Source organism: Dendrobates tinctorius, unplaced genomic scaffold (genome assembly GCF_039654945.1).
Source record: "Dendrobates tinctorius isolate UK_male_01 unplaced genomic scaffold, ASM3965494v1 ptg000211l, whole genome shotgun sequence".
Lineage (NCBI taxonomy): Eukaryota > Metazoa > Chordata > Amphibia > Anura > Dendrobatidae > Dendrobates > Dendrobates tinctorius.
Window position 1 is genome coordinate 30,583,465 of NW_027361878.1, and position 72,089 is coordinate 30,655,553.

The following is a 72,089-nucleotide window of genomic DNA, read 5'->3' on the forward strand; positions in this document are numbered from 1 at the left end:
TGAGTGAATGACCAATACCTGACCCCAGCACCAAGCCGTTTTATTTTTGAGCACTGGAACAAAATGACTCATTTCGATGTGTAGAGGCCGCTCCTCGGTCATCCAGCTCACCTCTTATTCAACTGAATAGTTCATCGATATCACAAAGTTGGAATACCCCTTTAAAGTTATGTGCTCAAAATGTTTTTTTCATACATTTACGCAAGGAATCCGCTTGAAAAAGTGCTGCAAAAGCATCTCATAAAATCATCACAATGCACATTACTGTGCACGTTCCTTCTTATGCCACTTCTTTTAACAGCTTCAGGGTTCGGAAACCCTAAGCCGGTTAATACACTTGACGTGTTCATTCTTTGGGTGGCTTATGGAGTAAAAGTATAGTGTAAAGGACGCCGGCAGCGGAGCTGCTGAAAGAATTACAGCAAAACCACAGGCGAAGCAGCTCCAAAAAAAATTACCACCAGAGTTCCCCTGAAGTGGCTTTGGCTGGGACTGGCGAAACCTCTCCAGAAAAACGACCACCGGAGTTTTCCTGAAGAGGCTCCAGCTGGGAAAACTAAAAGATTTTACACGGCTCTTAGATTTGGAAAAAGAGATTTACAGGACTCTGGTCCGGCATCTACGTCGATACTCCATGGCAGTAATTGCTGTTGGAGAAAATAGCACAGAATAGGGCCTTATCCAAGATGTTTGAGGTTGATACAATTAAATTGTACTCACCAGATGGAGCTATTATTATAGCGTATAGGATTATCTGCTGCAGCAGATCCACAGGTCACAAAGTGACACAACTTGAAGAAAATGAATGGGAAAGCGTGGATATGATCTGCGCCACCAAATAACAGAGTCCGGAAAAATTCACATACTGAAGTGTGGTTTTCAACGCGTTTCGAAGTACAATGACTTCTTCATCAAGAAATGCCAAATTTCATTGTACTTCGAAAGGCGTTGAATAAACCACACTATTATTTAAAGCATCCAGTGGGTTTTCTGTATTCATTGCAGGATGGGGCCTATGCTAAAAAGTTGTTGTGGGTCTCCCTGATGTCAATAATCAAAAGTTGGCAAGTACTTCATATGCAGCCTAGATGACAGATTCCTCCGCTTTCCTTTCCTCCTACGGCTTGTGTAATTTTCCTCCCTGAAAATATGGATGCTTTCCTAGCCCCTCTCCACTGTACGATTAGGCTTGTACCTCTTCCTACCCTTCCCTGCTATCTATAACACTGAGAGAAGGTGGAGAGGAGCAAATAAAGAAAGGGTTCAGCAGGATAGTCAGCTATGTGAAACAGTTATGCAGACTGTACAGCAGAAAATTGGGGTAAATTTTTGGACAATGATATCTAGAAAGTTTCTGAATTTTGCATTTAGGCAGAAAATGAACATCTATTTATATAATTGCCTTGTAATGTTTTCATTTCCTGTTCTGTCCAGATGTCACCGTATACCAGAATTCCAAGCGAAGGAAGTTCACCGATCGCCATATTTTGACACCCAAGTGATGGGTGTCTCAATATGGAAACTGCTGATGGTACCAACCTATTGCGCGGTACCACCAGCGGAACACCGTCACACCACACACACACTCTATACGTCACACGCACCTCTCACACTCACGCAGCCTCTTGCGCAGTACCACCAGCGGAACACCGTGGCAATGCGCCTGCAAGAATTCCGCGCAGGTGCAGTGAATCATTCGGCTGATCCCAGCGGCAGATGCGCAATGTGTCTACAGGCAGAGGAAGCCGGTCACATTAAAGGGGTTGTCCCACGAACGAAAGTTCATTTTAAAAATTGTCTGTGTCTGACTGTGTACGGAGCATACCACATCTCCTGGGCAGGGGAGGAAGCAAAAGACAATACTGACATTACAGCAGGGGATCACAGAGGATTCATTTTGTGAGGTAAAATATTTCACTGACTATTTTTAAACAATATTTTATCCCACAAAATGTATCCTGTGATCTCCTGCTATAATGTCAGTATTGTCGTTTGCTTCCTCCCCTTCCCAGGAGCTGTGGTATGTTCTGTACACAGTCAGACACAGGAGTGAGAGAGACAGAGCACAGGGGGGAGACAGCTCAAACGGGACAGCATAAACAGTACAGAAAGGAGAGAGACAGCAGACAAGGGGGATAGCACATGGGATAGACAGGTCAAAGAAGAGAGCACAGACGGGAGAAGTCAGCACATGGGGAGAGAGAGAGTGGATAGGTGGGTGAGCACATCGGGGGGGGGGGGGGAGATTCTCAACGCTGCAAAGCCTGCCCCCATCATGACATTACTGCCCTCCGGATGCGATAGCATCGGGCCGCCATCTAGTATAAAAATAAAAGCAAATGTGTAGATGGTCTTAATAAGAATCAGGGATTTAGGACTTAGTACTACGCAGAAACCAATAGTAAGTGGTATAACATATAGTTTATAGTCGGGTGTGCACTAGGACCTAAAAAAAAAAAAAAAGGTGCAACAAAGCAAGGCAAATAAATATTTGCCATCATCAGACGATGCATGGACTTTAGAGGTGCTGACGAGTAAATATACTACTATGAAGGTCAGACCAGTGTACAAATGCCCTTAAAGGGAACCAGTTGGGTCGAGATATTCTATGTAAGTAAAAGCGGAGCATGTTTAGCATCCAGAACGCCGCGTCCAGCTCCTTTCCAGCACGGACCATTCACGGCTGTTCAGTGGATTAATGTTCCCGCTAAGCACATTCACAAGCTAAGTGGAAGGATTGGAGAACAGCCGTGATCTCTCCGTGCTACCCCGACGGCTGGGAAGGAGTAGGATCCAGTGCAATTCTAAAATTGAGAAGCATCACCCGCATATAAAATATATATATATATATATATATATATATATATATATATATATATATATAATATGTTTACACATTTCTCCTAACCTTCATTTGCAATACTTGTACTTCCATCTGACTTGCAGAAATATAGATTAGATATTTTCTGTAATTCTCTTTTCCACAAACTTTATCTAGAATGACGACGTAGACGCTTCCTTCCATAGCCGAAAAAATTGTTTAAAAAAAATATATAACAAGCATATAAGGATCACGAGAAAAGCCCTAGATTATATCGGCCAGAGACTATTCTATGTCTGCGTCTCCTTCATCAGCACCCCTATATCTATCCCAGAAAAATCGAATAGGTTTGAGGGATCTAGAGGTCAGGTCAGATGTTATTTCAAGGCTTCTTCGTCTTCTGGGGAATGGTTTCCGGGAGGAGTCTCGGATGAAGATGCCACCTAAATAAAAGAAAATGGGAAAATAAATAGTAACGTCGCATCCTGTCTTCGGCATAAGAGACACCACTTCCATTGAAGCAGAGATAACTCAGCAAGCTAAGGCCCCATTAGTCGAGGGAGATAACTGATGGCCGAATGGTGAGGGGGCAGGGGTCGGAGTAGGGTGGCGCCCCATGTACATCAGACTGTTGGTTGATCCTGTCGATATCGGTTGGTTCAGAATTTTGACACAAGGTCCTACACAAGATCCGTAGTTGGTCAGTATTTTACATCAGTACTTGTAAGCCAAAAAATCAAGAGAGGAATAATCAGAGGAAAAGTATAATAGAAACCCGTCACCACTTCTGTATTTTTCACCCACTCCTGGTTTTGGCTTGCAAATACTGATGTAAAATATCGACAAAATACTGATGTGTGAATGTGGCCCAAGAGTAATTCTGAGACATGACTCGGATAAAAAAATTGGACATGTGAACATCCCCACAGACAAAACAGGGATAGAATGGGTGCATGAAAAATGGACATCTAAGGGCCTAAAAGTACAAACTCACAACTTACCAGGACTCCAGCACAGAAGCAGAACAAGCAGATTACAGCAACCAAGAGAGCTAAAAAGATATACTCGAAGATCAGGATTCCAAAGGCAAATTTGTAAACAAGATCGTTACAGCGTCTTGGATTTTCTTGGTAAATTCTGAACACCCAGACACTGCCTGAGGGAAAAAGAGCAAAAATACATAAAAGAGGGAGAAATAAAGATTTAATGTCTTTTTTATGAAAAAACGGACAGCTGTGGGCCGATGTTTATAGCCTGGGAAAGGGGTAACACCCATGTACCTTCCCAGGCTATTAATATCGGCTCACAGCTGTATACTTATCTTGCGGTGACGTCAGTCAGGTCATAGGAGTTCACCGCAAGACATGAAACTGAGCAGCGGTAGCACACACTGCTCAGTGTCTCTTATGTATGGCAGGCTGTATAGTCGCATCATGAAACCATGTAGTCTGCCGTCTAGATGTAGCAGAGCTAGACGTGTCGTGGGACAAATGGATTATCTTCTTGGTGAACAGATGAGGAAGATGGTAAATATTTTAATTCTGTTACAGGAGACATTGGCTTCAGTGTATTGGATGTTGACGCGACTATAAATGTTTTTTGGTATATGTAGATTAATTAAATGAGTCTGTGCCATTATTTCAGTTACTGTATTCTGAGTGTTTTTTTATACAGTATCACTATGGAGTTAGTAATGGGGTTGTCTTATAGACGCCTCTCCATTACTAACGTCTGGGCTTGATGTCACCTGATAATACAAAGATGACATCAACCCCAATACTATCACCCCACTTGCCACCACACCAGGACAAGTGGAAAGAGTGAGGCTAAGTGCCAGAATTGCCCAATATTATATGCCCAGAGAATTACTTTTTTGCAAGTAAAGTTTTTCTGTTATAAGAAACACCATATATTATACCTGCAATAAACCAAGAAAAGGAAAAAATGCCCAGAACACTTTCTATGGAATATGCCAACTTTTCAGCGACAATTTTCAGCGGGATAAGTGCAAAAGCCAATAAGTGAAATACCCCTGCCACTATCAGGTAGATGGGGATTTTGGGCTCGATTGGACAGTTGTCGACGTGCATGGATCCTGTAGTGAAAAACAAAAATCATTCCAATCATCGAGTTTCATATTTAGAGCCAATAAACAAGATATTCCAATGTATCTGTATGGTCACAAGTCTTACCTATAATAATCATGGCAATGCTGAGCACCGTCCAGAGCAACAGAGTGAATATTTGTGAGGCTGAAAGAAAACACAAAATACTTCTATAACGGACCACTTCAGAAGGTCACCTCATACCGTTCTGGAGAAAGCCAAATACGCCATTTCAGCAGAATGGTGAGAGCATGTGGATAACTTTTTCCATCTGGAATACCCCTTTAACATAGGGCAGATTTAGTTTTTTTTTGTCCTAGCCTTGTATTTAAATATCCTGGGAGTGCACTCCATCAGGTCCTGGGGTAATGTTTCATATTGCCCACGCCTGTTACTTGCCTCAGGTGAGTTTGAACAAGCATCACAGGCTGGAAACAAACGATATTTACCCACAATTTTGGAAAGGTGCCAACAATTTTGTCCGAACCATTTTGAGGGTTGTGTGTGAAATTATGTCCAATTTACCTTTCTTACTATCTTCTCTGTGTTGTTCCAATACACAAAGGGAATAAACATGTTTCTTTTCAGGGAGAAATACTTAATTTTTTGGTACAATTTCAAGGGTGCTAATATTTTTGGCCATGACTGTATTAGCAATTTGGTTATATTAGTATCTTAGACAAGCAGGAAAAAAAGGAGAGAGATTCCATCACCAGATTCTATTTATGGAATCATCTGAAATTCTATGTTATGCTACGATCACATCAGAGTTGGAGGCTCCAATACACATTTCATCATATTTAACAGAACAAATAGCGCAGGACGCCATGTTATTTGCTTCTGTCCAAATGATCGACACCATGACATAAATCTGAAGAATCAATGGTGTCCACCGGGCGCTACAGCTGTGCATCATTCAAGGGGTCTGGTCCCGCCTTCAATGTCACTGTTCTGCTGCTATGATGGAGCGAAGCAGGGGAGTCAGCGACAAACGCAGATGTATAGAGGGTCTTATCTTCCGTGAGCAGCTGTTATGTATATATTTTATTGTGGAGCTTATACAAAAAGATATTTCCTTTTTTTCATTATATCTATTTTTTTTTTTTCCAATGTTTTTAGATTTTATGTTTTGGAACTATTATTTCCCTTTTTTTAGTGCAAATAAAGGACTTTTTTTTTTTTCCTTAAAAGATTTAAATGATTCATTTATCTGCAAGGATCTTCTAAGATGCACAAAAATGAATTATAGGATAATCTCGGGGCCTTAAAAAAAACAAAACTTATAACAGATTTTTAAATGTGTCGTCCACTACAACCCAATCTTAACAGCTCTACTGTCGAGCATAAAAAAAATAAAATAAAAACACACAAAACCACAATAAAAGACAGTATAAAAGACTGGTGGTGTGCCTGTTTTTTATTTGGCCAATGCACACTAATAAAAATGTCAAAATGTCGCCCCCCCCCCCCCGTTGTTTTACGTGGAAATAAATGGATCCGTTAGGCACAGATGTGCACGCTGTGTGTTTTCTTGCTCATTGGTAACTGCTGATTGTACTGACATCTAGTGTCAGATAAGAAAACTGCATTAAAGGGGCAGCCCGAATTCCATTTCGAGCTTTAACCCTGCTCACTTTTAAAGAAAGTGTAAAATTGCAAAAAAAAAAAAAGTGCCGACTTTTTGCGCAGCTAGGATTTAGGGCTCATACAGACATCCGTGCAAATCGGTCCAATCTCGTAGCATGGCGGCTTCATATAATTCTATGTGACAATAACGCTGGGGTCAGGAGTCTGCACATCGCCGTCCGAGATCAGATTGATTTGCACGGACGTCGGCATAAGCCCTAAATCCTAGCGGCGCAAAAAATTCCCATCTAAACACATTTTGCAACGTTTCAAAGTTTTAAGCCAGATCTGTGGCAGAAACTGCTTGATGGATTGGACCAGAAGTGTTTATTTAAAACAAGAATCTACAAAAAAAAAAAAAAAAAAAGGGGGTTTTGAAGAAGAAATAATAAAACCACATCATTTATGTAATTAAATAAAGTATATTTTATATTAAATTTCTTACCATATCTCCCCCTTGTATTTGGTATTATCTATTTAGGCAAGTAATGAACAAAAAAATCATAATAATAAAATGAACTTTACTCCTCCACAGCAGCTTGTAAAAGGTACATCCGATGCACCACTATGTGGTCCATGCAGACTTGGTACAACCCTCCACGAAATTGTAAAAATTGTAATTGATCCGGGAATCCAAGGCACTGAAAAATCTCCTTAAAAAAAAACAAAAAAACACTTTATTAATACCAATGTACAGACAAGAAAAATTACATACGTTTCAGCCATGCAGGGCTTTTATCAAGCCATGGAGGCACACCCTTTTTAATAAAGTGATAAAAGCCCTGTGTGGAAGAAACGTTGCATATGATTTTTTTGTTGTGTGTACACTGGTTATCAATAAAGTTTTTTTGAAAAAGATTTTTCAGTGCCTCGGATTCCGGGATCATTTTTACTTCTCCTGCCAGCATTTGGCTGCTGCTGTTATCAGTCCTGCAAAAATTACAAGATGGGGAGTCAGACTGTTTAGTCAGTGCAGTTCTCTTCAAGATCTGCAGAGTTTGTTCTAAGATGCTGTCCACTCTATAAGCAAATATCAAGATTACAGTGTAAAGCTAAAAACAAGCGCACTGACAGTTCTGCAGAAGAACGACGCTGCTCAGGTAGAGCTGCAACTCAGGTAGGAGTGTGCGCACCCCAAGCAGCAAGAAAATGAAGCGGCTGGGGGAGTTGTGTGCTCCTGAAGGTTGCGACTACCCCTTCAAGCTCGAAGCCTTCAATGCCAGTGGTCTCAACCATGAGGATGGGAAGTTAGTTTCTTAGAACAATAGTATTTGGGAGCACAAAGCAGGTACATTAATGGGGGCACTTAGCCCAGCTACAGGCAGGAATAAAGCACAATACTGGGAGCAAGCAGTTCCTAAACATTTGCAGACAGCCTGCAGTAGGCACTACAGTATGCAGCGAGATTAGCACACCAGTGTTACCATGTAAAAGTATTGCACCATATAACATATCGACATGCAGTAAATATTTACTACATGCATACAAAAAATATAGCAAATAGGTAGAGTTTAGGAAAAGGTTATGCAACACAAGTCAGAAAATACTGTGATATTATGTTAGCTTGTGTCATGCGCTGCTAACTGTATCTGTATGGAATACTTCACCTGTTTAGTCAGGCTATGTGCACACTGAGAATTTGCATGCAGAAATTTCTGCATCTCTTGGCAGGAAAAACACCCATTTTTGCAGTGTTTTTGGACCGCAATGAATGCTATAGATATACAGTAGATAATAGACAGAGATAAAGATATATATACACAGTGGCATGTAAAAGTTCGGGCACCCCCTGGTCAACATGATTGTTATTGTGAACAGTTAGGAGCATGTTCAAGATGAAATGTCCTCTAACAGGCCTAAAGTTAAAAGATGACACATTTCCTTTCTATTTTAGGCAATGTATATATACACACACACATATATATATATATATATATATATATATATATATATATATATATATATATATATATATATATATATATATATATATATAATATTTCTACTTTTACATTTTAAACATTACAAAAAGGCAAAAGGGCCGAAAAAGTTTGGGCACCCTGCATGGTTAGCACCTAGTAGCAGCCCCTTTTGAAAGTACAGTGCCTTGCAAAAGTAATCGGCCCCCTGGAACTTTTCAACCTTTTCCCACATATCATGCTTCAAACATAAAGATACCAAATGTAAATTTTTGCTGAAGAATCAACAACAAGTGGGACACAATTGTGAAGTTGAACGAAATTTATTGATTATTTTACATTTTTGTGGAAATTCAAAAACTGAAAAGTGGTACGTGCAATATTATTTAGCCCCTTAAACTTAATACTTTGTTGCGTCACCTTTTGCTGCGATTACAGCTGCAAGTTGCTTGGGGTATGTCTCTATCAGTTTTGTACATCGAGAGACTGAAATTCTCGCCCATTCTTCCTTGGCAAACAGCTCGAGCTCAGTGAGGTTTGATGGAGATCGTTTGTGAACAGCAGTTTTCAGCTCTTTCCACAGATTCTCGATTGGATTCAGGTCTGGACTTTGACTTGGCCATTCTAACACCTGGATACGTTTATTTGTGAACCATTCCATTGAAGATTTTGCTTTATGTTTGGGATCATTGTCTTGTTTGAAGACAAATCTCCGTCCCAGTCTCAGGTCTTTTGCAGACTCCAACAGGTTTTCTTCAAGAATGGTCCTGTATTTGGCTCCATCCATCTTCCCATCAATTTTATTAATCTTCCCTGTCCCTGCTGAAGAAAAGCAGCCCCAAACCATGATGCTGCCACCACCATGTTTGACAGTGGGGATGGTGTGTTCAGGGTGATGAGCTGTGTTGCCTTTACGCCAAACATATCGTTCGGCATTGTTGCCAAAACATTTGATTTTGGTTTCATCTGACCAAAGCACCTTCTTCCACATGTTTGGTGTGTCTCCCAGGTGGCTCGTTGCAAACTTTAAACAAGGCTTTTTATGGATATCTTTGAGAACTGTCTTTCTTCTTGTCACTCTTCCATAAAAGGCCAGATTTGTGCAGTGTACGATTGATTGTTGTCCTATGGACAGACTGTCCCACCTCAGCTGTAGATCTCTGCAGTTCATCCAGAGTGATCATGGGCTCTTGGTTGCATCTTGATCAGTCTTCTTTTTTGAGATGAAAGTTTAGAGGGACGGCCAGGTCTTGCTAGATTTGCAGTGCTATGATACTCCTTCCATTTCAATATGATCGCTTGCACAGTGTCCTTGGGATGTTTAAAGTTTTGGAAATCATTTTGTATCCAAATCCGGCTTTAAACTTCTCCACACCAGTATCACGGACCTGCCTGTTGTGTTCCTTGGTCTTCATGATGCTCTCTGTGCTTCAAACAGAACCCTGAGCCTATCAAAGAGCAAGTGCATTTATACGGAGACTTGATTACACACAGGTGGATTATATTTGTCATCATTAGTCATTTAGGACAACATTGGATCATTCAGAGATCCACAATGAACTTCTGGAGTGAGTCTTCTGCACTGAAAGTAAAGGGGCCGAATAATATTGCACGCCCCAATTTTCAGTTTTTGAATTTCCACAAAAATTTAAAATAACCAATAAATTTCGTTCAACTTCACAATTGTGTCCCACTTGTTGTTGATTCTTCACCAAAAATTCACATTTGAAGCATGTTTGAAGCATGATTATGTGGGAAAAGGTTGAAAAGTTCCAGGGGGCCGAATACTTTTGCAAGGCACTGTATCACAGCTTGTAAATGCTTTTTGTAGCCAGACAAGAGGCTTTCAGTTATTGTTTGAGGGATTTTCATACATTCTTCCTTGAAAAATTCTTCCAGTTCTGTGAGATTCCTGGGTCGTCTTGCATGCTCTGCTGTTTTGTGGTTTAGCCACAGATTTTCAATGATGTTCAGATCAGCGGACTGTGAGGGCCATTGTAAAACCTTCAGCTTGCACCTTTTGAGGTTGTCTATTATGGATTTTGACTTGTGTTTTGGATAATTATCCATTTGTAGAAGCCATCCTATTTTCATTTCAGCTTTTTTTTTTACAGATGGTGTTATGTTTGCATCAAGAATTTGTTAAAATTTCGTTGAATCCATTCTTCCATCTACCCATGAAATGTTCCCTGTTCCATTATCTGCAACACCCCCCTCCCAAAGCATTATTGATTCACCCCCATGCTTAAGGGTTGTCGAGATGTTCTTTTCCTGAAATTCTGGGCCCTTTTTCCCCGCACATACCTTTGATCATTGTGGCCAAAGAGTTCTATTTTAACCTCATCGGCCATCAGGATTTGTTTCCAAAATGTATCCGGCTTGTTTAGATATTCTTCTGCATACTTCTGACGCTGAATTTTATGGTGAGGACGCAGGAGGTTTTCTGATGAGGACTCTTTCATGACGGTCATATTTTTACAGGTGTCTATAAACAGTAAAATTATGCACCACAACTCCAGAGTCTGCTACATTTTTCTGAAAGTTTTTTGTAGTCAAGCGGTTCTGATTTGCCTCTCTAGCATTCCTACAAGCATCTCTCACTGAAATTTTGCTTCGTCTTCCAGACCTTATCTTGACCTCCTGTTAGGGTTGCGGATCGCACTAAATATAAAATATAATAAAGTGCGATTGCAACCCGGAGTCCACCGTGCAGAGATGGTAAACTGCTGCTCGGTAATAGCGGACACTAGCTGAACACCGGCGGAGTAATCGCTGACCTGGTGTGCGCAGGAGCGAACTCTGTTACAGCACAGAGCCGTAGAAATAGACACCGAAGCCTGTTACCTCACAGACTACGGCTTAGGGAACCGCTACTGCGGTGCCAGGGATTAACCATAGAGAAACGCTGTGCCCTGTTAGCAGTCACAGGGTGCAGCCGACAGTTGTGTTACCCCTCTGCGTGCGTACAGCGCCACCCTGGCGGATGCCACTAACCAGCCTAAGCTTAGAGCTGGAAAGTGCAGTAACTGCGCACGGCACCGCTGATACGGACACTGCGGCGTATGCAGTACAGAGGTGTCTCGTGCAGATGACACTCCCTGGCATAACGTGTGAGAGAAGCTGTAAGCACTGCGGCGCTGTGCCGTGCCACCGCTCGGCGCTGACTCAGGACTCTAAACCCTACCAACATATGTATCAAAGGGAAGGGGTTTCATAATGAGTCATTTAGCAGTTCACAAGCATCCATCATCACACACATCACTACCAATTACTGTCTATAATAGCGCATGGCCAAGCGGCCATGCAAACCCTTTATAGCAGCGTCCATCCGGTACCTTCCTGATGGTCTAATCCGAGCTGGAGAAGGACCTGAGTATGTGACCTCTGATCTCCAATGAGAGATCGTCCCACAGGCATGCTCAGTAGAGTGAAAGGAGGACTTAGTCCCTGGAGTAGCTCGCTGCTGACCAGCATGCGTTGTTATAGTTGGACCAGAGGTGGCAGCAGCAACCAAACCCACAGTGCTAGTCAGAGCAGAGCGCCGGGATTGACGAGTCTGCTGAGCAGCCTCATCTGCGGCCGGAGAGGAATGGGAGACTGCCGAAGTCAAGGCTCTGGATTCCTGCTGTGCAGCGACAGGAACCCGATGCCTAACATTACCCCCTCTCCTAGAGCCCCCTCCTCTCTAAGCCTCGCTACGCTCAAATGCCGCAACGAGAAGCGGAGCGTGGATGTTCTCCACTGGCTCCCAGGTCTGAGCTTCTGGACCATGACCCTTTCAGTCCACCAAATAAAACTTTTTTCCACGTATCAGCCTGCATCCCACAATGGCATTAACCTCAAACTCGTCCAAGGACAGGTCTGATGTCCCGGCAGATGACTCGGAGAACCGGGACATGTTGACAGGCTTAAGGAGGGACACGTGGAAGGTGTCAGTGATAGCCAAGTGTGGTGGAAGGGCCAGACAGTAGACCACCGGATTGATCTGCTCAAGGACCTTGAAGGGGCCAATGTAACAAGGTGCGAATTTAGTGGACTCGACCCGCAGAGCCACAATACGTCGCCAGGAGCAAAAGTCGGAGCGGGGCGCCGGAACGTGTCAGCGGAGGCCCTCATTCTCTCCTTGGAGGCCCAGATGGCATCCTGAGTGCGATCCCAAATGTCACGTGCCTCCATTGCCCAGTCTGCCACCCTGGAATCGGTGGACGACACGGGCATAGGGACAGGGACGTGCGGATGCTGGCCGTAATTAAGGAGGAATGAGGTCTGACCAGTGGAATCGGCCACAGCATTGTACAAAGTGAACTCCGCCCACAGCAACAAGGATGCCCAGTCATCCTGCCTGACCGAGACAAAATGTCGTAGATATGTGACCAAGGTCTGGTTGGCTCTCTCCACCAACCCATTTGTCTCGGGATGATAGGCCGAGGAGAGATTTAGCTCAATGCTGAGCAGGCTACAGAGCTCTCTCCAGAACCGAGACGCAAACTGGGGACCCCGGTCGCTGACAACCTTGTCCGGCATACCGTGCAGGCGGAAAACGTGCTTAATGAACAACACTGCCAGGCCCCGTGCAGAAGGTAACCGGGAGAGAGGTACCAGTTGCACCATCTTGGAGAAATGGTCGGTGACCACCAAAATGACCGTGCTGCCACTGGACTTGGGCAGTCCCACCACAAAGTCCATACCAACCATCTCCCAGGGCCTGTCCGCTACCGGCAGGGGGTAAAGTAGCCCAGCGGGCCGCTGCCGAGGAGACTTATCCTGGGCGCAAGAGACGCATGCCTGAATATAGTCCCTGACGTCACGGGCCATATGCGGCCACCAGTATGTCCTCGCCAGGAGCTCAGAGGTCCGTTTTGTCCCAAAATGTCCACCCACCCTGGATGAGTGAGCCCAAGAGAGGACCTCTGGTCGCAGACGGGCAGGGACAAATGTTTTGCCCGGAGGAACTGACTCAAGGGCGACCGGAGCCACGGTCCTCAGGCTCTCGGATGGGACAATCAGCCGAGGCTCCTCCTCCGATGACACCACAGAGCGAGAAAGAGCATCAGCGCGGACGTTCTTCTCCCCGGAGAGAAAATGTAGGGTAAAATGGAACCAGGAGAAGAACAGGGACCACCTGGCCTAGCGAGAGTTCAGCCGCTGGGACGTTTGCAAATACACCAAGTTCTTGTGGTCGGTGAACACCTGAAAAGGGTGGCGACCCCCTCCAGGAGGTGTCTCCACTCCGAAAAGGCCAATTTCATCGCTAGCAATTCCCTGTTCCCGATGGAATAATTCCTCTCCACCGGTGTAAAGGTCTTGGATAAAAAGAAGCATGGCTGCTTCCGACCTTGCGTGTCCTTCTGGAAAAGGACCGCTCCAGCACAGACAGAAGAGGCAACCACCTCCAGTATGAAGGGCTTATCTACATCAAGGCGATGTAGAATGGGAGCAATAGCGAAATGGGACTTAATGGAGGAGAAGGCCTTGGAGACAGACACCGACCACAACCTGGGATTTGTGCCCTTCTTGGTGAGGGCCACCAAGGGGGCTACCAAAGTCGAGAAGTGGGGGATGAATTGGCGATAGTAGTTTATGAACCCCATAAAGCACTTCACCGCTTTGAGAGAATGGTGCTCCTGCCAATCCATCACCGCCTGTAGCTTAGCAGGATCCATGGCCAATCCCTGGGCGGAGATGATATAGCCCAGGAAAGGCAAGGACTCATGCTCAAACACACACTTCTCCAACTTGTCAGAGGGAGTTTGCCCACTGGAGGTCGCAAAGTTTTCTTATATCTCTCCGGTGGGAGTCGACATCTGGAGAGTAGACGAGAATATCATCCAGATAGACTACTAAATACCGAGGTGGTAAGCATATACCTGAATATATCATTCACAAAGTTTTCAGCAGCAGCAACCAAACCCACAGTGCTAGTCTGAGCAGAGCGCCAGGATCGATGAGTCTGCTGAGCAGCCTCCTCCGCGGCCGGAGAGGAATGGGAGACCGCTGAAGGCAAGGCTCGGGATTCCTGCTGTGCAGCGACAGGTACCCGACGCCTAACACCTCCTTTGCTCCTCTTAACTGCCATTTCTTAATTACATTTTGAACTGAGGAAAGGGAAACTTGTAAATCGCTTTGGTATATTCTTATAGCCTTCTCCTGCTTTGTGGGCCTTCACCATTCCCAGAGTGCCAAGAAGCTGCTTAGAAGAACCCATGGCTGCTGTTTTTTGGCGCAAAGTTAGAGGAGGCTGTGGTTTTATAAAGCTGGGAGATTTGCATCACCTGGACTTTCCAAACGATGATAGTGAACATTTCATAACTCTAACAGGCTAACTAAGGTCTGAAACATTGGTCAAAGTTATCTGGGCACACACATCTCCAAGGGTGCCTAAACTTTTGCATTGGCCCATCTTCCTTTTTGTAATTTTTAAAATGAAAAAATTACAATACATATTTGCCTAAATACAAAGGAAATCTGTCACCTTTAACTTTAGGCCTTTTAGAGATCATGTCATCTTCAACTTGCTTAACTGTTCCCAATAACATGAATTTTGACCAGGCGTGCCCAGACATTTACATGCCACTGTATACACAGACATATAAACATAATTGCATAATTACAATTAAGCAGCTTTTTATGATTAAATAAATATTAGCATAGCAAAACAGGCAACACTATTTACCTGCCTATCAAATGTGATATGTCACTTCCTGGGCGGCTGTTGGCTGGTATTTTTAGGCTGGGAAGCGCCCAATAACCATACCTTCCCAGCTTGATAATATAAGCCTGCAGTTGTCTGCTTTACCTTTGCTGGTTACAAAAAAATGGGGGTGGGGAAAGTTGTTTTTTTTCATTTATTTAATCATAAAAAGCTGTCCAATAACCTCCACAGGGTACAATTTTACAATATGTTGGGGGGGTTGTGCAATTACATGTCTATATATCTGTCTGTCTATCTATACAGCATTCAGCGATGTATAAAAATGCATTTGCAGCAAATCCGCAATCATTTTTATACCTGCGTTTTTATAACGTTTTTGACTGACTTCATTGATGTCAATGGGTGAAAAAAACGCTGCCACAATTTACATGCTGCAGTTTTGAATCTCCCCCAAATCTGCAAAGCACAAAAAAGTAACGTGTGCACAAGACTTCAGGATTCCCTTAAGGTTTTGTGACAAATCCACACTTCAAAAACACAACGTGTGCACACAGCCTTATGGTGGTAAACTAGGTTATCTGAGAATATTTCTTTTGCAAGCAAACTTCCTCAAATCACTTAAATGGAAACTGACAGCAGGCTTTTGTTATGTAACTGAGGACAGGTAGAGGCTGAGACACTGATTTCAGCAATGTGTCACTTATTAGGGTGTATGCTGTTGTTTCAACACAAAGAGTGTTTTATCAGCAGGAGATTATCACTGTCCAGACTAGTGCTCAAGCGCATCCTGGTTCAGCTCTGACCCCAGTAGTGAATAGCAGCTTACTGTCAATATGGAGACATAGCGAAACTGTTGGCACCCTGGAACTTGTTCTAGAAAATGAAATATTCCTCCCAGAAAATTATTGAAATGAAATGTTTCGTTATACAAGTTTATTTCCTTTGTGTGTATTGGAACACAAAAAAAAAACAGAGGGAAAAAAGGCATACTGGACACAATTTCACACTAAACCACAAAAATGGGCCAGAGAAATTTTTTTTTCAAGCATATGATGTTCGCTAAACTCACCTGTGGCAAGTAACAGGTGTGGGCAACATGAAAGTGACACCTGAAACCAGATAAACAGGGGAGAAGTTGACTCAATATTTGAACTGTGTGTGCCACACTAGGCATAGAGAACAGAAAGAGGAGAAGAGAACTGTCTGAGGACTTAAGAACCAAAATTGTTTAAAAATATCAACAATCTCAAGGTTACAAGTCCATCTCCAGAGATCTTGTTGTTCCTTTGTCCACGGTGCACAACATAAATCAAGAAGTTTACAACTAGTGATGAGTGAGCGTGCTCATGTCCTAACTGAGCATTTTTGGCGTGCTCTAAAAAAAAAAAAAAAAACTCGAGCCGCCGTAGCGGCATGTCTCGTGGCTGTTTGACAGCCAAAATCCATGCAGGGATTGCCTGTTTGTTAGGCAATGCCTGCATGTGCTGCGGCTGTTGAACAGCCACAAGAAGCATTTTTTTAGCTTGCCGAAAATACTCGATTAGGACACGAGCACACTCAGATAACACCTTATCAAAGCACAATCACTCATAACTATTTAGAATCCATGGCAGTATAGCTAATCTCCCTGGACGTGGACAGCAGAGAAAAATTGAAGAAAGGCTGCAACGCAGGATAGTCCGGACAGTGGAAAAGCAGCCCCAATCATGTTCCACAGGAATTACAGCTGTCCTGCAAGCTCAGGGTGCATCAGTGTCAGCGCAAACTATCCATAAATATTTGAATGAAATGAAGCACTATGGCAGGAGACCCAGGAGGACCTCACTGCTGACATAAAAAAAGGACTGCAGTTTGCCAAAATGTACATAAGTAAGCCAAAATCCTTCTGTGAAACCTGTCTCTGGACAGATGAGACTAAGATAAAGCTTTTTGGTAAAGCACATCACTAATGTTTACTGAAAACGGAATGAGGCCGTCAAAAAAAAAGAACACAGTACCTAAAGTCAAATATGGTGGAGGTTCAAAAGATGTTTTGGGGTTGTTTTGCTGCCTCTCGCACTGGGTGCCTTGACTATGTTCAAGGCATCATGAAATCTGAAGATTACCAAAGTATTTTGGGTCACAATATAGTGCCCAGTGTCAGAAAGCTGGGTTTGCATCCTATGACATGGGTCTTCCAGCAGGTCAATGACAAGAAACCCCCAGAACTGGATGAAAACAAAGCGCTGGAGAGTCCTGAAGTGACAACAATGAGTTCAGAACTAAATCCATTGAACACCTGTGGAGAGATCTTAAAATTGCTGTTGGGAGAAGGCGCCTTCACATATGAGAGACCTGGAGCAGTTCGCAAAAGAAGAGTGGTGCAAAATTCCAGGTGAGAGGTGTAAGAAGCTTGTTGATGATTATAGGAAGTGATTGATTGTAGTTATTTATTCCAAAGGGGGTGACAAAATATTAGGTTGAGGGTGACAACAATTTTGTCCAGCCCATTTTAGGGGTTTTTATGTGAAATTATTTCCAATTTGCCTGTTTTTCTCTGTGTTTTTGTGTTGCTGCAATACACACAAAAGGAAATAAACATGCATAACTGTATATGCAATTGCATTAGGTTTCCAGGAGAAATACTTCAGTTTCTGTAACAATTTCAAGGGTGCCAACACTTTCGGCCATGACTGTACAATGTGCATAGAGAGCCTGGTGTGGGCGAGGGAGGCTTTCTTCATGCTGCATATAAAAACTCTGATTGCATCACAACTGCTGCACTGAATAAACTATTTGATACATCGTTGGTATCAGGGTCTCTGCCCCTACTTTATGCTGCTCTCAGATGGGGTAGCAAAAACCTGGCGACAGATTCCCTTTAAAGGGTTATTCCCATCTGTACTCACAATGTACTCCGTTATCTCCGGCAGTCCTATAAGCAATTAATGAAGAAGCTGCTGAGAGCTCTGAGCTGAGGGTGCAGAAGGGGAAAGGACGCTTGCAATATTTCTATTTTTTATGTATTTTATTTTAATTATGTGGTCAAAAAAATTAAGAAAAAAATACATGTAAAAATTAAAAAAAATATATATTTATCTGAATATTTTTTGTAAAAAATTGGAGAGGATACTTTCTGCTGAAATTTGTGTCAACTTTTTAAGAAAAGGAATGTGAAAAATATAGTGTAAGGCTATGTGCCCAAGTAGCGTTTTTTTTAAACGCTCAGGAAACGGGTTCTCCTTCCCAGAAAACGCACGTTTTTTTTCCGCGAGTTTTTTCCGCGATTTTTTCAGCGTGTCTTTTGGACTATAGGAAATAGCCAAAAACGCGGACCTAAGCGGAAATTAATGAACATGCTGCGTTTTTCACCGCTGAGCGTTTCCTTAGCGGTAAAAAACACATCCATTGGCACTAAAACGCCAAAATGCATTTAAATGAATGGGATGCTTCTTTTAAGCGGTTTTGATGCGGTTTGACCCCGAAAAACGCATCAAAAACGCTTAAAAAACCGCTACGTGGGCACACAGCCTAAAGGCGCCATTAGTACCATGATTCATAATTTTGGAAAAAAATATATAAATATAGCAATAGATGCTCTCTAACGATCTTATCAGACTGAAATCAAACTATGGTGGGCAGGATTAGTGAAACATTTACAAAGAACAGATTTAGCACACCAAACAGTTTATTGGTTTAACTTACCCTTACATTCCATTTTTAGGGAAAACTTAGATGTACCATGATTTCCTACTAAAAAAAAAAAAAAAAAATAAACACTTTACAATCATTGTATTTCTAGCTGGCGCTCCAACACTTGGGCTTTGCTACTTTTAAGAACGCAAACTATCGAAATAAATATTTTCCTTAGGAAGGAACGTATTTGTTCCGAGAGCTTCCTGTTATTCTAGGGAGGAAATATTCTCATGGAGACGTGGGTCATTACTGTGCCAGATATTTCATACCTAATGTTACGCAGAATTTTACAAAGTTCAAATTCTTTCCACTTTCAATAATTCTTTAAAAAGGGGTGTTCTCAAGTTTAAAAGTTCATTCTTAAAGGGAACCTGTCACCCCCCCCAGGCGTTTTTAAGTAAAAGAGCCACCTTGTGCAGCACTAATGCTGCATTCTGTCAAGGTGTCTCTGTTACTTAGCTTCCGTTCCACCGCAGAAATAATCGTTTATAAAATTGTCCAAAAATACCTGAAATTTGACAGGGGGCAGGTCTTTCCCCCTCTGACAGACGCCTCGCATCCATCAGTCATTTCGTATTTAGCGCCACCTCCTCAGTTTTCTTTTGAAATGCTGGCGCCTGCGCTGTACTGTAGTTTAGTGGGCATGCGCAGTTAGCGCTGCTCGACGTGCCCGTGCTCTCAGATCACATCCTGGCCTTCATATCACGCGGGCCTGAGATCCCGCCCCGCAGTCGCTTATGATTTATTCACACTGCGGGGCTAGGAATCTCGGGCATGAGAGCCACAGATAACCACTGCGCATGTCCAAGACTCCCAGCCCCGCAGTCTGCAGGGCGGGACCTGTGGTCGCGCGATATGAAGGCCAGGATGTGATCTGAGACCACGGGCACGTCGGGCAGCGCTAACTGCGCATGCCCACGAACTATAGTACAGCGCAGGCGCCAGCATTTTAAAAGAAAACTGAGGAGGCGGCGCCAAATACGAAATGACTGATGGATGCAAGGCATCTGTCAGAGGGAGAAAGACCTGCCCCCCTGTCAAATTTCAGGTATTTTTGAACAATTTTATAAACGACAATTTCTGCGGTGGAACGGAAGCTAAGTAACAGAGCCTTGACAGAATGCAGCATTAGTGCTGCACAAGGTGGCTCTTTTACTTAAAAACGCCTGGGGGGGTGACAGGTTCCCTTTAAAAGGGGTGTTCGGAAGTCAAAACGTTATCCCCTATCCAAGTGATAGGGGATAACTTTCCAACCGATGGAGGTCCATCCGCTTTGGCCCCCACCGATCCTGAGAATTTGGGAACTGAAGAGCTCTGTATGGAGCAGAGGTCGGTCAAGCACACTGCTGCTACATCTTGGCAGTCTCTGGCGACCACATTATGAATAAATGGAGCAGTAGTGCACTTGACCGACCTCTGCTCCATTTGGCAAGGGCTCTTCATAGTCCAGATTCTTGGGATCAGTGTGGGCCATGGCGGTTGAACCTCCAGCAATTGAAGTTATGTCCTATCCTTTGGATAGGACAGTGTTCCCCAACTTCAGTCCTCCAGACCCACCAATGGATCATGTTTTCAGTGTCACGACTCTGTTGTCAGGTGTCCAGGGACTCCTATTTTGTTTCTAATGCTAGGAGCCGCCTAGCTCGCCCTGTTCCCCGAATTACTTCTGATGGTGAAGAAGCCAGGGCAATGTATCTTGCCTTAGCTCCTGAATCCACCATCAGTCTGTACTCTTCCCCCTCCCAGGAAAGAGGGGAGTAGCAGTGTACCATAATACACCAACCAGACTAACAAGGTAATATGAACAGGGATAAAGGAAATTACCAATCATACAGATACAGTCACACAAACAATGGAGGTAAACACTGGGGAGTGGAGGATGGGGAAAAACCAGAGTAGGAGAAGAAGGGGATTAGCACACACCCAAAACAAAGCAACAGTCACAGATAAATCCACCAAACACCTTCTCAAACAACAACCAGAAACCACCATCTCCTAACCATGCAGCATAAGCTAACTCTGGCAATGAGTGCTAGTCAGGGCCCAGATTATATAGGAGATGAGAGTGGCTAATAGTGAACAGCTGAGAGCCTTAATGCAGGAAAGCTTCCAAACGCTCTCAACTGGGCAGATTAACCTCTGCACTGCTAAAAGAAGCCTGCATTGTTTAATATGAATGTGCTGTGCCTCTAAACAGTGCAGACGTAGGAGAAATCAGACATGGTGGTCTTCTGGTTCCTCCCTGTTGCAGTAAACGCATGACATTCAGGATTCCCAAAGCATTGTCCACATATTTCCATCATCTGTGCAATACTAAGAAAATCTTTAAAACATGATCTGTTGGTGGCTCTTGAGGACTGGAGTTGAGGAACACTGGGATAGGAGATAACTTTGGAACACCCCTTTAAGAATGAACTTTTGAACATTAATTAATAGTATATTATGTACCGGTTACACATTACCCTGTATATATCATGTTCTGAATATAATATCTTTTGATAAATAGTACATTTTTATTTTTTGCACATTTTTTTTATCATCATCTCTGTAAACTACCGGATATCATTTCATCTTGTACACGTGAATTTATTTAGTCTTGCATCTTCAAATCTGCTATAAAATAGGTACTAATACTGAATAACTGAATACACAATTCTGGCAAAAATCAGAATCGTGCTGAACAAAAATGGCAAATTAATCAAATTAATTCAAATAATAGAGCAGCAATAACTGGTGCTATAAAATGTATATTTTTCATACCATATAGTGAACACAATATAAAGTTATCGCTCTCAGAATATGGCGCAAAAAAAAAAAAAACCTACCAGGATATTAATTTTGTATTGGATTATCAAAAGACCACCACAATTCGTGTACGGCCAGACAGTGTGGCTTAAACATAACCCAAATGATGGCCAATTGGTGCACGATTTTGAAATTTTGGAGCCAATAGCCCACCCTGGGTGGCTGTGGCGTCACTGTCCCCGCCTCCTGCCGAATTGAGCAGGAAGAGGAAGTCAGAGATCAGCTGCAGCCCGGACTTCCTCTTCATGTTAGATATGTACGAAGGCGGAGACAGTGACGCCAGCGCTGATTGGTCGCCGGCGTCACGTCACAACAACAGCCCCGAGAAGAGCAAGCGCCGACACCACTGGAACGGCGCCAGCACGGGAGGGGAGTATGGGCTTTATTAGGTTGTCGGGGCCCAACGTTTTCATCAAGAAGGGGTTGCCCTAGTAGTGGACAACCCCTTTACAGGCAGATGTAGTTGACTCTCCTCATCCAAGAAAATCGGATTGATCATCCTACAGTGCTGTGCAAATTATTTGGGACAAAGGATTTTTTTTTTTTTTTAAGTAAAATCATAACTTGGACTTGTATACCTTTTATTCCACTTAGCAACTCTCTAACTACCATCTTATTACTGGTCTTCGCCTTTGCTCTATCCATGATGCATAACCTGATAATAAAATGTCATTTTTGACTTTGATCCTCGTGTGTAGCCTTTTTCAGATTTTATGGGGTGATTCACACTAATATCTGGTGAATTCGCCTATTCTCAAAAGCTCATTTATATTAGCATCTATTTTTTTTCTCATGATTAAGGTTTTTTGTTTTACAAGCTATTCTACGCTCATTTGGTAATTTATCATTATAGGCGTTGTTCACACTGTCTGACCTTTTGTTGATTTATTTTTTCGGGAGACAATATTCTCACTACTGTGCACACCACCGCTTCATTATCTCCTGTGTGCGTTTGACTGTGTGGAGTGTCGGCGTGTGCGTTTGTTGTTACATTTTATCGCATCTTAGTAACGGGGATTTGTTTCAATTCTCATGACTATATGACCCAGTATGCCGATCTACTACTATGACCAGCGTCTTTCCTGATCACCATGACGATTAAGTCTCTCTTGCCGTAAGCGCAGCATGGTCTGTTTATGATGGGCACTTGTAATGACCACAGGTGCATTTACCCGGAAATAACCACGCCTGGTTGTTCATATATCTGATCCTATTGCAAGGGTGCGCTATTTAGCCTTCATTTTCTAAAATTTGATCAGGTTCTAGGACCACTGTGGCAATTACCTTCTCCACATTTGCACAATGTTTAGTGGTAACACATGTTTATTGTTTCATTATATTTGACCATCGCTAAACACCAGCGTCCTCTGGTTACTATGACCACCATGTTCTCAGCACATGTGCAACATGAGTCACTTTGTCTCTCCTGCTTCTACCTGGAAGGAGTGGGGAGTCACGGGTCATGCATCCGGCCCTGTCTGATGATGCGTCCTCGCGCCTCCATACAATGCGTCTGACTAGGTAAAGCCTCTCAGCTGCTATTTATTAAGTCTATTAGGATATGTATATATAAGACTTCCAGTGCATACACCCTTCAGCCCCTGACGAAGCCACCTTGCGGTGGCGACACGCGTCGGGCAGGGCACTCCACAAGCTCCCCCATATGTAAGAATGTTATCAGGACATTGCGGGCAGGATTTTTAGAGCATTTTGTGCCTCTATCGTTAGATGATGTAACACATGGGTCTTATTTACCTTGGCTTTATTTCAGCTTGTCCTCTTAGCTTCATTAGTGGTATTTATATTACATTGAATTGTGATTGTTCTGTACTACTGTCATAATTGTTAGTGATAGGGGATGTTGACATTGTTGTTTTTTTGACTCAATTACTACAATTTTTACATCAAATTTCACACTGCTCTCTTTAGGTTATTTGTACCACTTTCATATTACATTTAACTGCCTAGCCATTTTCTTAGGTATATGGGGGATGTCTTTTTGGCTTTATTAGGAGCCTAGTGTACAATTTGTCATGTGTTATGACTTTTAATTGTTTTTATGTTGGTGTTGTTTATGGTTGTCTAATGAAATTTACTATACTGTTTTGGTGATCCCTGCTTGTTTTTGGTCAGTAGCTTTTCTACTTCTATATAGTATCTGTCTTTTGCTGACTGCAGGAGGATCCCAACATTTCATTTGGTGGTGCCCTCCTTTGTTTCACTACTGTATAAAATTATAAGTTGGTTACCAGTCAGTGATTCAAACCAGTTTTAACTGCTTTGAGCAGGTGAGAGTGCCTGTTCAAAGCAGTTAAAACTGGTTTGAATCACTGACTGGTAACCAACTTATGATTTTACTTAAAAAAAAATGCTTAGTCCCAATTAATTTGCACAGCACTGTACTCACACTCTGATCAGAGTGGGATCCTATTTTCTTGGAGGTGAAGAGAAAATTGTTTTTCTTGGAACCATAGAGTTGAATGAGCACGTGACATCCGATTCTCAGAGGCAAATTGAGAATGATGCAATTTTTTCTTCTTCTGACCATGGCACCATAGAATAACATGGGCATGAGAGCCATCAGGCAAATCCACGGATAGCGCTCATCTGAGTTATACGGAAGTCTGCCCGAGTCCTAACATTGTAAAATTGTAATCCCAACATTCGCCCAACCACTCTGGCTCCGCTTACCAATGGCGTGCTGTTTGAAGAAGTATGGGTTGCAGTAGCAACCGGAGTACTATCAAATGACAGCAAGTCTATTTGCCATTGGTATCTGCCTATTAGGGCGCAGTCAAAACTAGATTGCACGGACCGGCCGGCGGCTCTCCCGACCTAAGCTTGACAGCCGCATGCATTTCTATGCAGCTTTCACACACTCGGGTGGGTTGAGCCGCCAGCCAGTCCGTACACTGTTCCGATTTATAAAGCAGTCTGACTGCGGCCTTAAAAATGGTAATAGCTATTGGAGAACCGTCTTGCAGTTCTTAAAAAGAAATCCATTATTTAATTAGAATTATGTACTGAAAACATTAGTTTGGCTGAATGCCTATGTCCCACGGCAAGCATTTATATAAGGCAGGGCTACAATAAACGTGGATTACTGTCTACTTCTTAGGATAGGAATTCAAATAAGAAGTAAATATTATTACCCACCCGACGTGGCTGTAATTTCCCCCATCTTTGCTTCTCCTGAAATACAGAAAAGCAGGTTTAAACATTAGAGCAAAACAGAAGAAATGATAAGAACATATCTGCCTTCATTACTTTGTCAAAATTAAAAATCGTTTTAGAATTGTAAAATACAAAGATGGCTGGATTCCACCATCCCTAAGCAAACATTCTTGGAGAACTGTCAGATAAACACACCTTGGTGGAGCAGAAGGGTGCGACATATCAGGGAGTAGTCTATCTTTCTGCACAAGGAGGGGAAATAAAACAAAATACAGGAACAGTGCAATTTCATGCCAGAGGTTGGAAACTTTTTTTTTTTTTTTTTTAACTTTGGCTCTTATCGTTAAAAATATATATACATTTAAAGGGAGTTTAACTTACGGTACTTTAAGGGTTCGCTCACACGAACATACAACTCGGACGAGTGCTACCCGTTATTTAATTGGATAGCATTTCGAAACCATTTTATTCTATGGGGCAGTGCAGATCTGCGATGGTGCGAGTGGTTACAGAATTTGGCTCGCACACACCTATTCAAGTCTATGGATGCGTGTAAAACATCGGACTGCACTCAGATGCCATCCGAGTGCATCCAATTTATGCGGACACAGACAATGGAGAAGATGGAGAAATTAAGTTCTCAGTCTTCTCACCTGTGCTATGATTCTCTCAGATGAGTGACTCCGTTCACAGTAAAATGACACTCGGCTCAAACTCTGATCAGTCATTACCATAATTGATCAGATTCTCTCGGAAGAGACAATAAATGCTAGTACGAGTTAGTGAGTTATGAGTTAGTGTGTATGGGCCCAGGAAGGGGACAGTTTTAGCAAGTTAAACTGGCCACATCATATAATAGCGGTTGCAAATAGTAATAAAACATTTTTATTGGTTTATTTCTTCTCTCTTGTGGAGATATTAGTTTGTAGAGTTTGGGTTATATTTACATTAAATCCAAGGGGGCGTTATCAGAGATTAATTTTTGGGGGGTGTTTCCTTTTTCCCCTGCATGTCATAGACCAATCTTGAGCAGGACGCATCACACAAAGGAAAAAAAGAACAAGCCCCAAGAAAATCTTAGAACAGGCTTTCTGCTGGGTAAGACATTAATAACAGGCAGCCCTTCTTTCAGCTACTGTGCAGGATAAAACCGAGTTGAGTGTGATTACAAACACTTCCGGCTTCCATCTCACTGCAGTCAGTGTGGGTGAGGGGTAGTAGAGCTGAACTGAGTTTGATTGCAAACACATTTGCAGCTCTCCTCTCACAGCCCTGCCAGCTTAGCTGCACCCCCTTTTTTACCCCCCAAACTGACTGTTTGATATGAAAACTGGAAGTGGAGGGTATGGGAAATGTTAAAATATTTCCAGTTTCACAAAATCGCGGCTTAAAACCTAACAAATTCACCACGTGAACACAGTTTGGATGTGAATTCCCACAAGTGATTGTTGTTGCTTCAGAATGCAGAATGTAGATGGCAACAAGACACAAATCACGGCCATAAAAGTGCTCAGTCTGCTGCTGTCATAGGTGGCTCTCGGTAGATAAAGAGTGGATATTTCTAACCAATGATCTCTCTATTCACTGCAATGTGTCTCCATTGCATGGCTGGCATTCACAGACCCGTGGTATGGTGGTGCTGCTGGTCCAAGCTGTGCACCCTCCAATGCTGCAGCCGAATCACAGAAGCAGAAGGGACGCTAAAGTCAGGCGGATTGTGCAACCTAGAGATCCAGCCAGCTTTTCATCAGCGCTTAGAAGAGATTGTAAACCACTCTGCAACCTCGGTATGAATAAGACATTGCATTATTGCAGCATTGTATCACTTACTCTGGGATCCAAGAAGTAACGATTCTCCTTGCGGAGACTGACATGCCAAGGTGAGCATACTCTTTAGCCTTGCAATGCTCCTCTGGGAAATAAGCAAATTGTCTCTTCAGAGAGGAAAAGGACTAGAACAATACTAAACTAGACTAGTTGGCACGAGAGTTCTAGTCCTCTTCCTCTCTGAAGAGACAATTTGCATGTTTTAGGCTAGTTTCACACTAGCGTATTTTACATGCAGCGCACGGCGCCGCTAAGCCCCGCCCCCTGCCTGCCCCATCCGGTCATCTCCTCCTATCATCGCACACGGCCGCATGCGATCTGCGCACCCTATCTTTAGCATAGGGTGCGCACACCGTGCGCTAGTAGGATTTTTGCGTGTGCTGCGCACTTTTGAAGGTGCGCCGAGCGCGCCAAAATGCAACATGCTGCGTTCGGCGCGCACCTTCAAAAGTGCGCAGCGCACGCACAAATCCTACTAGCGCACGGTGTGCGCACCCTATGCTAAAGATAGGGTGCGCCAATCGCATGCGGCCGTGTGCGATAGTAGGAGGAGATGACCGGGCGGGCAGAGGGCGGGGCTTAGCGGCGCCGTGCACTGCATGTAGAATACGCTAGTGTGAAACTAGCCTTACTCTGAAACAGTGCGGCATTTCTGAGAAAACCAGCCAAAAACCATGCATCTTGGATGACTAGTCAGAAGTCGTTCCCAAGTGGCTTTTCCTTACCCTGCTTCCCTATGGGTCTCATCCTATTTAAGTAGTTTGGGTAGTATGAACCTGCTTGTCTGTTTCCCTTTAATAAATATTTATTAAACTTTTCAGTTTAATAAATGAAGGTTAAAGGATTGTTCTAATTTTTCCTTTTCAGGAGTGCGCAGCTCCTTAACCAGCAAACTTTCTGGTTACTTGGGAGAATGGGAACTCCTTCTTGAGTGACAGTTTAGGCCAGCAGGATGGTCGCACTACTTGGATGGAGCGTCACACTCCCAATGATGATGCTGCCATATGAGGCAGTATCACAAACGAGTGGTGCTAAGGAGAGGTGCGATTAGAAGCTAACAATTCACTCCAGAAAAAGCCGTTGGCTTCAGTGCAGTGCTTACAAGCTGACTAAGAAATAGCTTACAATCGTCTCACTAGGAAATAGCTTGTAAGTACTTTGCGTCTTCTAGACTGTAGAAATAGCAACAAAAGAAATTGTTTATATGCATAGGAAAAAAAAAATAAAAGAGGGTTTTCTCAACCTTATAAACAGATAAGATTGCAAACTTCTTGGAGAAAACAAGCAAATTTGCAAAAGCAAAAACAAACAAAATCATCTCCGCTCTCAAGTATGGAGAGAATTTTAATTATATTGCTAACTCCTCTATGATTGGGTTAGCAGCCACCTCTGAGAATACCTGGACTCCTAGGTAAGGAGAGCAGCACCCACAAGCTTTTTGCCAAAGAGCTTGCAAGTGCTTCTCTTAAAGGGAATCTGTCACCTCATTTTGGCACTCTATGTAAATAATTTGTGTCCAGTCCGATGGGCAGTGTTTTTGGTCCTTTCCTCCACCCCTCCTTGGCCTCTGTTCGCAATATTTCAGGGACTTTCCGTAGTTGTCCTCCATATTCCGCACGTGCGCACTGCGATCTTGACTCGCTTGTGCGCAGTATGCTTTGCCCAACTGCGGGCAAAGCCGAAGAGCATTAGTGCGCATGCGCCGGTGACCTATATCACGGAACACAGCAAAATAGTTCCGGGACATGCGCACTAATGCTTTTCGGCTTTGCCCGCAGTTGGGCAAAGCATATTGCGCATGCGCGAGTCAAGATTGCAATGCGCACGCGCGTAATATGTAGGACAACTACGGAAATTCCCTGAAATATTGCGGACAGTGGCCAAAGAGGGATGGAAGGAAGGACCCAAAACACCGCCCATTGGACTGGACCCAAAACATTTACATTGAGCGCCAAAATGAAGTGACGGATTCCCTTTAAGCTGGCCAGATTAATGGCTCCTGCTAACTTCAGGGACACTACACTCCTCTGAAGCAACACGGACTCTCCTTGCAGCAAAGGAAAGTCCACAGATAAGTGGTTGATCATGTCACTGTTCTGAACTGTCAATCAGGAATTAATCACCCAGAAGCAAGCAAGAAACTGGGAGGAAGAAGCACAGTACGCTTCTTATTAAACCCTTAGGCCGGGATCACATTTGCGAGAAACTCGGGTGAGTCTCACATCTTAATAAATGGCACTGCCGCCAGCACTCAGGAGCGGAGCGTGCAGCTGCAAAGAAATACATGCACCCGCACGCTCTACTCCTGAGTGCTGGCAGCAGTGTCGCGTATTAAGATGCGAGACTCATCCAAGTTTCTCGCATGTGCAATCTCGGCCTTAAGCTGAGTCACAAGTTTTGTGACGCAACAGCGAGATCGCTGTGTGTGACACCTGTCAGCGACCGGCCCCCCTGCCGGGTATCGCTAATCGTTGTGGAAAGCCCTGGACATTTTTTTGATCGTTGGTCTCCCGCTGGCCAGTACGCATCACTGCGTGTAGCAGGCGGGACACCAGCGATCTGGAGCTTGTAACCAAGGTAAACAGCGGTAAACAGCAGGTTTCTAAGCGCCGCCTTGGTTACCAGCTCCCTGCCCAGCACGCTGGTATCTAAGGTACACAGCAACGCGCTCGTCGCCGCTGGTGCTGATTGCTGCTGAGATCTGCCTGTTTGACAGCTCACCAGTGATCATGTAGTGACACACCAGCGATCCTGACAAGGCCATATCGTTGTTGGGATCGCTGGTGAGTCGCTATGTGTGACAGGGCCCTTAGGCTAAAGTTCCCATAGTGAGTTTCTGGTGACTTTTTAAAGCCGTGTATTTTTTAAAAAAAATGCAAGCATCCTATTTTACTTAATGAGTGTAGACAGTAATGTAGCTACCGGGGGGGGGGGGGGGGGGGGGGCAGTGTCCCCGGGCCCCGCACTCTCAGGGGCCCGGAGCTACGCTACTGTAACTGTATCGGCGTGCGCAGCGCGCCGATACAGTTACATTCTGCGGCAGAGCAGGGAGAATCGATCTCCCTGCTCTGCCGCCCGGCCACTATGGGCCCCTGAGCAGGCGAGGGAGCCCGGTGCCAGCAGTGGGCCCCCCCAACTGTCATCGATCGCAGGTTCAGATGTATCCAGCCGATACAGCTGACCGCAGTGATGAGAGAAGGAGTGAGCGCTCCTTCTCCCATCATCCCCCTGTCCCTGACAGCGGGCGCGATGCCATCACTACCCGGCGCCCGCTGTTTGGAGATGAGCGGGAGTAGTGAGCAGCGCAGAAGCCGGGAGCAAGAGAAGTATTTGATTTATTTAGTTTTTTATGGGGTGTCACGGGGTCCTTCTCCGATGCCACACAATCAACAGAGCGAGGGAAGTGTGAACAATCCCAAGACCTTTATTACAGGCAAAATTAGAAGGTCCATAAACAATCCACCACACTGAGGATGCAATAGTCCAGAACAAGAATGCAGTCCAGGATAAAATGTGCAGGGAGACGAGATTCCAAAACTCTAGCACCAGTGGATAAAATGGGTCCTTCTCTCTGGGGTGCAGTCTTCACGAAGCTCTCCACACAGGAACTGACTTGTCCACCTCCTCTCCTCCCCATCCCCTTCCTTGTGTATAGCTCCTGTCCTTCCCAGCCCCCTCCTTATGTCCAGGGGTAGTCAGACAGGTTGAGGAGACAAAGGAGCCTTGGGGATTAAGGAACCACAGGGGGTCATCAAGAGACAGATACAGTCAGGCTATAGACATACAAGGCCACAAGAAAAAACACTATGAAAATCAGTGAAATAGAAATATACACAAAATGATATCCACATTGCATATCACACCATCACAACCTCTCCCCCCTCTAATAAGTGAGCACACCATGAAGTCTACACAGACCTCTGGCCTGCTCACTTTAGTCCACATTGCTCAGTCATTTATAGTTCCTTGTACAGTGGCAGGGGTAGGTCGGCCTGGGGAGCCTATGGTTCTTCTTGTCGAGACAGACCATCGGCGTTCTGGTGTTGGCTTCCCTGCTTGTATTGGATGGAGAAGCTGTAGGGTTGTAAGGACAAGCTCCACCGCAGCAATCTTTCATTGTACCGATACGGGGTTCAGCCATGTGAGGGGGTTGTGGTCTGTAACAATTGTAAAGTCTCTGCCATACAAGTATGGCTGCAATTTTTTTAGCACCCATACGATAGCAAGGCACTCCTTTTCAATAGTGGCATAGGCAACTTCCCGATCCAGTAGTTTCCGACTGGCAAAAGCAACAGGATGTTCTTCTCCGGCGGTGTTCACTTGGCTAAGTACTGCCCTAATCCGAAAGGTGGATGCATCCGTCTGCACGAGGAACCTGCGTTTATAATCAGGGGCAGCCAAGACAGGAGCAGTGACGAGGGCGGTCTTTAACGCTGAAAAGGCATCCTCGCATGCAGTCGTCCATGTCACATTCCTAGGCATGTTCTTGCGGGTCAGGTCGGTTAGGGGCTTGGCCAAGGTGCTGAAGTTAGAAACAAATTTGCGATAGTAACCAGCAGTTCCTAAAAATGTAAGTACCTGTTTTTTTGTCTGGGGTCTACACCAGTTGCTAATGGCTTCCACCTTGGCAGGCTCAGGCCTTAGGGTCCCACCCCCTACTCTATGCCCGAGGTACTGCACCTCAGCCATCCCTATTTGGCACTTATCAGGGCAAATGGTCAGTCCTGCAGTAAGGATACAGTCTAGCACTATGCCCAAGTGCTTAAGATGTTCCTCCCAGGTTGTGCTAAAAATGGCAATGTCGTCTAAGTAAGCACAGGCAAAGTCCTGACATTGCTGTAACAGTCAATCTACCAGTCTCTGGAAAGCAGCGGGGGCAGTTTTCATCCCAAAGGGCATTCCCAGGAACTCAAAAAGCCTAACTGGAGTAATGAAGGCCGAGCGCTCCCGAGCGTCCTCCATTAGGGGTATCTGCCAGTACCCCTTGCTCAAGTCTAACGTGGTCACAAATTGGGCACTGGCCAGACGATCCAATAGATCATCAATCCTGGCATGGGATAAGCATCAATCTTGGTGGCATCATTTAATCGTCTGTAATCAATGCAGAATTGTGTTATATCATCCTTCTTGGGGACCAAGACGACAGGAGAGGCCCAAGAACTGTGAGTTGGCGGAATAACTCCCAGTCGTTTCATCTCCTCCAGTTCATTCTTTATCATGCCTTGAACAGCCTCTGGAACCCGGTAGGCAGCCTGCTGGATGGGGCGTTGTCCGGGGGTTTCCACATGGTAGCTGGTGAGAGTAGTCTTCCACGGCTTTGAGGAGAAAGCAGCAGCCCTCGGCCTTAGTACGGTGACAATATCGTCCTTTTGTATATCCGATAAATGGGAGCCCAGGGGCACTTGTTCCAGTGATCCTCCCGCATGGACAACCTGGAGGAGCTCGGGGAGATACTCGTCGGCGGCGGTATCACTAGGGGGGTGGCAGACAGCTAAAAGAGGCAGAGATCGGTCGTGGTAGTCTTTCAGCATGTTAATGTGGACGGTTTTCTGTCGTCGACCACTAGAGTCCAGGGCAATAACATAGTGTCATTAATTTTCTTGACAACCTGATAAGGGCCTTCCCACACTGCTTGAAGCTTGTTGGCAGGGGAAGCAGTAATCATGAGCACTTCTTGTCCTTCCATAAATTCCCGGTTCCTGGCATTATGGTCATACCAGGTTTTTTGTCTGGACTGGGCCATTCGCTGATGTTCTTTAGCCAAGGTAGCTAGCTGGGCGAGACAGTCTCTGAGCTCTAGAACATAGGGAACGATGGGCATTCCGGTATCTGAGATGTCTCCCTCCAAATGTTCTTTCAGAAGAGTGAGAGGCCCACGGACCTTCCGGCTAAACAGTAGTTCGAAAGGAGAGAAGCCTGTGCACTCTTGGGGAACCTCCCGATAGGCGAAGAGATGTGGCAGGTACTTTTCAAAGTCTTTTTCAATGTCAACAAAAGCCCTCAGCATATTTTTTAGGGTTCCATTAAAGCATTCACATAGTCCGTTGGTCTGCGGGTGGTATGGGGTGGTGCGAATGGCTCAAACACCACAGGTATGCCATAGGGACTGGACCAGATCATTTCACTAGGAAACCCTACCCGAGTAAAGATGGGAACAAGGGCCTCGGCTACCTTTACTGCTGTAATACTGGACAGGGCCACAGCTTCAGGATACCTAGTGGCATAGTCCAGCACGGTCAGGATATATTTTTTCCCCGACCGGCTGGGGTGGGCCAGAGGACCTATGATGTCGACAGCTACACGTTGAAATGGTTCCTCAATTATGGGCAGGGATTGCAGGGGTACATTATGTCGAGCTCCTGGATGCCGCATTCGCTGGCACACATCGCAGGTGCGGCAATAATGGGATACCGACTGCGAGACGCCTGGCCAGTAAAAACTTTGAGTGAGCCTCTTTTCAGTCCTTTTTCTCCCTTGATGCCCAACCAATGGGATGTCATGGGCCAGTTGGAGTAGCTGTGCCCTGTACTTCTGAGGGACAATGAGTTGCCTGGTCGTTGCGTCAGGGTTACCCTGGTCACTGCCCTTTGTTACACGATAATACAGTCCGTTTTCTCGAGTGAAGGCATCCCCATTATCTCCCATGTGCCCAGTTTCTGCCTTTCGCCTAAGGGCTGCTAAGGTAGTGTCATCCTCTATTTCTCTCCTAAACTCCTCTCTGTCCCAAGACTCTCCCAATGTAGTAGCAGCGAACGTATTGCTTACCGACTCTGATGCGGTTCGTGGTGGTTGCTCCTCGGTGAGGTCCGGATGACGTAGTGCTTGATGGGCCTGTAGTCGGGTGACTGCTCCCACAAATTGGCACTATAACTCCCCAATGTCGTTACCAAGGAGGATATCTGCAGGAAGTCCTCCCATAACTCCAATCCAACACAGTTTTTCTCCACAACCATAATCCAAACGCACAGAAGCTCGCTGTATATATTTGCGGGCACCCCCCCTGCCAGGACAATGGGAATTCCCGTACCCTGGTAAATTGCCTCGGGTCGAACCACACGGGGGTCAGTGATAGTCAAGAATACCCCGGTGTCTCTAAATCCTGACACTTTGTATCCATCAATTAAGACATCCTGCAGGTGGTGTTGCCATTGCTCTGAGTAGCTAAAGAAAAGAGGCCGGAGTCCGTACACTCCAGGAGGAGTATCTATGGTGCTGTGGTCGGTGGTCCACTCTGGTGGGGATAGTGGTAGCTCTTCCTCAGGCGGGGTGGAGTGCACAAGATGCACTGGACAAGGTGGGGCTGCGTGGGGCTCCCTCCGAATCCTGGAGGGACAGCCAGACTGCAAATGTCCAGGTTGCCCACACCCATAACACCTCCTCTCTGTGATACCCCCAGTTCGTGGTCGGAACTGTTGGGGCCTAGGATTGTGAGGCGTGATTGTGATCGGCTTGAGACTAGGTGGAAGGGCAGATATAATTGGAGGGGGACGGGGTGCGGGAGCAGGCCGTGCTTCATTGCCCAGAAGCCTCCTCCATTGCAGCCGGATAGTAAGGGCTTCATCGGCCAGGGCTGCAGCTCTCTCCACGGTACACGGCGTGTGCTCCCGGACCCATTCCCATACCTCTGCAGGGCACTTGGCAAGAAATTGTTCTATAAGGAACACCTGTATAACATCTTCCACAGTAAAGGCGTTTTCTACTTCCAGCCATCTCCGACATGCCTGGGACATGTTATCTGTATACATCCTAAACGATCCCCCCGTGGTGCATGGGAGGTCTCGGAACGTGGCCCTATATGAGTCTGGGGTGATAGCATGGTAATCCAGGATAGTCCGCTTTAGAATGTTATAATTCCGATTCCGCGGTGCGTCAATGGTTCGGTAAGCCTCCGCCATGCTTCCGTTCAGGAGCCCCACTAACAAACGCATCCAGCTAGAATGGGGCACCTCCATCACAGCACACTGCTGCTCAAAGTCCTTGAAGAACCCCTCTACATCTCCGAAGCCTCATCAAATGGCTTAAACTCTGTCCGGGTGATCCGTACAGGCTCCCGGATCATTGGGGTTACACTCCACATTGCGTTACTCCCTCTTTCAAGCTCCATTGCTTCCTGTCTCTGCTGTGCCCGGCGGGCAGCCTCCTCCTTGTACTCCTGAGAGACGCTGGGGCCCAGAACCGCCATCTCTTCTTCATACCACACCAACCACTGGCTTTTCTGGATGGGGATCCCTGTCTCCAGTGCTCGTCCTTCAGACATCTGGGAGGAGGTGGCCGGGCTAGCGCCCACCAGTAGATCGATTAAGGCCTCTTTAGTCAGTCCATGGTAGTTCAGGCCCAGGTCTCTGGCTCTCTCCTGTAAACTGGATACAGTCCAATTTCTGCACTCACTCTGTGGTTGGCTCTCCATTGGGTTACGCTCTGTTGATTCCACTGCTGCCACCAGTTGTCACGGGGTCCTTCTCCAATGCCACACAATCAACAGAGCGAGGGAAGTGTGAACAATCCCAAGACCTTTATTACAGGCAAAATTAGAAGGTCCATAAACAATCCACAACACTGAGGATGCAATAGTCCAGAACAAGAATGCAGTCCAGCAACAGGATAAAATGTCCAGGGAGACGAGATTCCAAAACTCTAGCACCAGAGGATAAAATGGGTCCTTCTCTCTGGGGTGCAGTCTTCACGAAGTTCTCCACACAGGAACTGACTTGTCCACCTCCTCTCCTCCCCATCCCCTTCCTTGTGTACAGCTCCTGTCCTCCCCACCCCCCTCCTTATGTCCAGGGGTAGTCAGACAGGTTGAGGAGACAAAGGAGCCTTGGGGATTAAGAAACTGCAGGGGGTCATCAAGAGACAGATACAGTCAGGATATAGACATACAAGGCCACAAGAAAAACACTATGAAAATCAGTGAAACAGAAATATACACAAAATGATATCCACATTGCATATAACACCATCACATGGGGGTGCATTATACTACAGTCTGCCTATAGGGGATGGGGGGTGTTGCCTTATACTACAGTCTACCTATAGGGGATGGGGGGCTGCCTTATACTACAGTCTGCCTATAGGGGATGGGGATGCTGCCTTATACTACAGTCTGCATATAGGAGATGGGGGGTGCTGCCTTATACTAGTCTGCCTATAGGGGGGGGTGCTGCCTTATATTACAGTCTGCCTATAGGGGATGGGGGGGCTGCCTTATACTACAGTCTGCCTATAGGGGGGGTGCTGACTTATATTACAGTCTGCTTATGGGGGGGCTGCAATATACTATTGAGTCTGCCTATGGGGGGGTGCATTATACTGTAGAGTCTGCCTATGGGAGCTGCATTATACTATATTGAGGACTATCTGGTGTATTATATATGGGGCTATCTACGGGGCCATCATACAGTGTGGAGATTACAGTGAGGAGTCCATCATACAGTGTTGGAACCATCATTGGGGGGATACTAAGGGGTCAGTATGTACTGTATACATTGAGGGGGCATTATACTGTGTATAGGGGAGATGTACGGGGGGGACTCAGAACATTATTACATGTAAAGTCGGCACTTATTGTTATAGGGGGAACTCGGGTGTGACTGTCAAACAGGGCACACAGAGGGCATTATTACATTCTAGGGGAAAAAATGTGGGCACTGTTTTCTAGGGTACTTGCACACGGCATTACTATATTATAGAGAGATGCTTTAGAATTTAGAGGGCACACAGAACCACACAGCAGGTGCAGTAATAGGTACAAATACAGCAGCAGCGGATCAGTATTGGGGCATCAGGTGCAGTAATAGGGACACATACAGCAGCAGCGGATCAGTATTGGGGCATCAGGTGAAGTAATAGGGACACATACAGCAGCGGCTCAGTATTGGGGCATCAGGTGCAGTGCAGTAATAGGGGCACATACAGCAGCAGCGGCTCAGCATTGGGGCATCAGGTGCAGTAATAGGGACATATACAGCAGCAGCTCAGCATTGGGGTATCAGGTGCAGTAATAGGGACACATATGGCAGCAGCGGCTCAGCATTGGGGTATCAGGTGCAGTAATAGGGACACATACGGCAGAAGCGGCTCAGCATTGGGGTATCAGGTGCAGTAATAGGGACACATACGGCAGCAGCGGCTCAGCATTGGGGCATCAGGTGCAGTAATAGGGACACATACGGCAGCAGCGGCTCAACATTGGGGTATCAGGTGCAGTAATAGGGACACATACAGCAGCAGCGGCTCAGCATTGGGGTATCAGGTGCAGTAATAGGGACATATACGGCTTCAGCGGCTCAGCATTGGGGCATCAGGTGCAGTAATAAGGACACATACGGCAGCAGCGGCTCAGCATTGGGGCATCAGGTGCAGTAATAGGGACACATACGGCAGCAGCGGCTCAGCTTTGGGGTATCAGGTGCAGTAATAGGGACACATACAACAGCAGCAGGTCAGCATTGTGTTATCAGGTGCAGTAATAGGGACACATAGGACAGCAGCGGCTCAGCATTGGGGCATCAGGTGCAGTAATAGGGACACATACCCCAATGCTGAGCCGCTGCTGCTGCTGTATGTGTCCCTATTACTGCACCTGATGCCCCAATGCTGAGCCGCTGCTGCTGCTGTATGAGGTGCAGTAATAGGGACACATACAGCAGCAGCAGCGGCTCAGCATTGGGGTATCAGGTGCAGTAATAGGGACACATACGGCAGCAGCGGCTCAGCATTGGAGTATCAGATGCAGTAATAGGGACACATACGGCAGCAGCGGCTCAGCATTGGAGTATCAGGTGCAGTAATAGGGACACATACGGCAGCAGCGGCTCAGCATTGGGGTATCGGGTGCAGTAATAGGGACACATACGGCAGCAGCGGCTCAGCATTGGGGTATCGGGTGCAGTAATAGGGACACATACGGCAGCAGCTCAGCATTGGGGTATCAGGTGCAGTAATAGGGACACATACGGCAGCAGCGGCTCAGCATTGGGGTATCAGTTGCAGTAATAGGGACACATGGCAGCAGCGGCTCAGCATTTGGGGTATCAGGTGTAGTAATAGGGACACATATGGCAGCAGCGGCTCAGCATTGGGGTATCAGGTGCAGTAATAGGGACACATACGGCAGCAGCGGCTCAGCATTGGGGTATCAGGTGCAGTAATAGGGACACATGGCAGCAGCGGCTCAGCATTTGGGGTATCAGGTGTAGTAATAGGGACACATATGGCAGCAGCGGCTCAGCATTGGGGTATCAGGTGCAGTAATAGGGGCACATACGGCAGCAGCGGCTTAGCACTGGGATATCAGGTGCAGTAATAGGGACACATACGGCAGCAGCGGCTCAGCATTGGGGTATCAGGTGCAGTAATAGGGGCACATACGGCAGCAGCGGCTCAGCATTGGGGTATCAGGTGCAGTAATAGGGACACATATGACAGCAGCGGCTCAGCATTGGGGTATCAGGTGCAGTAATAGGGACACATACGGCAGCAGTGGCTCAGCATTGGGGTATCAGCAGGATGAGGGGTTTGTGCAGGTTGGGGATAGATGGTGATGGGGCTGGAATATGAGAAGTGAAATGTGTCTTTGTTGTATTCTCTGTAGCCGAGTCCTGGTAGAAGGAATTGTCAGTCGGTCTGGGCCAGATGGAAAAGACGTGAAAAGTGAACGATTCCATCAGAAAGATCGTCAGCGGTAAGACACTATCTATAACTGTGCAGTAATCTATAATATGTTTTGTAGGACTGGTATTTTCCACTGACCATATGGTGGTAACATCAATATTGGTCTTTATATAGAGATTATTTTCAGTAACAGCGCAGTCATCTGCTGAGCTTCTCCTCCACTATTAGGGTGTGTCACCCAGTTGTAATCAAGGTTACTTGGTCAGGGGGCCACTCAGAAGTTTCGCCCCCCCTGAACCAAAACCCTAGCTACGCCTCTGGGTGTAGAAAATCTGCAATATCAATACCTCGCCAAAAGTTCATTGTAGTAACGTAGCCTTAAAGGGAAAAAAAGGAAAAAGCAGCCCCTCCTAAATGTAAAGTGCTTTTTTTTTTTTTTTTTTTTGGAAAACCGAAAAAAAAAATTGACAATTTTGATTTCACCTTATCATTAACAAAACTTTAAAATTATCAAGTTATTTTTTCTGCAATGTGAACTCTGTAGATAAAAAAAATAAAAAAATAACGGCAGAATTGTTGATGTTTTGTTAAAAAAAACTAAAAAAAACAAAAAACGAAGTGATGAGTGATCAAAAAGTAGCGTGTATCCAAAAATGTTATTGATGAAAACTTGTCCTGCAAAAAAACAAGTCCTCATGTAGTCACATTATCACTAAGAATAATAAAAAAAAGTTAGGGGTCTACATTTTAAAAAAAAAAACATGCTTTGAGAAAAAGTATCAAAAATGTTGAAACGTATCAAGTGCGTATCACTAATTAGAATCATAGAATCGTAGAGTTGGAAGGGACCTCCTGGGCCATCTGGTCCAACCCCCTGCTCAAAGCAGGATTCGCTAAATCATCCCAGTCAGATGTCTGTCCAGCCTCTGTTTGAAGTCTTCCATTGAAGGAGAACTCACCACTTCTCGTGGCAGCCTGTTCCACTCATTGATCACTCTGTCAAAAAGTTTTTTCTAATATCTAATCTGTGTCTCCTCCCATCCAGTTTCATCCCATTGCTTCTAGTCTTTCCTTGTGCAAATGAGAATAAAGTTGATCCTTCTACAATGTGACAGCCCTTTAGATATTTGTAGACAGCTATTAAGTCTCCTCTCAGTCTTCTCTTTTGCAAACTAAACATTCCCAAATCCTGCAACCTTTCCTCATAAGACAGGGTTTGCAGACCGGTCACCATTCTGGTCGCTCTTTTCTGAACTTGCTCCAGTTTGTTGATGTCTTTTTTAAAATGTGGTGCCCAAAACTGGACACAATATTCCAGATGAGGTCTGACCAAAGAGGAGTAGAGGGCAATAATGACTTCACGTGATCTAGACTGTATGCTTCTGTTAATACATCCTAGAATTGCATTTTCCTTTTTTGCTGCTGCATCACACTGTTGACTCATATTCAGTCTGTGATCTATTAGTATACCCAAGTCTTTTTCACATGTGCTGTCACTTAGCCCTATTCCTCCCATTCTATATATGCTTTTTTCATTTTTATTGCCCAGATGTAGTACTTTGCATTTCTCCCTGTTAAAAACCATTCTGTTAGTTGCTGCCCACTTCTCCAGTTTATTTAAATCTTTTCGAATCCTCTCTCTCTCTTCTCTAGTATTAGCTATCCCTCCTAGCTTTGTGTCATCAGCAAATTTAATCAGTTTACCCTCAATTCCTTCATCTAAATCGTTGATAAAGATGTTGAACAATACAGGGCCCAGGACAGAGACCTGTGGTACCCCACTTGAGACATTCTTCCAACTGGATGTGCAGCCATTTACGACCACTCTTTGGGTCCGATCACTAAGCCAGTTATGAATCCACCTAACAGTTGCCTTGTCCATTCCATACTTAGTCATTTTTTCAATAAGGATTGTGTGAGAGACTTTGTCAAATGCTTTGCTGAAGTCAAGATATACTATATCTACAGCATTTCCTTGATCCACCCAATCAGTGATACCGTCATAGAAGGAAATTAAGTTAGTCTGACATGACTTATTAGTTACAAACCCATGCTGACTCTGTTTAATCACTTCATTCTTATCCAGGTACTGATATACATGTTGTTTAATAATTTGTTCAAAGATCTTTCCTGGTATAGAAGTCAGACTCACCGGCCTATAGTTGCCTGGGTCCACCTTCTTCCCCTTTTTGAAGATAGGAACAACATTTGCTCTTCTCCAGTCTTCTGGCACTTCTCCTGTTCTCCAAGAATTTTCAAAGATTATGGAGAGGGGTTCAAAAATTTCTTCTGCTATCTCCTTCAGTACTCTGGGGTGTAATTCATCTGGGCCTGGAGACTTGAATTCATTTAGGTTAGCTAAGTGTTTCCTCACTATCTTTCTGTTTATAGATATCCTGGATTCTTCTATTCCCTTAATAGGACAGTGAATAACAGTTGATGTTACATTTCCTTTCTGAGAGAAAACAGATGCAAAATAGGAATTTAAAAGTTCAGCCTTCTCAACATCCTGTCTTACCATTTCATCATTTTCATCCTGTAAAAATCCTATAGCATCTTTGACTTTTCTTTTACTTTTTACATATCCCCAAAATCCTTTATTATTGCTTTTCATTTTCAGCTTTAGATAATCTGACTTGTGCCCTGCAGGTTCTGCAGACAGCATTATATTCTTCTTTAGATATGCCTCCCTCTTTCCATTTTATAAACATTTTTTTCTTCCTTTTCAGCATGTGCTTAAGTTCTGTGTTCATCCATCCTGGTTTCCTTAAATGCTTCCTATTCTTCCCTCTTTTCGGAATTGTTAACAACTGTGCTTTGAGAATTTCATTTTTCAAGATTTCCCATCCTTCCTGGACATTTTTGTCTTTAAGGATATCCAGCCATTGGTTCCCTCCAATTATCTTTCTGAATCCCTTAAAATCTGCCTTTCTGAAATCTAACCTTGACGTCTGAGTCTTCACAGGTCTTCCGCCTCTAGTTATCCAAAATTCTAAAATAGCATGGTCGCTACCTCCTAGGGTCCCAGCCACTTTTACCTCCTCAACCATTTCCTCCCTGTTTATAAGGATTAGATCCAAGGTAGCAGTTCCCCTTGTTTTCTCCCCTACCTTTTGGAAGATAAAGTTGTCAGCAAGAGAGGATAAGAATTTCCTTGACCTGTTAGTTTTACCTGAGAGAGATTCCCAACAAATGTCTGGATAGTTGAAATCTCCCATGACAACTATGTCATATTTTTTGGAGAACTTGGCCATTTGATGCATAAAGAGTTCATCCATATCTTCAGCTTGCACAGGCGGCCTGTAGTAAATGCCTACAATGGTGTCCTTTCCATTGTTCTGTCCTTGTATTCTTACCCAAACAGTTTCCACAGAACTCCCGGTCTCTGAAGCTTCAATCTCTGTGCAGATATACGCGTTTCTAACATAAAATGCGACACCTCCTCCTCGTTTATCAAGTCTGTTTCTTGCAAATAAGTTGTATCCTTCTAGTCTTGTATTCCAATCATGTGTATTGTCCCACCAAGTTTCAGTGATTCCAATGACATCATATTTCTTTTCCTGTGTTAGTAGTTCCAGTTCTCCTTGTTTGTTGCCCATGCTTTGTGCATTAGTATAGAAACATTTTAGTTTGTGATTGGTTTCTCTTTCTCCAATATTTTTATTAATTAGATTCTTTTGTCTTTGTTCTTCCTTTCCACTTCTAATAGCAGAGTTCTCAATAGCATTTGTCAGGTGTTTGGCTTTTTCTGGTCTTTTGCTTCCCTTCCCACGTTGTTCTAGTTTAAACCTCTCCTTACAAGTGTAGCAAGGCGACTTCCAAATACATGTTTTCCAGTCTTCGTAAGGTGCACCCCATCTCTAGCAAGTAGTCCATCGTAAAGGTAATTCACTCCGTGATCCAGAAATCCAAATCGTTGCTGACGGCACCATCGACGTAGCCAGTTGTTCACCTGCAGAATCTTATTCCACCTCCTTGTTCCATGGCCATCCACTGGGAGGATGGAAGAGAAGACCACCTGCGCTCCCAGTTCTTTCACTTTCCTGCCTAAGTCTTCAAAGTCTCTGCAGATGGTTTCCAGGTCGTTTCTTGCGGTGTCATTTGTCCCCACATGTAGTAGCAGGAATGGGTAGTCATCAGTAGGTCTGAAGAGTCCTGATATTCTGTCAGACACATCTTTAATTTTTGCACCTGGAAGACAGCACATTTCTCTTGAAGTTATATCCGGTCTGCAGATAGCGGCCTCTGTTCCTCTCAGCAGGGAATCCCCCATGACCACCACTCTCCGTTTCTTCTTCACAACATTTTTCTTTCTCCATCCAGGAGGACTCTGAAGGCGTACAAGGTTGCTGTTTGTTGGCAAAGTCTTATCCTGATGTATTTCTTCATTGGTTTCCTGCGTGAGAGCCTGGTACTGGTTCCTGAGGAGTATGGGTGCTGACTGCCTCCTGATCCTCCTGCTTCTCTGGGTCACATGTCTCCATTCCTCTGTTTCTTCAGGTGCACTTCGAATTTCTTCTCTTTCTGTAACATGAAGAGATAATTGGAGTAAAGGAACAGATTAATCCAGCTCACCTCACTGCCTTGCTGGTAGGATCCAAATCCTGCGCACGGATTTGACTAGGCAGTCAATCAATAGTAGAAAAAAGGGAAGAAAGTTCCAGCGCTAGGAATGGAAAATTAAAAATCCATTTTATTGTGCCAATGCATATTAAAATTCCAGCAGGTACAGCATATAAGTCGGATGACTGCAGAACAACGCGTTTCGACGCCTCAGGTCTTAATCATGTTGAACATGATTAAGACCTGAGGCGTCGAAACGCGTTGTTCTGCAGTCATCCGACTGATATGCTGTACCTGCTGGAATTTTAATATGCATTGGCACAATAAAATGGATTTTTAATTTTCCATTCCTAGCGCTGGAACTTTCTTCCCTTTTTTCTACTAATGAAGAGATAATTCTGCTCTGTCCAAGAACTCTTCACCTTCCTTAATGATCTTCAACGTAGCTAACCTCTCTTCGAGATTTTGCAACTTTTCCTCCAACAGGGACACAAGCTTGCATTTGTGGCATGTGAAGTTTGGCTTTTCCACTGGTAAATCTATGAACATGTAGCAAGAAATGCAGCTCACCAAATGGCTCCTGGCCTCTTCCATCTTGAGATTTCTTAAAAACGATGAAAGATGAGCCAAAATTTGCGCGCCAATAGGCGCGCGGTTTTTCCGATTTCCTCTTATCAGCTGCAACGGCCAAAACCCAGTGATCGTTGAGCTTGCGGAGACTCTTCACTTATCCCAGAAGGCACTGGGAATATGCAAATGATCTCCTCAAGACTCTTCCCCTGTTTTCTTTCATTTGTGACAACAAACAGAACACCTTGGTTTCCAGCAGTATTGGGTCAGGGGGGCTGTTTTTTTCCATAGGGGATTCATCAATTGTATCGTACACAAAAAAAATACAAAAACAACTGATGAACGTTTCTCACGTCTCATCTAGCAGTCGCGACTCGCTAGGATGACGCACTGATGCCGGCGGTTTACTGTTTTCCAAGCATTAAAGGGAACCTGTCACCCCCCCCAGGCACCTTCAGCAGCACTAAGGCTGCGTTCTGTGAAGGTGGCTCTTCTTTCTCTGACCCCTAGTAACGCTGAAATATCGACTTTTATAAATAGCTCCTCATACCTGTAATGTGTCCCATAGGTATGGTGTGTCCCCCTGTATCAGCCGCCATCCATCCGTTCATCATGCCACTTGTCTTGCGCCTGGGCGCCGCCCACCATGCTCCTGTGCGCTGCCACCTCCTCCTGTTTTGAATGCCGGCGCCCGCGCTGTGACGAGTTCTCGGGCATGCACAGTGCACGCTGCCCGAGAACTGACATCAGGCTATTGCGCCTGCGTGTTATGGAGGCCCCAGCCCCAGTGTGAATACATCATAACACACTGCGGGGCGGGATCTGGAGCCTCCACAACCTCCAGGTGCAATAGCCTGATGTCGGTTCTCAGGCAGCGCGCACTGTGCATGCCCGAGAACTCGTCACAGCGCAGGCGCCGGCATTCAAAACAGGAGGAGGCAGCGACGCACAGGGGCATCATGATAACTGGATGGAGGGTGGCGTCGAGACACAGGACGGGCATGATGGACGGATGGATGGCGGCTGATAAAGGGGGACGCACCATACCTATAGGACACATTACAGGTATGAAGAGCTATTTATAAAAGTCGATATTTCAGCGTTACTAGGGGTCAGAGACGGAAGAGCCATCTTCACTGAACGCAGCCTTGGTGCTGCTGAAGGTGGCTCTTTAATTGAAAAACGCCCGGGGGGGGGGGGGGGGGGGGACGACAGGTTCCCTTTAATAGACTTAAATGTGGGATTTTGATTTGTGATTGAGGCTGTGTGCCCACGATGCGATTTTAGGCGTTTTTGCCACGATTTTCGGCGTGAAAACGCTGCGAGAACGTTTAAAAATCGTGTACAGAACGCCCCCCATGCATTCCTATGGCATTCCTCACATGCTGTGCTAATGCTGCGCTTTTTTCCGCGGTGGAATCGCATTGCGGAAAAAATCGCAGCATGCTCATTATATATATATTTTATACATGTGATAGAGACACATTTATATATATATTTCTAATTCATACAGTTCTTATTTGCAGAATAGCCGCTGAAACATTTACCGGCTTTTGTATAATTATTCTCCTGCCCGACATGAAATGACACATGGTTTACATATAGTTAACCATTTCATTTCATGTTTTTTTTGTTATGTCTGTCTCTATTAATTAGATGAGGGTTTGTGGGTAAAATTATGGAGTTGTAGGGGTTAATTTAAGGGGTTAATTTGTTGTATTAAATTATGGGGACTCCCTGCAGCTCAGTGACGTCAGGAGTCCCTGCAATTTAATACAACGAATCAACCCCTTAAATTAACCCCTACAAGTCCATAATTTTACCCACAAACCCTCATCTAATTAATAGTGACAGACATAACAAAAAAAACATGAAATAAAATGGTTAACTATATGTAAACCATGTGTCATTTCATGTCGGGCAGGAGAATAATTATACAAAAGCCGGCAAATGTTTCTGCGCCTATTCTGCTGTGAAGAACTGTATGAATGTGCAATATATGTATAAATGTGTCTCTATCACATGTATAAAATATATATATATATTGTGTCTAGATATAATCATTCTTTCTTTATTTAACCGGTCGCTGTGATTTTACTGTACTGGAAGAATTGCCGGCTTTAGGTAAAGGACACCGGGTGCGATTTTATCGCAAGTCACACATCTGGTCCGTTTTTAGTCCCATTTTTTCTCGCCCCCCTAAGACTTGTATTGTCGAATCCGATCTGAAAATCGGTGACAATCGCAGCATGCTGCGATTGTCTCGGTCCGAGGATCGGATGCGATAAAAAAAATAAATAAATAAAAAAAAAAAAAAAAAAAAAAAATCGCATGATGTGAGCTGCCCCATAGAATGACATTGGGACGAATGCAATGCGATTTTTTATCGCATTGCATTCGTCCGTTTTATTCGCCAGTGTGACCCCGGCCTAAAGCTAAAAATTGGACGTCCGTTTTGGGGGGTTTTTTTGCCAACACTTGGGACACAAAAAACCACACGGATGTATGAACAGCCTTGTAGACGATGATGGGAACTTATTCCATCCGTGAAAAATAAGGAGAGAACGTTGATGTCTTGAACGCGGTCTTATTATGTCGGTTGTAACAGCAAATAAACGCCATAAACGTTTGATGTTTACTCTAGAGTCAAACAAGGAACAAACACAAGAAAGAAAATACAAATAGACTATCAGGCCGAAAACACGTGACAAATGTGGCCTGACAAACGCCGGGATCAGAGGCGGAGACTCTTCTAACGGCCAATCACAGAGATTAAAGGCTCGTGCAGGCCGATCAGCGGCTGTCTACTTGCTGACGAACATTCTATGGCACAGAATATTGGTCGCTATGACTACAGCACCTGTCAGCGGCAGCACAAGGCCGCTGATGATAATGGCGATTTTTAAAAGGGGGTTTTCCCACTTTAACAAAACTCGTCCCCAAAACACCTCACATGAACACATCACCGCTGCAGTCAGTCACTCAGCGGCTCTAATGATACAGATAGCATGAACCACCGAGATCAATGATCGGCTGCAGCGGTGACGTGCGCCGTTACTTGTGAGGTCACCTCTGCAGCCAAAACACACAGACAGGAACTAGGACTGAAAAGCGGCACTGGAGGTGGAGAGGGGGCTTGTTGTAGTATATGTAAGCGTTTCTGGACCACATTTGTTGGAGTGGAAAGCCCCTTTAAGACAGACTAAAAATAGTTTCACCCTACAAACATCTGCTGCTCTCATTTCCCAATTATTGGCTCACAGACAGGAGCCATCAGGCTGTGTGCACACGCTGCGGATTCTGCAGCGGATTTGGCCGCTGTGGGTCCGCAGCAGTTTTTGCTGCGGTGTACAGTACCATTATTCCCTATGGGAATACAAAACCGCAGTGCAGACGGTGCAGATTTTTCCGTGCGGTTTTGAAACTGCAGAAAGAATTGACATGTCATTGCGGATTCCGCTGCGGTTTACCATCTCCTCCATTGAGAAGATGAAAAACCGCAGGGCAAAACCGCAGAGCAATCCGCAGGTGTTTTGATTTGCGGATTTTACAAAATCCGCACTACAATCCGCAGCGTGTGCACGTAGCCTCAGGGCGCAGCTCTGCAGAGGACAGGTCTGGTCCAGCACTGCACAGTGTCCTGCATCGGGCGGAACAGTCAGCACTTCTCCCGGGAAAGTTTCTCCGACCTTCAGAGCTCTGCACCGCATCACCGCCTGCACCGACCACTCCCTGCAGAAAGTTTATCGCGACATAACGGTGCAGCCATCCCCCGCGATATGACTGATCCCCGCACACCCCGCGGCCTCCCTCATTACACCCGCGCTGCCCGGACCTCACCTGGTACGCAGTTCGGTCTGCGGCGCGTCCTGCCCGGGATCAGCCCGTCCTGGTGCCAGTGCTGAGGAGGCAGCTGCAGGCCCGGCCCTCCACTGCAGCACACGGGGGCGGGAGAGCTTGGAAGGAGTTCAACTTCTGTGGAGAGGGGCTGTGACGTGCTGCTGGGGCCGAGGTGGAGAGTGCGCCACTACAAATCCCAGCAGTCCACCCCAGATCATAGCCCCCCCATCTAGGTCACCTTCACCACAGCTCCCATCATCTTCACCAAAAATCACCCCCCAACCAGATCACATCAACCACAGATCACCACCCCAATCAGATCACCCCCAACCAGATCACATCAACCACAGATCACCCCCAACCAGATCACATGCACCACAGATCATCCCCCCAATCAGATCACCCCAACCAGATCACATCAACCACAGATCACCCCCAACCAGATCACATGCACCACAGATCACCCCCCCAATCAGATCACATCAACCACAGATCACCCCCAACCAGATCACATGCACCACAGATCATCCCCCCAATCAGATCACCCCAACCAGATCACATCAACCACAGATCACCCCCAACCAGATCACATGCACCACAGATCACCCCCCAATCAGATCACCCCAACCAGATCACATCAACCACAGATCACCCCCAACCAGATCACATCAACCACAGATCACCCCCCCAATCAGATCACCCCCCAACCAGATCACATCAACCACAGATCACCCCCAACCAGATCACATGCACCACAGATCATCCCCCCAATCAGATCACCCCAACCAGATCACATCAACCACAGATCACCCCCAACCAGATCACATGCACCACAGATCACCCCCCCAATCAGATCACCCCAACCAGATCACATCAACCACAGATCACCCCCAACCAGATCACATCAACCACAGATCACCCCCAACCAGATCACATCAACCACAGATCACCCCCAACCAGATCACATCAACCACAGATCACCCCAATCAGATCACCCCAACCAGATCACATCAACCACAGATCACCCCCAACCAGATCACATGCACCACAGATCATCCCCCCAATCAGATCACCCCAACCAGATCACATCAACCACAGATCACCCCCAACCAGATCACATGCACCACAGATCACCCCCCAATCAGATCACCCCAACCAGATCACATCAACCACAGATCACCCCCAACCAGATCACATGCACCACAGATCATCCCCCCAATCAGATCACCCCAACCAGATCACATCAACCACAGATCACCCCCAACCAGATCACATGCACCACAGATCACCCCCCCAATCAGATCACCCCAACCAGATCACATCAACCACAGATCACCCCAATCAGATCACCCCCAACCAGATCACATGCACCACAGATCACCCCCCAATCAGATCACCCCAACCAGATCACATGCACCACAGATCACCCCCCCAATCAGATCACCCCAACCAGATCACATCAACCACAGATCACCCCCAACCAGATCACATGCACCACAGATCATCCCCCCAATCAGATCACCCCAACCAGATCACATCAACCACAGATCACCCCCAACCAGATCACATGCACCACAGATCACCCCCCCAATCAGATCACCCCAACCAGATCACATCAACCACAGATCACCCCAATCAGATCACCCCCAACCAGATCACATGCACCACAGATCACCCCCCAATCAGATCACCCCAACCAGATCACATCAACCACAGATCACCCCAATCAGATCACCCCCAACCAGATCACATGCACCACAGATCACCCCCCCAATCAGATCATCTCCACAGATCACAACCCCCCCATTCAGGTCACAGCCCCTCAGCACCCAGATCCCATCCAGGTCACCTCCACCACAGATCAATGCCCCCATCCCAGATCATCTTCACCAAAAATCACCCCCCAACCAGATCACCTCAACCACAGATCACACTCCCCAATCAGATCACCCCAACCAGATCACTTGCATCACAGATCACCCCCCAAATTAGAACACCCCAACCAGATCACCTCAACCACAGATCACCACCCCAATCAGATCACCTCCCAATCAGATCATCTCCACAGATCACAGCCTCCAACCAGTTCACAGATCTCAGCCGCCCAACCATATTCCCTCCATATCAGATGACCATAATCAAACAGAGCACCTCTACCATAAATCACAGCCCTCCATCAGATCTCTTCCACCAGATTAAAGCCCTGTAACCAGATCACCTATACCCCAGATCAAGTCCACTTCCAATTAGGCTACTTTTACACTTACTGTGTTTTTGCGGGCCAATTTTGCGGAAGTTTGGTTTTGCGGTGCACCATCACTTCCGGGTTTGCGGAACACTGTTTTTTTTTCCAATACTATTTCCATAGAAGTATTGGAAAAATGGTGATCCGCAAGCTTTTTTGCGGCCCATTATTGCGGCAGACCGTAAAAATTGCGCAAAAAACGGGCCTCAATAACGGGCCGCAAAAAAAGCGGTAAGTGTAAAAGTAGCATTACAGCGCCCCAACCAGGTCACTTCCACCGCAGATCAGTGTCCCTGAACCAGATACTTCCTGTCCATTCAAGAAGAGTTTTTAGGAGACATCATTAGATGTAGTATTGTAGTCACAGGTGACACCTCTGTACACAGCTGATAACACAGGATCCACCAATCACAATAGGCAATGTCACAGCTCACCTGCTCCCCCTCCCTTTACAATGACCTTTGCACACGCTTATTAGATGCTTCTATAGAAAAGATAGGTCCAGAGTCAGTCTTTTGCTGCTAATGTGCATGTGCATTTCCTTAAATAACAGGAAGATAGAGTCTAAAAAATCCTCAGTGGCTAGTGTGAGAATCGTAAGGTATCTCATTTTTATTTCAGTACAGGTTGTGATATAGAAGAAAAAAATTATTGAAAAAAAAATACAATTAAATACAAAAACTTGATTTAAACTATAGGTCATCATTCAGATGCCACGTTCCCTTTAACAGTTGAGCACTAGCCATGGTCTACTCACATTGCATTACTACAAGGTAAGCGCAACCTTGGGGCTCTAGAATCCTGACAATGGTTGTCTGCAGTCCTGCACTGAAAGAAGTGGAGGTGCGCATGCTCGTCCTCCGCTCCATACATTGTCTTTGAGTCTACAGGAAAAAGTAGAGTTTTGTTCTCCGCATTCCCACAAATAATGAATGGAGCATATATGGAGCAAGCGCACCGTCACTCAGTTCAGGAAGTGGCTACAGAGTCCTGTTCTAAGGATTCCTGAACCCTGATCTCCAGCGGTCAGACCCCCAGCAACCTGTATATTACCCCCGACCCCATCCTGTGGATTTTGGATAATTTGTTTTTGGGGGGGGGGAATGACTAATGCCAAAATAGTCAATAAAAGAGTCTCACAATAGACCTAATTACTATATGGGGCAAAAAAAAGAGGACAACTTATGTTTAAGGGGCACAAAGGAGGAAACATACTACTGTATGAGGGATCAAAGGGGAGCACTGCTACTGTAAGGGGTAGCACCATGAAAGGGCATAAAGTCATCAGATCAATAGCAAGCCTATAAGGGTATAAGCTCAACAGTCCACTCCTGACACCTACAACTACATTTATGAAGATGGCTGAAACAATTCCCCAAGATTAGCCAAACCTACACCGTCTGCTTATCTAATAAATAAATAAATAATGTGATGGGGAAAACAAAATTATTCAGCTGAGATATAAATTGTTTTAAATGATAATAAAAGCAATCCACAAAATATTACCAATAACATCTGGAATCCATCAGCCAGCCCAATCTGATGGGGATTTTTTTTAAAACTCCTTATTTTTTTTTTTCTGGACTTCACAGCCGATTTATGACTGTAGACCACATCAACGTTGAATGTGCCAGGATGGTAAGAGTCAGTGAAAGCGGAACGGTGCCAAATTTTTAATGAAAACCATTTGCAAAAAAATCACTTTTAGTCCCAAAATACATGCATGGGAGTAAAACAAAATGTCCATGAAGGTGAAGAATGTTGACACATGGCATGATGATTCCTGAGCAACAGCAATAATTCCTCTAAAAATGATGAACGCAGTCCTATGTGTGCGTGGCTGTGCTCACGCTCTACTATTGAATGTCGTGTTTAGAATTGCTTAGTATGCAGCAGGATATGTTATGTATTATGCATATACAGGAACCGTCTCTATAGAGCACATACAGTTAGAACTGCTGATACAGAATCTGGATTATCCACCAGCTACATGTCTTCCTATACAAGTAAATGCAAGTTAAATATTTAATACGCTTTGTGTAGTCGTGTGTTCTCCCCCAGTTATTTGGGTGTCTCATGCCCAGAGCCGGTTTTAGGCAAAGTGGGGCCCTAGGCAAAGTTTAAAATGGGGCCCCAAATGCTAACATATTGCACATCACACAGAAGCATTTCGATTGTAGTTACATGCGCTGAATTCAGGCCGCTAAACGAGTGTGATCAACAATATTGAAGTCGTTCAGCACTTGTTTCCCGGCCTCTTTCCACCGTCTGAGAAAGAATGATGGGGACAGAACAATCACTAATGGATCACTAACAGATCACCATACAGTATCTCATTATCAGCAGCACATCTACAGTTTACACTCCCTATAGTCCTCCATATAATATAATGCCCCCATAGTCCTCCATATTGTAGAATACACTCCCTACAGTCCTCCATATTATTTAATGTCCCCCATATCATATAATACACTCCCTATAGTCCTCCATAAAATATAATGTGCCCCATAGATCTCCATATAGTATAATACACTCCTCAGTCCTCCATATAGTATAATACACGCCCCAGTCCTCCATATAGTATAATACACTGCCCAGTCTTTCATATAGTATAATACACTCCCCATAGTCCTCCATATAGTATAATACACTCCCCATAGTCCTCCATATAGTATAATACACTCCCCATAGTCCTCCATATAGTATAATACACTCCTCATAGTCCTGACGAAGGAAGTTCTATTCCGAAACGCGCGTCGGGGCGCGTTTACAGGCATTCCCAGGCATCATCCACTGGCTCAATAGGTATTATTTTGTCTATTCCTAGCTCCCATTTTTTTCTTTCTTCACATTGTGTGGCACTCTAGCAGTGTCACTCTTCCTATTGTGCACAGCACGTTATTTTTTTATTTTTTTATTCCACTTTCTATTTTATTATATATTGTCTGCACAGCAGTTGTTGTTATTATTTTCTGTACACTGCATATATACACTTTTTGGTTATTCATTATTATATTGTGCATTGCATGCACATTTTTTTCTGGGGGCTTTAACAAGTGTTTAGTCATTTTCTCTTCTCTCAGCATTGAGCCTGTTCTTTATGGGTATATATTTAACCCTATGTTGAAGTTTATTATAATCCAACATTATGCATTTATTTGGGATGCCTTTTTATTTATTTTAAGTGTACACCCATTTATATTTTAATAAAGGTGTTTTTATTCATTCTCACGTGTTGCTGTATATATTATCTTCATTTGGCACTCTGTCAGCATCATCTTCCACCATACTCATCGGTATTGGGTTCAGTCCTCCATATAGTATAATACACTCCTCATTGTTAGGCGTCGGGTTTCTGTCGCTGCACAGGAGACTGGTGACTGACTCATTAAGTCTCCCTCCCTTTGATACGCATGAGTTAGGGTCCTAGAGTCAGAGTTAGCACCCACCACTAGCACTACTTAGCGCCACAGTGTAGTCAGCTCTCCTTCCTGTAGCCCCAGGTGGCGTCGGTCAGTACAGGCTTCACATACCGCTGATACCGCAGTGTCTGTCAGAGTGGCGCCGTGCGCTGCTTTGTGCGCTTTCCAGCACTGTTCTTATGCTGGTTAGTGGCGACCACCAGGGTAGACATTGTACCCGCTCTGAGCGATAGTTCACTCTGAGTCGTGATCTGTGACGCTTAGCAGGTCATGCTTATACGCCGGCTAGTACGGACTCTGTGAAGTAACAGAGTCCGCCCTTGCATGCACCGTGTCAGAGGTTACCTGCCGGTGTCCGGCTACCTCCTGTTATATCCCATTCGTCATTGCCTAGCTGCAGTTTACATCTCTGCACGGTGGACCCTAGGCTGCGAACGCACCATATACCTTATACCATCCTCATTATTCAGTGCGTTCTGCCAGCCCTTAACACTCATAGTGCTCCATATAGTATAATGCACCGCCATAGTCAACCATGTAGTACAATTCACTTCCCATAGTATAATGCACCCCATAGTTCTTCATATAATGTATTCCTCATAGTCCTCGATACAGTATAGCAGCCCACATATAGTATAATGCAGCCACCCCACAGAGTATAATGCAGCCCCGCCATACAATATAATGTAACCCCCATAGAATATAATGCAGCCCCCCTCTTATAGTATAATGCAGCCACCCCTTAGAGCATAATGCAGCTACCCCACATAGTATAATGCAGCCACTCCACAGAATATAATGTAACCCCCCAATAGAATATAATGCAGCCCCTCCATAGAATATATGGCAACCCCCTCATAGAGTACAATGCAGCCCCTTATATAGTATAATGTAGCCCTTCCATAGAATACAATGTAGCCCTCCTCATATAGTATAATGTAGCCCCCTCATAGAGTATGATGCAATCACCCCCCATAGAATATAATAAATATAATACAGCCCCACCATAGAATATAATGTAGCCCCAAATAGAATATAATACAGCCCACCTCCCCATAGAATATAATGTAAAATGTACCCCCCTTGGTATATAACACAGCCGCATAGTATATAGCCCAGCCCCACATGGTATATAGCACAGTACCATATGGTATGTGGCACAGCACCACACGGTATATAGCACAGCCCACCATGGTACATTGCACGGCCCCACATGGTATATAGCACATCACAACATGGTATATAACCCAGCACCACATGGTATATAGCCCAGCATGGTATATAGTCCAGCACCACATGGTATATAGCCCAGCACCACATGTTATATAGCCCAGCATAGTATATAGCCCAGCATAATATATAGCCCAACACCACATGGTTATAGCCCAGCATGGTATATAGCCCAGCACCATATGGTTATAGCCCAGCATGGTATATAGCCAAGCACACCACATGGTATATAGCCCAGCATGATATATAACCCAGCACCCCACATGGTATATAGCCCAGCATGGTATATAGCCCAGCACCACATGGTATATAGCCCAGCATGGTATATAGCCCAGCACACCACATGGTATATAGCCCAGCATGGTATATAGCCCAGCACACCACATGGTATATAGCCCAGCATGGTATATAGCCTAGCATAATATATAGTCCAGCACCACATGTTATATAGCCCAGCATGGTATATAACCCAGCACCACATGGTTATAGCCCAGCATGGTATATAGCCCAGCACACCACATGGTATATAGCCCAGCATGGTATATAACCCAGCACACCACATGGTATATAGCCCAGCATGGTGTATAGCCAAGCATGGTATATAGCCCAGCACCACATGGTATATAGCCCAGCATGGTATGTAGCCCAGCACACCACATGGTATATAGCCCAGCATGGTATGTAGCCCAGAACACCACATGGTATATAGCCCAGCATGGTACAGTTGTGGCCAAAAGTATTGACACCCCTGCAATTCTGTCAGATAATACTGTTTCTTCCTGAAAATGATTGCAAACACAAATTCCTTGGTATTATTATCTTCATTTAATTTGTCTTAAATAAAAAATACAAGAGAGAATGAAGCAAAAAGCAAAACATTGATCATTTCACACAAAACTCCAAAAATGGGCCAGACAAAAGTATTGGCACCCTCAGCCTAATACTTGGTTGCACAACCTTTAACAAAAAAAACTGCGACCAACCGCTTCCGGTAACCATCAATGAGTTTCTTACAATGTTCTGCTGGAATTTTAGACCATTCTTCTTTGGCAAACTACTCCAGGTCCCTGATATTTGAAGGGTGCCTTCTCCAAACTGCCATTTTTAGATCTCTCCACAGGTGTTCTATGGGATTCAGGTCTGGACTCATTGCTGGCCACCTTAGAAGTCTCCAGTGCTTTCTCGCAAACCATTTTCTAGTGCTTTTTGAAGTGTGTTTTGGGTCATTGTCCTGCTGGAAGACCCATGACCTCTGAGGGAGACCCAGCTTTCTCACCCTGGGCCCTACATTACGCTGTAAAATTTGTTGGTAGTCTTCAGACTTCATAATGCCATGCACACGGTCAAGCAGTCCAGTGCCAGAGGCAGCAAAGCAACCCCAAAACATCAGGGCACCTCCGCCATGTTTGACTGTAGGGACCGTGTTCTTTTCTTTGAATGCCTCTTTTTTTCTCCTATAAACGCTATGTTGATGCCTTTGCCCAAAAAGCTCTACTTTTGTCTCATCTGACCAGAGAACATTCTTCCAAAACGTTTTAGGCTTTTTCAGGTAAGTTTTGGCAAACTCCAGCCTGGCTTTTTTATGTCTCGGGGTAAGAAGTGGGGTCTTCCTGGGTCTCGTACCATACAGTCCCTTTTCATTCACACGCCGACGGATAGTACGGGTTGACACTGTTGTACCCTCGGACTGCAGGGCAGCTTGAACTTGTTTGGATGTTAGTCGAGGTTCTTCATCCAACATCCGCACAATCTTGCGTTGAAATCGCTTGTCAATTTTTCTTTTCCGTCCACATCTAGGGAGGTTAGCCACAGTGCCATGGGCTTTAAACTTCTTGATGACACTGTGCACGGTAGACACAGGAACATTCAGGTCTTTGGAGATGGACTTGTAGCCTTGAGATTGCTCATGCTTCCTCACAATTTGGTTTCTCAAGTCCTCAGACAGTTCTTTGGTCTTCTTTCTTTTCTCATGCTCAATGTGGTACACACAAGGACACAGGACAGAGGTTGAGTCAACTTTAATCCATGTCAACTGGCTGCAAGTGTGATTTAGTTATTGCCAACACCTGTTAGGTGCCACAGGTAAGTTACAGGTGCTGTTAATTACACAAATTAGAGAAGCATCACATGATTTTTTGAACAGTGCCAATACTTTTGTCCACCCTCTTTTTTATGTTTGGTGTGGAATTATATCCAATTTGGCTTTAGGACAATTCTTTTTGTGTTTTTTTCATTTAAGACAAATTAAATGAAGACAATAATAATACCAAAGAATTTGTGTTTGCAATCATTTTCAGGAAGAAACTGAGTATTATCTGACAGAATTGCAGGGGTGTCAATACTTTTGGCCACAACTGTATATAGCCCAGCACACAACATGGTATATATAGCCCAGCATGGTATATAGCCCAGCACACCACATGGTATATAGCCCAGCATGGTATATAGCCCAGCATGGTATATAGCACAGCACCACATGGTATATAGCCCAGCATAGTATATAGCCACCCCCCCAGAATGGCCCGACAGTCTAGTACTCACACTGATATATTAAAAAAAAAAAAAACCACACTCCTCACCTTCTCCTAGTGCCCGCGCTGCTCCCGACTCCTGTCTCCTGCTCTGCCTGCCACACAGTGAGTGCGCGATGACGTCATCACGCACCTGCTGTGTCAGCTGACGCTCTCTCCTCCATCATTGCTTTGAACTATGACGCCGGTATAGTTCAATGCGGCAGCGGGGGGAGTCGGCGCTGGGGGCAGGCGGGCCCCCCTGCCTCACAGGGGTCCCATAATGGCTGCGTGATGTGCCACTAGCTGGGGGCCCCTGGGCAGCTGCCTGGTCTGCCTGCCCCTAACGCCAGCCCTTCTCGTGCCTCTCAGGCTATGTGCACACGTGCAGATTTATATAGCACATCACAACATGGTATATAACCCAGCACCACATGGTATATAGCCCAGCATGGTACATAGCCCAGCACCACATGGTATATAGCCCAGCATGGTATATAGCTCAGCACCACATGTTATATGGGCCAGCATAGTATATAGCTCAGCACCACATGGCATATAGCCCAGCATAATAAATAGCCCAACACCACATGGTTATAGCCCAGCATGGTATATAGCCCAGCACCATATGTTTATAGCCCAGCATGGTATATAGCCCAGCACACCACATGGTATGTAGCCCAGCATGGTATATAACCCAGCACACCACATGCTATATAGCCCAGCATGGTATATAGCCCAGCACACCACATGGTATATAGCCCAGCATGGTATATAGCCCAGCATAATATATAGCCCAGCACCACATGTTATATAGCCCAGCATGGTATATAGCCCAGCACACCACATGGTATATAGCCCAGCATGGTGTATAGCCCAGCATGGTATATAGCCCAGCACACCACATGGTATATAGCCCAGCATGGTATATAGCCCAGCACACAACATGGTATATAGCCCAGCATGGTATATAGCCCAGCACCACATGGTATATAGCCCAGCATGGTATGTAGCCCAGCACACCACATGGTATATAGCCCAGCATGGTATATAGCCCAGCACACAACATGGTATATAGCCCAGCATGGTATATAGCCCAGCACCACATGGTATATAGCCCAGCATGGTATATAGCCCAGCACACAACATGGTATATAGCCCAGCATGGTATATAGCCCAGCACCACATGGTATATAGCCCAGCATGGTATATAGCCCAGCACACAACATGGTATATAGCCCAGCATGGTATATAGCCCAGCACCACATGGTATATAGCCCAGCATGGTATATAGCCCAGCCCAGCATGGTATATAGCACAGCACCACATGGTATATAGCCCAGCATAGTATATAGCCACCCCCCCAGAATGGCCCCACAGTCCAGTACTCACACTGATATATTAAAAAAAAAAAAAAACACTCCTCACCTTCTCCTAGTGCCCGCGCTGCTCCCGGCTCCTGTCTCCTGCTCTGCCTGCCACACAGTGAGTGCGCGATGTCATCATCGCGCACCTGCTGTCAGAGGCAGAGCGGGGAATGATGGGAGAGGGAGCGTCAGCTGACGCTCTCTCCTCCATCATTGCTTTGAACTATGACGCCGGTATAGTTCAATGCGACAGCGGGGGGAGTCGGCGCTGGGGGCAGGCGGGCCCCCCTGCCTCACAGGGGTCCCATAGTGGCTGCGTGATGTGCCGCTAGTTGGGGGCCCCTGGGCAACTGCCAGGTCTGCCTGCCCCTAACGCCGGCCCTTCTCGTGCCTCTCAGGCTATGTGCACACGTGCGGATTTTTCGTGGTGTTTTTAGCGGCAATTCTGCAACTCCCTGCCGTGGGAAATACGCGAGAAATCCGCATGCGGAATTCCCGCGAAAAACTAGCGTTTTGCAAGCGTAATTAGCTTGCAGAATGCTAGCGTTTTCCAAGCGATCTGTAGCATCACTTGGAAAACTGATTGACAGGTTGGTCACACTCGTCAAACATAGTGCTTGACTAGTGTGACCAACTTTTTACTATTGAGACTGCCTATGCAGCATCAGTAGTAAAAAGATCTAATGTTAAAAATAAAAAAAATAAAAAATCGTGATATTCTCACCTTCCGGCGGCCCCCGCAGTGTTCCCAGGCCTCAGCGATGCTCCCGGCGACTCCCGTTCCCAGTGATGCCTTGCGACAATGACCCCAGATGACGTAGCATCTCGTGAGACCGCTATGTCATCACAGGTCATTGTTGCAAGGCATCACTGGGACCGGAAGATGCCGGGAGCATCGCTGAGGCCTGGGAACGATGAAGGGGACGCTGGAAGGTGAGAATATCACGATTTTGTATTTTAATTATTTTTTTAACAGGGATATGGTACCCAGGGCCTGGAGGACAGTCTCCTCTCCTCCAGACCCTGGGTACCATTCGCACATTTTCAGCTTACTTTGTGCAGTGTGGGCACAGCCACATGTGGAAAGTAAGCGGAATAATGCATTCCTATGTGTGCGGAATCCCCGCGATTCCGCACAAAGAATGACCATGCTGTGTATTTTTCCACGATGCGATTCCACCGCGGAAAAATATGCTGCATTAGCACAGCATGTGCGGAATGCCATTGAATTCATTGGGTTGCAGATTTTTAGCGTTTACGCAGCATTTTCACGGCGAAAAAACGTGACAAAAACGCTAAAAATCAGCAACGTGTGCACATAGTCTCAATATAAGCTTAAGGGTGAGTTCACACATAGCAGTTATGATGCGTTTTGTTTCAATTTTTTTTTAAATAGCTTGAAACCCTCCAGAATTTTTCATATTGCTCTATAAACTTTACCTAAAACTACATCAGATTTTCACAAAAGTCCTAAAAGTAGACACAAAGTAAAAAAAAAAAATATTTCTTTGTTATTTTTTAGAAGGTAACATTAGAGTCTGGTGCTGTCAATTAATGGAATGACAATGAGTGAGTGACCTGTTTTATTTAAAGGGAACCTGTCGACAGGATTCTGCACATTAACCTACAGACAGTGTCAGGTCGGTGCCGTTATACTGATTAAAATGATACCTGAGTGATGAAATCCGTCTTGTGGTTGTTGTTTACTCTTTATTTTCAGTTTTCCGTTAATGACATTCTGAGGCGGGGCTGTGGGTGGGGTCTTAATGTGGCCCTCTGCTTACACATTCTTGTGTATGGCTTATAACAGGTCACTGATCTATCACTGACCTGCCCCCTAGTTTACATACTGTAGACCTGATTGGATCACTGATACATGCTACTGCGCAGATGCGGCCGGCGCCATCTTGTTGGAGACAATATTTTTTTTACGAGCAAATCATTAACTGAAAACAAAATAAGGATTAAACAACAACCACAAGACGGATGTCATCAAGTTATCATTGTAATCAGTTTAACTGCGCCGACCTGACAGTGTGTGTAGGTTACTGTGCACAATCCTGCTGACAGGTTCCCTTTAAAGAACTAGGATCTATCAATGTTTGAACTTCACCATACGCATTTGTGGAAGTGTATCATAACATGAACAAAGGAAATTTCGGAGGACCTCAGAAGAATAGTTTTTGACGCTCATCAGTCTGGAAAAGGTTACAAAACCATCATTAACCCCTTTCTGACATCGGACGTAATCCTTCCAAAGTAAAAAAAAAAAAAAAGTTAGAAAAAAGTAAATTTAAAAAAAAAAATTTAAATAATTGTAAAAATATTTTTTTAAAAATCCAAAATAATAAAAAAATCAAAAGATACTGTATGTATAAATAAATATTTGAATGAAAAAAATATAAACAATAAAACTACACATATTTAGTATTGTCGCGCCCGCAATGACCCGACCTATAAAACTGTCTCACAAGTTAACCCCTATAGTGAACACCATAAAAAAAAAAAAACAAGGCAAAAAACATCCTTTATCATCATACCACCGAAGAAAAAGTGGAATAACACGCGATCAAAAAGACAGATATAAATAACCATGGTACCGCTGAAAACGTCATCTTGTTCTGCAAAAAATGAGCCGCCATACAGCGTCATCAGGGAAAAAATAAAAAAGTTATAGCTCGCAGAATAAAGCGATGCAAAAATAATTATTTTTTCTATAAAATAATTTTTATTATATAAAAGCGCCAAAACATAAAAAAATGATATAAATGAGGTATCGCTGTAATCGTACTGACCTGAAGAATAAAACTGCTTTATCAATTTTAGTTTACCACATCCTGAATTGCTGGTTTTTGTTCATTCTGCCTCCAAAAAAACAATATAGCGATCAAAAAAGTCACATGCCCGAAAATGGTACCAATAAAAACGTCAACTAGTCCCTCAAAAAACAAGACCTCACAAGACTCTGTGGGCCAAAATATAGAAAAATTATAGCTCTCAAAATATGGTGATGCAAAAACTATTTTTTGGAATAAAAAGTGTCTTTTTAATGTGTGACAGCTGCCAAACATAAAAACCTGATATAAATCTGGTATCGTTGCAATCGCACGGACCCGAAAAATAAAGTCGCCTAATCACTTATATCGCAAAAGGAAAGGCTTAAAAAAATAAAACCAATTCTTCACCTGCTCTTGATTTTTTCATTCTGCATCCCAAAGATCGCAGTAAGGCTCGGCGCACATTTATCCTGTGCTCTGCGTTGAGCTCTTACACTGGAGTTTCTGTGTAAACCTCTGAAATATTTGATTCCGTCCCTTCCTCAGTCCTCAATCTACTAAAACTCTTGTACATGCCCTCATTATCTCCCGCCTTGACTACTGCAACAGTCTCCTCTCTCTTGCACCACTCCAGTCTGTTCTCAACTCTTATGCCTGACTAATCCACCTCCTCACTACTCCCCTGTCTCTCCCCTCTGCAAATCCCTCCACTGGATCCCAATTCACCAACGAATCCAGTTCAAACTACTAACACTGACCTACAAAGCCATCCACAACCTTTCCCCTCCCTATATCTCTGAACTAATCTCCCAATATCTTCCCTCACGTAATCTCTGATCCTCCAAAACTACTCCTTCTCTCCTCCACACTTATTCGTTCTTCACACAACCGCCTTCAAGACTTCTCCTGAAGGTCCCCTATCCTCTGGTATGCCATCCCTCAACACGTCCGATTATCCACCACCCTCGGATCCTTCAAACGGAACCTGAAAACCCATCTCTTCAGGAAAGCTTAGAGCCTGCAATAACCATTCTGCCACCTCACCACCGCCTGAGCTGCCGCCTCATCACCACCAGAGCTGCTGCACCCCCGACCTTCTGTCTCTTCCCCACTATCCCGTAGAATGTAAGTCCGCAAGGACAGGGTCATTGTAAATTTGTTTAATGTTAACGATATCTATTACTTTGTATGTAACCCCCCTTCTCCTGTACAGCACCATGGAATTAATGGCGCTATATAAATAAATAATAATAATAGTTCAGACGGAACCTCTGGCGGAAGATTCCCTATAATGAGGCAGATGGGGGCGCTGTGGACGCTGTGTGACCTGTGATCCAGTAGTGTCCATCTTGTTAGGATTGCGCAAAAGTGCCCTTGGCCACAGTTTTGTGCACTTCTGAAAAGGAGGACACCGTGGAACAGAGGCCAGACAGAGTCCAGAGTAACTCTGCTGCCTCATTATAGTGAATGGGTCCCTCGGGGCTTTCATCTGAATCACGTCACTCAGAAATTTAGATTGAAACCCAAAAGTAAATGCTCAGCGTAGGTCACGGATAAATATGATCCCAAACGTTATGTAAAATGATCCCAATAAAAGCTTCAACTCAATCCACAAAAACAGCAAGTCCCCACTCAGATCTGTCATCTGTTAATAGAAATATAGGGGGCATCTACATTACTGGTAGCACAAACGCTCTGTAAAAGCAAAATGGTTCCTCACCCGCCAAAAAAAAAATCTGCAAATTCTCCGCACTCAACTCCAAATGCCCCTCTCCCTTCTAAGCCCAACAGTGTACCTAAACCACATATGGCATCCATGTTTGGCATTTCTGTAGTGATGAGAACCCGCCTAACTTACGAGTGCATGCCTCCAGAAGCATGAGCTGGGCATAATATACTGGTGATTTCAACGTACTGGTCACTACAGCGTACTGGTCACTACAGCGTCTTTGCCTCTGCAACAAGGTGCTGTCAGATCACATAAAACCTGCTGACAGATTCCCTTCAAAAATAATAATTCTTTATATAAGCTGTGAAATAAGACAGACACAGTTTAGCTCAACATGAAAAAAGACACATTAGTATCTGCATTTATTTACAGTTATACCAAAGAAAGGCATATCCGAGTAAAAGTAAATATACAATTATCAAAAATGTGATTTTTTTTTTTATTTACTTCGTATTTTTTGCGCTAAATTCTTGAATTTGGATTTTGTAGCCTTTTCGAAACACACGTTAAAAATACAGCGTGTGTCTATGATGTTAAAGCTGTTAAATTCTTTATTTTAAAAGTTATTTCGAAAAGCAAATGGAGGAAAATCACTGATAAAACTTGGTCTGTTTTTCTTGTGCGTTAAAAAATCTGACATGTGAATGAGGCCTTACTGAGACATAGGCTTCACTTGTGCGATCCACTTTTACTCTGGGCCATACCAACTGTGAAGGGGGAGATGGTTCTGCACAGCAACTGAATGGTAGATGAAACCTTGAACTCAGATCTGGCAGGATTCAGGGTGTATCCATCAATTCGCCTGTTTCACTGTTTTCTTGAGTTGTGGGTCTATAAAATATTAAAGGAAAATTGATTTGCCTATTCCTCTCGTAAATTTCACAAAAGGAAAACACAAACATGATGACATTGTTCATCAGGGCATCCAAATGCACACAAAGTACAAATCAAATGAAAATTTTCCTCACCTCCCATCACAATATTTTTAAGCAATCAGACATCCCTGCGTGTTATTTAGTCTAGCTATAGGAGGAGGCAGTGGCGTAGCAACTGTTTGTGGCGCCCGGGGCGGTCGAAAAATTTGCCGCCCCTTTGGTCGTTGATAATTCGGAAGCATCCGAAGAGCCCACACTACACTCAAAGATCTAATTTTTAGTCTGCTACTAACTCTGCTATTATTTCTAAATTTCTAGACTTTCAACTTCTTGCAGTTCTCTATATATATGTATGTATTAGCTTGATGATGCTGGATGAAGACCTAATGGCTTTTTTTAATAATAATTTTTAATAATGTGACAGAAAAAAACCCAGAAAGTACAAATTATTTTGGCGGACAGGGGGCGGACACTGACAGCTTGGGGTCCCTGTGCAAGAAATGTGTCCGGGCCCCCCTCCTTTTATGGCGTCAAAGCTACGTGTGTGTGTATATATATATATAGATAGATTATTGATATTATATAGCCACACACACACACATACAGGTATATATTACATAGTCTCCTTTATTATGTATATTGCTGTCCCATACACAGTGCCTTCTCTTGTTATGTACAGTTCCGTCCCTTACATATTGGATTATATAGAGACCTGTTTTTTATTACATACCGTCCTGTCTTGTTAGCTGTATAATGCAATGATGGCTGATGGAGCATGGGAAAGCTTCCTTTCTAATGGAGGAGCTGATGGACTGGTCGTCTGGTCACCGGCTCCTCGATCAGCAGTCATTTTATATCTAACAAGAGAGGGGACCATGTAATAAAAGAGGGCGCTGTGAATAACAAAAATAACAAAAATACACTATGTAAGAGAAAACACTATACATAACAGCAGAGGAAGCTATATAATAAGGGACGGCACCATATATAACTAGAGAGGATGGTAGGTAATAAGGGGCGGTGTTATACATAATAAAAGAGGAAACTATGTAACTAAGGATGGTGTTATACAGAATTAGTGAGTACACTATATACTAAGGGACTGTGTTAGACATAATAAACGATAATGTCTTCCTCCACCTCCCCCTGTTCCTAAGGCCATTATAAGTCCCCCTTCCTCCCATCCCAATCCCCCACACCCCTCATTGTCCTCCTCCCCTCGCATCCCATTATTGTCCTCTCCCCCACCTCCATCATTTTCTTCTCCACCACTATCTTTGCTTTCTCCCCCACCACTCCCATCATTGCCCATTCCACCACCTCCATCATTTCCTCCTCCTCCACCACCCCATTTATTGCCCTTTCCACCACCACCATCATTGCATTCTCACCCACCACCCCATCATTGCCCTCTCGACCATCACCCCATCATTGTCTTCTCCCCATCACTGCCTTCTCCATCACCCCATCACTGTGCCTTCTCCCCATCACTCCCATCATTGCCTGCTCCATCATCCCATCACTCCCATCATTGTCTGCTCCATCACCCCATCATTGCCTGCTCCATCACCCCCATCATTGCCTGCTCCATCACCCCATCACTGCCTTCTCCATCACCCCATCACTGCCTGCTCCATCACCCCATCACTCCCATCATTGTCTGCTCCATCACCCCATCACTGCCTGCTCCATCACTCCCATAATTGTCTGCTCCATCACCCCCATCATTGCCTGCTCCATCACCCCCATCAGTCCCCTCTTTGCCTGCTCCATCACACCATCATTGCCTGCTCCATCACCCCCATCATTGCCTGCTCCATCACCCTATCACTGCCTTCTCCATCACCCCATCACTGCCTGCTCCATCACCCCCATCACTCCCCTCATTGCCTGCTCCATCACCCCATCATTGCCTGCTCCATCACCCCATCATTGCCTGCTCCATCACCCCCATCACTCCCCTCATTGCCTGCTTCATCACCCCATCATTGCCTGCTCCATCACCCTATCACTGCCTTCTCCATCACCCCATCACTGCCTGCTCCATCACCCCCATCACTCCCCTCATTGCCTGCTCCATCACCCCATCACTGCCTGCTCCATCACCCCCATCATTGTCTGCTCCATCACCCCATAATTGCCTGCTCCATCACCCCATCATTGTCTGCTCCATCACTCCCCTCATTGCCTGCTCCATCACCCCATCATTGCCTGCTCCATCACCCCATCATTGCCTGCTCCATCACCCCCATCATTGCCTGCTCCATCACCCTATCATTGCCTGCTCCATCACTGCCTGCTCCATCACCCCATCATTGCCTGCTCCATCACCCCATCATTGCCTGCTCCATCACCCCATCATTGTCTGCTCCATCACCCCATCATTGCCTTCTAGACCATCACTCCCATCATTGCCTGCTCCATCATACACACAGACATACACACACACAGACATACATACATACATACACACAAGACACCACCTCTCTCCTCTCACCTGTCCGCAGCATCGCCCGCGCTTCCTCCCTCACACAGCAGCGGCCGCTGAATGATGACGTCATTCAGCGGCGCTCCTCTGTGTGAAACAGGAAGCGCGGCCTCCGGGCAGGAAGCAGGACGGACCCTTGCCGCTCCGCTCCTGCTATTCACTCTTGCAGGCAGCGGAGCTGCCGTGATCGCATCGCTCCCTGCCCGCCGCTGCACTGCACTGCAGGGTGGAATTGCTGCTGCCGCGCCGCCCCCACACACATGCCGCCTGGGGCGGACCGCCCCCCCCACGCTACGCCAGTGGGAGGAGGACATAGCTGCTTGTAAAGGGTTAATCAGCAACAGGATTATATAACTACTTATAAAGGGCTAATCTTAGTCTATGTCTGCATACACACAGTACCGACAACAACTACAAGGAAGAGGAGACTGGACAGATTTTACCTTTGTTGCTGCTCTTCCTAATCTTCATCTTTTGATGCTCCATAACACCCAAGATTATTCCATTACTTCCAATATAACTTAATTCAGCATGAAGACAGCAGCACAGATCTTATCTGAGTTTACAAGCTGCAAGCTCACAGTCTGCCCCTTAAGGCCCCGTTACACACAACGATATTGTGAACGATATCGTTGCAACGTCTCCTCCCCTCCAGACCCTGGGTACCATCCGCACATGAAGCGCTCACTTTACGCATGGTGCGCATAGCCATATGTGTAAAGTGAGCTTTTCACTGCAATCCTATGGCGGTGGAATCGCCGCGATTCCACAAAAAGAATGGGCATGCTGCTGATTTTTCCGCTATGCGATTCCGCAGCAGAAAAATCCGCAGCATTAGCACAGCAACTGCGGAATCCCATAGGATGGCATGGGATGCTTTTTTTTTTTTTGCGTTTTTGCGGCGATTCCGCAGCGGAAAAAAACACTGCGAAAATGCAAAAAAAAAAGCAACGTGTGCACACAGCCTTAAATGAGTAGATCCTTGAGGCTATGTGCACACGTAGGTTTAGGTCCTGCGGATTTTTCCGCGCGGGTTTGTAAAAATCCGCAGGTAAAATCTCAGGTCAAAAGACCTGCGGATTAGCCCTGCGGTTTAGCCCTGCGGTTTCACACCTCTACAATAGAGAAGATGTGAAACCGCAGCGGAATCCGCACAAAGAATTGACAAGCTGCGGATTTGAACCCGCAGCAAATCCGCGCGGAAAAATCCGCAGCATGTGCACAGTGTTTTTCAGATTACCATTGAAAACAATGGTACTGTACAATGCAGCTAAATCTGCTGCCGCAGGGTCTGAAACGCTGCGGATCCGCAGCAGAATCCGCACCGTGTGCACATGGCCTGAGGGGTTTATTTTGTAGTGCATTGAACATTCATAATGTGATCACAGGAGCTTGTGCTGCTTTGTTTGTGGCCGCACTTCACAGGAGACTGGTAATTTAACAATATACGGTACTTCAATAGTAAATATTGCAGGTTCAAGTGCTCTGGTGGGCTTAAAAAAAAAAAACAATAAATAAAAATTAAAATAAAATTCAAGGTCAAATCACCGGCCCTATTTACATTTACAAGGTTTTATATTTTGATCTCCTTTAACTCTTTGAAGTTTGACATAAGTTTTTTTTTTAAATCTTTTTAGAACACTGAATGATATTTGTTTGCCCCAGGGAGAAAAAAGAACAGTAAAATAAAATATTAATCCTGTGTTAAAAAAATATAATAAGCTCATATTCCTACTTCTCATAAATAAAGTGTTTTTTTCCACTAATTTTTTTGTACTGCATTTTAACAGTTCATTTAAAGTGGATGTGATTTCATGAAAACGCATCTGCTTAAAGTGTGCGGGCTTTTTGGTGTAAATTTTCTCTATGGGCTTGTATAAAGAACATGAAAAAAAAAATTAAAATTAAAAAACAAAATTGTGTTTTTAAGTGCAGAATCACAGAGTTTCTGCACTAGAAATACATGGAAAAAAACCCTCAATATTTTTTGTGCATCAAAAACATATAAGAAAGGGTAAAGCGCAGCAGAAAAAAATAAAAAAACACAACAGCAAAAAGGCAATAATCACAGATAGCTGTTAATATTACTATGCATATACTTGCAAAAATAAAACACAAAAGAAAAAAAAAAAAAAAAGAATTTCTGCACATGTGCACATGGCCTGGGGATTGTAGTTACAGCAAAGTCGTGTACTTGGAAACTGATAACAGCAGAGTCACCAGGATTCGGTATTTGGGTGCGATCTTATGGTGCCAAAGTGAAACAATCGATTCTCTGCTAGAAGCAATGCATACTATGAATTACAAAAAAAAACAAAACTTTGCATTAATGCATGATAAAAGTCTCTGTTACATTGAATGCATGCAGAGATACATTTATGGGTCCTTTCAGTTTCCATGGTGCTGGTTTACAGATTCATCACGTGCTTGAATACGGCTCTTATTCCACTCCACTATGCCACATGCATTTTAAAAAGTTGCAAAACTTTCAGAACATGTTTTAAATATTTGGCAAGAGGTTTAATTATCTGCTGCGTGCGCCTGTCTCCTGATATGTGCACCGTTTGGGGGGGGGGGTCTCAGGACCCAGACCTCCACTAATTTGCCAAATATGAAAAAAACGCCCATAATCTCTTTGAATCTGACAATAAGCTACAGGTTTGTTATCCTTTCGGATCCACTTTAAAATGATTTTTTTTTTTTTGCATTTCACTCTTCAAGAACAAGTGTTCGGATATGTGAAGAATAGGGCAACATTGTGTATATACATTCTTATGTGACTAAGGGTATGTGCACACGTTGCGGATTCGTGTGCGAAATTTTCTGATTTTTTTGGCAAAATCCTCGCGTTTTTTATGCAGATTTTGTGCAGATTTGCCCTGCGTTTTTACACCTGCGGATTCCTATAATGGAATGGGTGTAAAAACGCTGCAGGATCCGCACAAAGAATGGACATGCTGCGGAAAATTAACCGCTGCGTTTCCGCGTGGATTTTTCCGCAGCATGTGCACAGCGGTTTTTTTTTTCCCGTAGAATAACATTGTACTGTAAATCACTAGGAAACCTGCAGCAAATCCGCAACGTGTGCACGTACCCTAATAGCGAGATGCTAAAAAATGTAGTTCTGGTGTAAAGTATGTGAACGTTTATTAAACGTGTTCGCTTTTGATATACCTTAATTCCAAACGCAGCATTGGAATTATTACAGTTTACACATCATCATTACATTTTTTTTTATAAAATCCAAAAAAAAGAATAACAAAACCTTGGGCGCAACAGTGCACTCATATTTATGCTGATTCTTTCCTATAAACCGTTCTGTATTCAGACACTGGATGACAAACATTTCCTCAAAAGTATCAATACAGCGAAACAAGTAAATGTGATACTGACCCTTTAGGTTCGGAACAGCAGAAATAAAATATACATGCCAGCCATAAAACAATCCATTCAAGTGTCATAACGCCATATGCAAATAAGTAAAGGTTTGTAGCGCATTTTCCTTCTTTTTGGTCAAACATGTTAAAAATCCAGAAACTTCCTAGAAGTAAAACAATAGAAATCATTAATTATTCCCATATATATAATATACATGGAATATTGAAAACCACTGTTTGCACTGTGGATGGGGTTGTGCCTGCTGACATCATGCTGATTGACAGCCGGCTCCCCGCAGCTCTGCACTGGGGAGCCGACTGTCAACCAGCATGACGCCGGCAGTGACGCCCCGTCAACAGAACAGAGTGGAGGAGAAGCCGCTGCACTGTCGATGCGACATCAGTGAAAACCACAGAATCGCCAGCAGGAGCGGTCAACCACTCTGTACCGGCAGAGATCGGTGCTGAGCACCTTAGGCATATAGAGAACAACTGCCTTAGGCCCATAGTAAAAAAAGAAAATAATACAGTCCAAAGTAACCATTTGATTTTTATTCACCCATGTGCAACATTTCACCTCTGTTTTAGAGGGTGTAGAAGCAGGAGAGCCAACATTTTGAAATTTAACCCAGCAACAAAAATGCTTGTGTGAAATGCATTTTAAGGGGTTTTAACAGGACTTAAGTATCTGCAGATTAATAGTTTTATGAAGGTGCCCAGTCGCTTTACTAAATCTGCGGCACCTGGGAGAAAATGGACTTTATTTCTCCCAAAAGCCTCCGACTTTCAGTCATAGGCCGGTGTCAAACTGGCAACTGCAATGCGAGAAACTCGCATCAATAACGGCACTGCCGCCAGAGGTTTGGACCGGAGCGTTCAGCTGCATAGAAATACATGCAACCGCATACTCCGGTCCTGAGTGCCGACGGCAGTGTCGAGTACTGAGGCGAATGAGTCGCGCGAGTTTCTGGCTTTGCAGTTGCAAGTGTGACCCCGGCCATACAAACATGCTGGCACAGCTACAGTCATCGCTCACAAAACCGTGAGCTGTGACCGTAAGCACGCATTGGCACTATGACTGACAGCAAGCCCTGCAGTGCATCAGTGTAGAGCTGGCTGTCAGTCAATATGCAATGGTTTGCTTACCGCTGTCAATATTCTGCCTACCAGTTCCTGCCTGTTGGCGGCGGTGCTATTGATGATCTGCCTAACAGTTTCCTGCCTGTTGGCGGCGGTGCGCTCCTGATTAAATGACAGTTTGCACTTTGGCCAGCTATAGAAATAAAGATCCCTCCATTCTTTAGAACAGGGAATATTTTTAATAAGAAGTGAATTGCAAAGCTTCATGGGTTTTTTTTTTACAAAAACTTTGCAATTTAACCCATTTAACAAGATGAGAAGACCCCTGTAAGTTAACAAAAAAACAATTTGTACCAAAGTTAGAAATTAATTTTACGTTGGGTTCACAGTTGCTGGAAAAATCCCACGTTGTGTCTAGGCAGATTTTGCCATAGGTTGTGCTGAGGATTTACTTTGGATTTCACTCCATATCTTCAATGAGTAAAATCCATGGTGGAAAACTGCATCATCTTTACAACATAATGCAAATTGAAAATCTTCAGGATGGCGGTTTTGACTCCCAGTTAGGGATGGTAAGACCTGTGGAAGATCGGGAAGAGCGGACCTGTGCAAGTTCATAAAGGGCGGACCTGTGGAAGTTTGGAATAGGCGGACTTGTGGCTGATCGGAATGGGCGGACCTGTGGAAGATCGGAATGGGCGGACCTGTGGAAGTTTGGAATAGGCGGACCTGTGGCTGATCGGAATGGGCAGACCTGTGGAAGATCGGGATGGGCGGACCTGTGGAAGATCGGGATGGGCGGACCTGTTGAAGATCGGGAAGAGCGGACCTGTGCAAGTTCATAAAGGGCGGACCTGTGGAAGTTCGGAATGGGCGGACCTGTGGAAGATCGGAATGGGCGGACCTGTGGAAGATCGGAATGGGCGGACCTGTGGAAGATCGGAATGTGCGGACCTGTGGAAGATCGGGATGGGCAGACCTGTGGAAGATCGGGATGGGCAGACCTGTGGAAATTAGGGTTCTGGTACCCAACTGAACTTTAGTCCAAAGTTCGGTTCGGGTACTAGAAGTTGATCCTGAATCCCATTGAAATCAATGGGGACCCGAACTTTGGAGCTCAAAAATCTCACATTTATGCAGCAATGAAGACATTAGTACAGCATTGGATGAGCAGTATAATTAACATACAATAAGGAATTTATTAAAGGGAATCTGTCACCAGGTTTTTGCTACCTAATCTGAGAGGCACTTGGTATAGAGAAAGAGAACCAGATTTAAGTGATGTATCACTTACTGGGTGGCTTACTGTAGTTTTCATAAAGTCACTGTTTTGCAGGAGATTATCACTAGCGGACTAGTATACCTGCTGCCTTATAGTCCAACCCTGCCCCCACCACTGATTGGTAACTTTATGCCTATGCACAGTATACACAGAAAGAAGGCAATCAGTTGTGTTGACGGGGTTATACAATGTTCATCATTCAGAGAACTGCTAGGTCTACATAAGATAAATCAGTGATTTTATCAAAACTGTAGCAAATAGGAATGTAAGTGATAGAATGTTGAAATCAGGGTCTCTGCCCCTACATCATTCTGCTTTCAGATAGGGGAAACAAAAACTTGGTGACAGATTCCCATTTAGACTGTCTTTCTTTAAGAATATATAATAAGTACATACCTGCAGCGAACCAGCAAAACATTAATACAAATATCACGTTGTCTAAAAATGCACTAAATAGATGCCATAAGATTCTTAGAAGTAGAATGGTGGAAATCACAACATGAGTAACTCCTGTCAC

General features: G+C 44.8%; 2 protein-coding genes across 2 annotated transcripts in view; both read right to left on the reverse strand.

Moving 5' to 3' along the window:
• Positions 1-2,402: 2,402 nt before the first annotated feature.
• Positions 2,403-47,419, reverse strand: LOC141058430 (transmembrane protein 272-like). Its single transcript, XM_073554682.1, has 7 exons — positions 47,191-47,419; positions 24,760-24,795; positions 18,808-18,855; positions 5,014-5,073; positions 4,740-4,916; positions 3,823-3,977; positions 2,403-3,264 (listed from the first exon to the last, which is right to left on the reverse strand). Exons 2-7 carry the CDS (start codon positions 24,782-24,784, stop codon positions 3,199-3,201), a joined length of 531 nt encoding a protein of 176 aa, XP_073410783.1. The 5' UTR covers positions 24,785-24,795; positions 47,191-47,419; the 3' UTR covers positions 2,403-3,198.
• Positions 47,420-62,815: 15,396 nt separating this feature from the next.
• The window catches only part of LOC141058182 (transmembrane protein 272-like), a 14,961-nt gene continuing 5,687 nt past the window's right edge, over positions 62,816-72,089 (reverse strand). The window contains exons 3-5 of the mRNA XM_073554317.1: positions 71,969-72,089; positions 69,227-69,374; positions 62,816-63,301 (exon numbers count right to left, since the gene is read on the reverse strand). The exon at positions 71,969-72,089 is cut by the window's right edge and continues 56 nt beyond it. Coding sequence (XP_073410418.1) covers positions 63,250-63,301; positions 69,227-69,374; positions 71,969-72,089 — 321 coding nt within the window. The 3' untranslated portion in view covers positions 62,816-63,249. The remainder of the gene's footprint in view (positions 63,302-69,226; positions 69,375-71,968) is intronic.

Coding starts and splice junctions, on each gene's coding strand:
- LOC141058430 (XM_073554682.1), bottom strand. CDS start 24,784: ATGGGGGAAATTACAGCCACGTCGG. Junction 5,074..18,807: donor CCTAAAAATGGAATGTAAGG/GTAAGTTAAACC, acceptor GTTTTCTTTCAG/CCTCACAAATATTCACTCTG. Junction 3,978..4,739: donor CTTTTCTTGGTTTATTGCAG/GTATAATATATG, acceptor TTTTTCCCTCAG/GCAGTGTCTGGGTGTTCAGA.